General features: G+C 36.9%; 1 protein-coding gene across 2 annotated transcripts; it reads left to right on the top strand.

Moving 5' to 3' along the window:
* Window positions 1–28,455: 28,455 nt before the first annotated feature.
* Window positions 28,456–30,211, top strand: LOC132119475 (transcription factor SOX-11-like). Of its 2 annotated transcripts, none has more exons than XM_059529490.1 (2): window positions 28,456–28,659; window positions 29,047–30,211. In XM_059529490.1, exon 2 carries the CDS (start codon window positions 29,099–29,101, stop codon window positions 30,206–30,208), a length of 1,110 nt encoding a protein of 369 aa, XP_059385473.1. In that variant the 5' UTR covers window positions 28,456–28,659; window positions 29,047–29,098; the 3' UTR covers window positions 30,209–30,211. The 2 variants fall into 2 exon arrangements, with proteins under 2 accessions (XP_059385473.1, XP_059385472.1); XM_059529489.1 differs by having other exon boundaries at window positions 28,456–28,688.
* The last annotated feature ends 41,878 nt before the right edge of the window (window positions 30,212–72,089 follow it).

Raw genomic sequence — 72,089 nt, 5'->3', positions numbered from 1 at the left:
AACAATAACTTTATAAGTTTACTATTACATTTTTTATCAAGAATACTAACTCCATCCAATAAAAGTTTGGGCAAAATAGTTTTTCTCTCATTAACCCTTTAGAACCCAAAGCTAAAATTGGCCGTTTTCACTCATTTAGTTTTTTTGAGTATAAAATTAGAACATAATGTGGTATCTTCAAGTGTAAGGTGTCATTTTTTTCAGAAAATTATAGGCTTTCAGGAAATTACAGTTATTGTACATTATTTTGTGTAATGAGTTAGTAAATAGAATTTAAATAGACAAAAAAATTTAAAACGGGAAGAAATTTTACTGGTTTTTACTTAGAAAAAATCCGAAAACTCATGATCGAAAGAATCTAACACATGCACAAATGCATGCACTTACACAAACATACATACACAAACACGCACCCATACACACACACACACGCGCGCGCGCACACACACACACACACACACACACACACACACACAGAGAGAGAGAGAGGGAGGGAGAGAGATATGTCCATGCACTTACATACACACAGAAAATTATGTATGCATGCACACGCACCCATACACATACGCGCTTACACGTGTGTGCAACGCACATATTAGTGTGTGAAACAGTGTTTTTTCGAACAGAAACACGGAGTCTGACTATTTTATTCATTTGTCATCGATTCATCAGAAAGAAACAAATAAATAAGCTTCACTTACCAATCCACGACTGGATCAAAACCAGTACACCTCCTCAACGTCTGAATACAGACTCCGGGTCCGATGAATCATGTTCAGCTTCTTCCCAGGTGTAATCAGAGATCAAATCAATTGCCTCCTCTCGTGTAAAACCTTTTTTCGCCATGGTTTTGTCTGTATTTCACACACTCAAACTTTCAAACCTGCTGCACTCAGTATCTCCCGCTTCAACTCCACCCTTCCCCCTCTCCCCGAAAGCCGCTGTGATTTGCTGCTGGAAAGCATGCAGTTACCGTATTAAGCTGTATATTGTCTTAAAGCGCAAGCTGTCTTCTATCAGATGCAATTAGATTTTTTTTCATAGTGCAAACGGTTGCTGAGTTATGAAAACATTAATATTTAAATAAAATCATATGTAACACGTTCCTACATGTGCTTACGTGTTGTTAACGCGTTCCCATGGTGACCGGTCGGAAGCGCGAGTAACTGATCGTCTTCCCAACGTGTTGTTTACGTGTGAAGACACGTTGTAACACGTTTTTTTATAAACCTTAGATTAACTTCTTATTCTTCGGTTGTATCCTCTAACTAGTCCACATTTGATTACTGCAATCAATGACTGATTTAGAAAGTGATTTAGAAAGTTATGTATGGTGTATTATTAAAGTTAAATATAGCAGAGGCTAAATATTATTGACAAACCTGACATGCTTAAACGGTTATTTTGGAAAAGCACGATATTCCACATAATTTTTCTCCATCTCCCATTAAATCGGGAATAGATCTTATTGAATAGAAATACGCTGTAGCGTATTCAAATGCAGCAAAAACTGCAATCAGTATCCCATCTGCTTTACCTAAATATAAAAATAATTGGAAATGAATTATATAGGCTACATAAAATATGCTTACCATTTATCAGACATATTGGCATTTCAAATACAAAGCCGGCCTACATGTCTACTTTATGATACCCTTAAGAGTGTAATGTAACCCAGACATAATTTCAGGAAGTCTCTCATCTCAGGGGGACATGAGGGAGGTCTACAGGTTTTCTAATAATACAAAGCTTAATGCTAAATCCTGAAGTATCAACAAAAAAGGTTCTTAATATGACAGTTTTTTCAACTTGTCACATTTGTTAGAAAAGTATTTTTTATTGTTTATATTATAACATTTTCAGTAACAATAATTAATATTGTAGTAGATTTTTTCCCCTGAAATATCCTGTAAATGGACCACTAGGAGGTGCTCTAAATTCATTCACAGGTGACCCCCAAAACAGAAACCCTTATTCTCAGCATAACATAACACTTATTAAAAAACGACAAATTTTATTCACCTCACAAAACAATACAAAAACAAAACAGAGATGCATAAATCGGTCTTAAGGGTCAACATTTTATACATATTTTAAACTGCATTTACAGGTCACAACAGTTTCACTTTGTGTATATATAGAAACATTCCAGAAGGTTTTCACATTTGACTTCTAACAGAGGTTGGACCTGTCCCACCACTCAATATTGGAAGAATATTAAAATGGCTTTTGTAATTTTGCTTTTGTATTTGTAGTAAATAAAAATGACCAAATACATTGTGAATAATTTGTGTTCATTTAACAGCTGCGGTCCTTATATATCTCTACCCTTCCATCTGGCATCCTCCCATTAATCCAGGCATCCAGTATCTGGTTCATTTTCGGAAGGTGCGAGGATGGGATTATGTGTGTCATCGATGCATCCAACCACACTGGAAATCATAAAGCAAATTATAATTATTACTTTCAGAGGTCACAACAAGATGTTATCAAGTGAACATCATTTATCAGATTATCCTAATTTAAACCGATTTCTCAACCACTGACCTGCACTCTGTGAATCTCCTCTTTGACTGATCTCACTGGTTTGTGTTCAGGAAACAACTTTCTCAATGTGTTATTACCATGAAAAGTCAATGGCCAACTAATAACAACATGGTCCATGGCATTGAAGACTTTGAAATTAAAAACCCTTTATCTTATAACTTTTAACTCTTACTTGTAAAACAACATATCAGACAATATACAATTAATCAGTTTGACAAATAAAAAAATAAAAAAGGAAAAATACAACAACATTAATTAAAAGCCTACCACTGTAGCCTATACAGTTACAATAGGTGAGTCTGGTGTTTGAAACATTAGAGTCATGAAATACACAGAAAGTCATGATATAGCCTACAGGTGGTAATTTGGTCAGTTCATCACTTAGGCTACAATAGGCTTATTCAGGGAAGTGCAGGAAATGGTTGAGTATTATTTTAGGTATAACATCTGTAGGCATATGTATTGCCTATCATGTCCATCTATAGCCTTTACACATCAGCTTGTATACTTGTATGGTTAAAAAGCTGCAAATTTCAAGACGCTGACGTCACGTCAGGTCGTCACGTGGGTCAGCCGTTTGAAAGTTCAAGAAGTTCGGATAGACGTTCGATCGGTCGGTCGGTCGTTCGGATGTTTGATTTTGGCACGGAGTACCCGCCATAGTTGCAAAATGGCTTATGCGTTTAACAGACCAGAAATAGAAGATCCTCCAATAACCAACAGGTCTGGTGTTTGGGTGCACTTTGGATTCCCTGTTAAACGCATTGGCCATTTTGCAACGCGCCTTCAGCCTGTATTGCTGAGTGAGCGAGCGCCTGACTGAGTAGCCTAACATAAACATATAAGTTGGTGTTTTTTTCTTCTTCGGGGGTGTCAGGGGCGTTGCCTGTTACGTCGTTTGGGTTATTGGGCTACCTTGTTGAACGCATATCATTATATTTCATATTTTTTTTATTTTCCAAATATAATTAATTAGTCCAACGAACCGTTCGGTCCATAATGCGTACCGCGTACCGAACCGAAAGCCTCGTACCGAACGGTTCAATACGAATACGCGTATCGTTACACCCCTAATATATATATATATATATATATATATATATAGTCATTATTATTGTAATTTTTTATATATATTTATTCATTAATAATAGTTGTTTGTTTAGCAATGTTAATGCCATCTTTTTATTTGTAGAGCCTTAAGAAAAGGTTAAAAATAACTTGTTTCATTACTAAATCAGTGTTTTTGAACTGAATGAATAAATTATTTAAAGGTCGCAACCTACTGGTATGTAATTTACAGGAGGAGTCACTGAAAAATCTCCACCACTATCAATGACTTGATATTTATTGTGTCTGATATGATGGATCTTCTACTTCAGTCATGCATAAATGCTTAGAAACATATCCAAAAACATTTACACACTGACAAGTACGCATATAGCACTCCACATTGCACATACAGTATCTGCAGATTAGTTTGAATGTTTTCATCTCTGTGGACCCACCTCAGCTGGATCTGTGTATGTGGTGTGTGAGTGAATGCACTGTCGGTGTGAATTAAGAGGGGACTGCTGACACTCTGCCGGCTGAGTCCTATAATGGGACCCCTGCTGTGGGGAAAGCCAACACAGGCAGAGGAGGGCTCTGCATGCGTGGGGGTTACGCTCAGCTACACTCACAGTAAGGGGACGTGGCACTGTCACTCAAGAGATATGGAGATATTTCTCCAGACCTCTGTGAAGTCTGTAACAGTGGCATGCATTGTTATGACAGGTCAGAATTTGAAATGGATGATTCTTGGTAAGTGTGCACACAGCAGCTGGGTACACCAGGAGCCTGTCAGGCCCATAACTCACATAACATTTTTTTTTTAAGTCAGATTTTTAAAGTTAACCTTTAAGCATGAAATTACACATTAAGCAAATACCTCATACAGATTTTTAAATCTTAGCATTTACTTTAATCTAATCTATCTATCTAATCTTTAATCTATCTATCTATCTATCTATCTATCTATCTATCTATCTATCTATCTATCTATCTATCTATCTATCTATCTATCTATCTATCTATCTATCTATCTATCTATCTATCTATCTATCTATCTCACAGTCGGGGTCTGTGTGATTTAACCTGCATCTGGGATTAAAGAAATGTTTCGGTAGGAAAGAGGGAGGGGAGGAAGGAAGAAGACAGAGAGAATGAAATAGATTTTTGTTTTACTCAGAAGACATTTAAAAAAAAAAAAAAAAACTCAAAATTTGTTTTGTTGTTTGTTGGTCTTTTCCACCCACATCCACATTATTATGTTATTATTTTATTTCAGTAGCCATGCCAGTGAGAGAGACACACACAGAGAGCACTCTGGGGAGTAGAGCAACTGTGGGGGGACCCTGGATCACTCCTGACTTTAGTTTGATTCCTCTGCGCCAACTGTGCCTATTCATGAATGGCGTAGTTCCTTGTGGCACTCCACAAATCACCAGAACCTTCATATCGTGGAATGTTTGATTCATTGTCCTGAACATACACTTGGTTTGTCCTTCTTTTAGTTTACGCTCTGGCTTGCCACCATATGTTGCATAAAAAAAAATCATATGTATGTATATAGTTAAACTCATTGAGTAATAATAGTGCTAAACCTGGAAATGATTTCCAGTGTTAACAGTAGATGTCACTAAATCTTAACTAGTTCTCCTGGAATAGGGGTTGCACCTGCTGCCAGGGCCTGCTATACACTAAAGGGATCTTGTACATGTTCAGTACATAAACAGGATATTTTCATCACTGCTGTTGTTTATGCTACATTAAATTTATCATTTAAGCTCATGATTAGCCAGTTGGATTGAAGAATATGTTTCCTAGTAGAAACACATTGCACATGAAGTACACGCATGCAGTGTTTGTATTTTGTGTAACTGAGACTTAAATCAAGGCAGATTTATCCAATGTCAGCATGAAAATGTTAGTAATAACCATAAAACACACACACACACACACACACACACACACACACACACACACACACACACACACACACACACACACACACACACACACATGCCTTAGTATTCTCTTTGTCAAGTCAAGTTAAGTCAAGTCTGCTTTATTGTCAATTCTTCCACATGTACAGTACATACATACAGAGAATTGAAATTGCGCTAATCTAAGACCTATGGTGCATACAGATAACACTAACAGTAGAGCCTAAAAATCTAGATCAAATATAAAATATAAAATACAACTATACAAATAAGGGCATGATAAAAAATTATAAAAATAAAAATAAGTTAAATAAAGCAGCGCAAGGCACATGGCAGAGTCCAAACCAGTGAAGTGAACAAACAGTGCAGATAAAATTGTTGTATTTTAGCACTATTAACACTTGTTTATTTTGGTTTATTATTTATTTGGATCCCCATTAACCACTACTAAGGTAGTTGCTATTCTTCCTGGGGTCCAGCATGTAAAACAAAAAACAAAAAACAAAAACCCATCATTAATCATTTGTAAACAATAAAAGTAAAATCAGTAAAATATACATACCCTAAAATTAATAAAAAAATCTTCTTCTAAATTTACATCAAACACCAGAATCAACAATTTAATGTATGTTGTGCAATTAAATATTATTTTAAAGATTTTTTTACACCTGACTTACCCGACTCAGTTTCACACTTGGTTAATTAATAGGGTTGTGATTATATTACCTTAGGTTTGCAAATATCTATGTATGTATGTATGTATGTATGTATGTATGTATGTATATAAACATATACATATATATATATATATATATATATATATATATATATATATATATATATATATATATATATATATATATATGTGTGTGTGTGTGTGTGTACATATTAGGACTGCACAATTATGACAAAAATCATAATTGTTGATTATTCCTCTGAAATTGTAATTGCCATTATTAATTACGATTATCACAATTTACATTGAATGATGTTTACACTATTGTTTGATGTAACTGCATGCCGTATTTTTATATGAAAATAAACAAGCTGAAAACAATATAATTAAAAAAAACCTTAAGTGCTTTTCTTTAGTATTAAGCCTCAATTGTCAAATATACTTCGGATTGGTTTCTTCTTTAAATTATAAAAAAGTTAAAATATGATTGATATTATAATGTTATACTAAAACTAAAATAAAAATAATGGGAAAAACCCTTAAGATAATGTGTAGAAAAGAAAACGCATCATAAGCACGCAGAATAACATAAGTGGACTTTAAACGATTAATTGCCGATTTGAACGATTACGTAACTGTGGCATCCATAATTGTAATCATGATTAGAAATTTGATTAATTGTGCAGCCATAATATATATAGATCGATAGATAGACTGATAGACAACATGCTTTCTAAAAACCTTTACAAAAATAATTTTAAGTGTGGCACAGTCTACTGTATCTGGAGACATAAAACTGTGTTTCATCATATTTATCTCTAAAGTGTCCTTTAAAATGCTTTCAGCTGACAATATGAGTCACAATTGATCAAATGTGAATTCTTCATGCACCCATGAATAATTTATCATCAAATGGGGGCTTGATGCTGTTTTTAAATAATTCATTACTCTGAAGAAGGCCAGCATCACACCAGCTATGATGATTAAAAGAAAACAAAATACATCTGAATCAATAGTGGACTGGAAGTGCTTTTAAGAGTTAGATAAAGCAAACTTAGTTATGACTGAATGTGCCCCTAATACTAAGTAAGAATCCACTGCTCATTTCATTATAGATGTCTGCTGTAAAGTAACTTTGTTTTACCTCTTAAATTCTTGAAATCGTGCCAGTGACACAGGAAATCAATTGCAGACAGTGTCTGGCACCTGTGGTACTGTGAGTTATTTCTCTCTAGCTCACACACATTTTGGCAAACAGGTGGGTTTCTATGACAATGTCTTTAGATAGCAGCTTATTTTTAGCATGTTAAACCATATCCGTTGATTTAGTGCTCTTTGCAAACTTAAAGGAAACGAGTATAAGAGATGATGAAATGCATTACCATTTGAAATCTATTATTCCTTTAGTAAACATATTGGTATATTTGAGCAATGACAGCTACTGTTCAAGAGTTTTATGGATTTGAGCGTCTCTTATGCTCAGCAAAACTGCATTTATTTGACCAAAAATAGAGTAAAAACAGTAACAATGTGAAGTTTTACTGCCATTTAAAAATGCTTTCTGTTGTAATATATTTATAAAAAGGACATGAGAAAGCAGGTTTAATGAAATCTGCAGTAGACTGAGATGTCTGCAGTGGTTCGGGCACATGTGCCTGTGGTCTAGGTCTCTGTAATGAATTGCTGGCCTCGATTCTCCTCTTACCCCCAACCTGGTCACTGATTCCCTGACCCTCGTTCCTGCAGAGCAGCGTTTATATGGACAAACACCAGGACCTGGAGAGATTGGAAATGTCCTTCACCTTTCTCCAATCCCAGTTTCACTTTACTAGACCAGTTCCACTCACCTAGACATTCAACTCAATTTAGGAGTAAAAAAGAAGTGATGACCAGCACATTGATGCTTTGAACTGACCTTTAAAGCTGACCTTTAATATGGTTTTGTGGGTTAACTAAACTAATACTGTTCAGGTCTGTTCTCTCTTGCCACATCAGTTTTGATCTTTGAACTCACATACTTGTATGGGTTGAGGTTTACTGTGCAAGCACCAGTTTAAGGTCATGAATCTTTTGACTTCTGGACCTCAGGCAACTTCACAGTGAGGTTAGCACAATGAACCTCATACCACTGCAACCTAAGATTAGTTTACATTGGTTTAGTTAACATACACAGTAAAATATATATTTAGTTTGGGTTTCTTTTACTCAACATATATACTTCAGCGTACTTCTGACCCTGGTGCATATTGTTTTTTAAGAAATGTGCCGTGTGGGCTGGGGGAGTTCAACACACTGTGATGGCACACCACATGTGCATACCCAACTCTGGGGAGTAAATTTGTGGTTAGCAGCTCACCTTTAAAGACAGCACTTGCTCAATAAATGCAGCAGAAGCTTCACACTGAATTCAATATTTTAACAGCTATTTTGCTGATCAGAGTGAAATGGGAACAATTAGGTGAGTGAAACACTGCATAGATTAACAAGATGAAACCTCCCAGGGTCTGCTCCAGCTGTCATGGTTTTCACAATCTATCTGCCCCAATTCCTTTCCAAATCCCCCCTCGTCTCCCAACCTTTGGCTGCAGGGAAAGGAGGGGGAAGGAGCGGGGAGCAGACGGAGAAGGGGAAGGGGCAGTGCCCTTTTTTAAGGAGGAGGAGGCTGAGACTTGGAGTCCTGCCATCTTGAATCTGTCTGTTCTCTCATGTTTCTGTTTCTGGCTGACTGGTCGCTATAGTCCACGAGTCTAGCAACTGATGCTTCACAAGTCTTTTCTCAGACTGGGAGAGGGTGTTGACCAGGACTCGATGGCAACAGTGAGAGAAGGAGGAGGAACAGATTGAGTGAATAGTGGTGATGAGTGGGAGAATTCACAAGCTTTTTCATAAGTATGACTCACTGAGGTTTTAAACACTGAGTACACCCTTGATTTTCACACATATGCAAACAGATCTTTGAGTGCACACACATCTCCTCCCACACAGACTCACTCTCTTAGAATTTTGGAATTAAAAAGGGCAAACCACAACAAACACATCTTCACCTACTCAAGAAGACACAGAGATAATGAGTGAATGTTTCCTGGTGCAGAACAAATTAGTCAAAAGCAATCAGAAAACATACCAGCTTTCATTTATACAGTATTCAAAGTTTAAAGTTTAAACAACTATCAGACCAGAAGTACATACACAATTTCTTATATATAATTTTTTATGTTTTAATGATTTATAAATGAATATTTAAAATCAAGTTATTACCCAATTACACATTCATTGGTGGAAAAAAAATCTTGCAAAATATTTTTGATTCTGGCAGAAATTGACAATATGCCATCACATGTCATACTGTGATCCATCAAGCTATGAGGTTTGCCTCCCCTGATATCTCATGAATTATTCAGGCAAACCAGATGAATGTAATGTGCCGAGAACGAATGCTGTGGGGTGTAAAATTTAGGCTGATTTTAGTAGATAAATGGACTATTGGGGAAAAAAATCATGAGCTTCGTTCTCACTCATTAAAGCAGAGGCTAAATGTTTTTAGATAAGTTTTTATTTTATTTTACTTATTTATTTTTTCCTGAGAGGTATTAGAGCAGGCCTTATTACTTTATAGGGGTGAAACAGAACAAAATAAAATCTCATTTGAGCTTGAACTATACTAAATAAAGAAATTCTTAAAGATAACTTTTTTTTCTCAGAGAACCTATTCAAGGCTTTGGAGATGGAGACTGATTATTCATGTGATGTCTGAATAGTACGGAAGTGTTGAAAGTCAAACTGAGCTGCTTGAGTTTGATCTCCGCAGTCATAATCAGAGACTCCGAGGTTGACAGAAGATTTAGATGAGCCTGAAAAAGTGCTTACCCGAGCATCTCTCCTCAACTTGATTATTTGGCATTCAGCTTCACATACTACAGACTGCAGATGGCTGACAACATCTTGGCTGTCTCCCCATTTCCCCAAAATGGTGTGAAATAAAAGGCACTTTAGCACTGTTTCTATCTTCATCCGACAGGAAGAGGCAGCTACTTCAATTCCTTTGTTATATTATACACTAGCACTATTTAAATATTTTCATTTAATAATAAAAAAATTATTCAGGGCAGCTAAAATCAAAGTTTAGCACCCCATTGTTTACATGGTATTAAAGTGTAAGAGATTTCTGATGGTTAATATTTAAAATATTGAAAAATCGAAAACCCTATATTATTGACCTAGAAACATCAGATTGTATTTGTTTATTTATTATAATACTTAAAACCTCAAGACCTCAAAATATATTTTGTACTTTAATACATTTTCTTTAATACATCTTAAATTTAATTGATAACCTATTTTAGCACAATAAGATTTTTTACTATATATATATATATATATAGTACGGACCAAAAGTTTGGACACACCTTCTTCAAAGTAGCCACCTTTTGCTTTGATTACTGCTTTGCACACTCTTGGCATTCTCTTGATGAGCTTCAAGAGGTAGTCGCCTGAAATGGTCTTCCAACAGTCTTGAAGGAGTTCCCCGAGAGATGCTTAGCACTTGTTGGCCCTTTTGCCTTCTGTCTGCAGTCCAGCCCACCCCTAAACCATCTCGATTGGGTTCAGGTCTGGTGACTGTGGAGGCCAGGTCATCTGGCGCAGCACCCCATCTCTCTCCTTCTTGGTCAAATAGCCCTTGATGCCTTCAGTGTGACTCTACAATTTTCATAGTCATGAAAATAAAGAAAACTCTTTGAATGAGAAGGTGTGTCCAAACTTTTGGTCTGTACTGTATATATATATATTTATATCTTCATTACTATCAAGAGTCCTGTGAAATATTTGTTCTGTAATAATAGCTCTAAATGCTAATAAACAAATTTGATCCAGAGGGGTGTTTGCTCTGTGCCCCTGTGCTCTCTGTTCTCAGTTATTACAGTTCTTATTATTATCATTTCTATTAACATGCTGCTTAATTTAAAAATTAATTTTTGATTAACTTTATTTTTCAGGATTCTTTGATGACTTGAAATAGATTTATTGCAACAGTAGTGTATGTAAGAATGGACCATCTCTACCACATAAAGTCTGTGGCATTACAATAAGACATATTAAAGTAGTCCACGTGATTTGAAAATCCATATTCTTATTTGATTTTTGAATTAATAAGTAATTTCTATAAGTTACTTTGAATACAATACCAAAGTACTGATCAATGTACTCGAGACACAAAATAATACAAATTATACAATGAAAATAAAATGTTGAATATGCTAAAATGATTGCATATAAAAGATATTTCATTAACTGTGAGGCGTTCCTCTGCTTTTTATTATGTGTAAAATCCCCCAAGTGAAAAAACACTAAGCAAGTAAGTAAAAATGCAAAACGCAAACCAGTCAACTTGACTAACAGCAATCAATATATTGAACAGACATACTGATGTCAAAGTGATTAACTGATCCTACAAGCACAGAGGCCACAACAATGCTGCCCATGTAACACTGTTTACATGATTAACTTTTGCATTTGGAATCTTTAATTGGCTGAAGCTGGTCCTTTTTGCCATTTGGAGGAACAATAAAAGCTTATTAGACACCCAGCCCACAGAAGCTGCTCTACAATGACAGATTTAATGTGTTTAATGTCAATTATCACGCTAGCGTACATGCTAGCATGTCTGGCAGTAGGACACCTGGGACTGGCAGTAAGAAGTGTGCAGTCTCTCGAAAAACTAAAAGTGTTTGTTGTGGGGTTAACAAGCTCCTTGTGTTTCTTTTTGCTAATTAACACATTAATCTTATGAATATATGTAAATTGACACTTCACTGTATAGCTGTGTGTTGTGTTATCTGAACTACAATCATTAATCACACCCAGCAGGCACAGCAGTGTGCACCACAAGAGATTATGGGATGTGTAGAGACAGTTCACATTTAACCCTTACAAACAGATGTCATATATGTTCTTATATATCAGTGGAGGGAAACGCTAACTAACCTGTTTGTTAAAAATTTGTTTATATTCGTATTCAAGCTGCTAAGTCCCATTGAACTCTGCAGATTATTTTGCATTTCTGCTGAAAGTATGTTGACAGTTCAATGTTGCCTCAATGTTGCCAAAGGGACTATATTTTGGTCCCCCAAAACTGCTTTGTCCTTGGTACAGGCCCCAGGTGAATCCTAGTGAAAATCCCATTAAGCAAACCCCCTAGTCCTGGCCATTTGGTCCAGAGATCACTGGCCAACTCCATCAATCCAAATCATTGGGGCAATCTGTCAGGTCCAGCTAGGGGCACTGTGCCTGGATTTTGCCTTAACATGACTGATTATTCGATCTGAGCCTAACTACATATTGCCCTAATCCTTAAAATGGATGAGGTTTAGCCCTTTAATGCTCCTACAAATGTAGTCCATTTGGGTTTGAAGGGATTCTATGCACAAACCACTCAAAAAATGAAAGAAAAACAATGGAGGCCAGATAGAGGCACCGGTTTTCTTTTATGTACAACTGAATGTTTCGTTCACAATCTTTTGGATGAGATTAAAGGTTTTATGGATTAGCATATTGTTTCTGTGGCGATGTCATAATCGTCTGCTAAGGCCATTGACAAATCAAGGATTATAACAAACTGAATTTGCCAAACGGGATTGTAACTTTAAAGGTCAACATGAAATTAAAGTTGACCCAATGGACTTTCCTAATGCATGTTGCAGGTCTAATTGCAAATGATGCATTGTGATTGTTATACCAAAGAAATAAAGTTGTATTATTTAATCAAAATAGATTAAACTAATTTTTAACTTGCTCTTGCTGAGACGTGAGACAACCTTTTCTGCTGGTTTTTAAGTTGACATCATTGGACAGTGTTACCAAAAGCAAATAGCTATTTATTCATTATATTAGTAAACTTACATTTCGGTTTGTCTCTATTTTTGTTAACAAAACGATAAAAGAAATTTTCATTAATTGAAGTAGAGCTGAAAATAAAAAAGGACAAATAAATAAATATTAAACTATAAAACAAAATAAATATTAGATGAAAAATTGGAACACTAAAAATGTTGCCTTGGCGACTAACTGACATTGAAAACAAAAAAGGAAATATAAAATTATGACAAATGTTCATATTGTAACAGAATGATTAAAGCCTAGAGTAAAATTCAAATGAAAACTGAAAATATAAAATACAATAAATAAATATGAATTAATTATCATTAATATTATATTAATAATATTAATAATAATTAATTAAAAATATTAATGAATATTATAATGTTAAATAAATAATAGTAAATTAACACAGGTTTGAAGTTAAGGATGAAGTGAGGACTCAAATGCAGAATGCAAGGGGTTTTATTAATAATAACATAAAACAAAATCAAACAAAACAACCCCATGGGAGAAAACTTAGCAATAAGGGCAGAAAATTGGGAACATATAGATGAAGAACTGGCACAATGCAGAAAACACTAGAGAATAAATAGGGAAGCAAACAAGGAGGGTAACGAGGGAAGACAGGTGGAACAACTGACGCAACAATGAGTTAACCAGATGGACGAGGTTACACAATAGACACGAGAGCACATGGCACATAAAAACAACAAAAAGCCCAGTGCTCACACAAAACATGACAAGAACGTTCGGCCAATGAAAATTCATCATCCGCGTGTTCACACAAGACAACACAACAGCCTGCAGCCAATGAGAACTTACAAGCCAAGTATAAATAAAATGGCATAAAATGGTTGTCTATTGTTTGTACGCTGAATTTTAGTGCTTGGGTACATGAAAAGGACTCAAAATACACAAAAAAGTACACAATCAGAGGATTTCATGCCTTGTCTTAGATGCACCCTGCTGTTCAGTGATTTCAGCAGACCAATGTCTCCTGCATCACTGCTCCCAATGGGTGTCTCAGAAGCAATGTGACACTGATGAGAGTCAGAAACAATAATTACTATGTTTGATCCAGTAAAACTGACCTACTTTGACTTACCTGCTTATAAACTACCTTTTCTAGAAAGTACACGTTTTTTCAAGAAAAAAAAAATACTGCATTGGATCAATGAAACTGATTGCTTTATAGCTTATGACTGTGAGGCTTTGATAAACTGCAGACTCAGTGGTTTAATTCTAAACGTAGTCTGGACTGACATATAAACATGGTATATATAGTCGTGTTCTACATATTCAAACATAAATGTGTCCAGATAAATAAACATCGGCCTGTATGCATGCACTTTCATGAGTCTTTTCATCCCCTCAGGAGCATAGTCTGTCTGCCCAGCGTTACTGCCCTCTTGCATCTCATTCTACCACCTACAGTTTTGGCCTTACCTTACCGGAAACGTCAAAGACAGCAAGGACATATTTTCCACTAGATCAAGGAAGGTTTTTTGGGTGAGGTCCTATTTTCCAGCTCATTAATTCTAGAGGCAATCCTTCACTGTGGTTATTCCCCTCTTGCATCCAAATAAACCAATTATTTTAATGTTAAGACAATATTTATAATGTCAACCTGTACACATATTTTCGGGGGGAAAGGGCAGGACCGTAATCATTGTGACTCAATATTCTAATTAGTTGTTCAATATGGTCAATGTGATTTTTTTTTACTTTTGTAACTGGTCTTCCTCAGAGAGTGTGGATAAAGCATAAGGTGTCAGATCTAAACTAAAAACATGATTACTGATGTTTAAGATGCTATAGATTTATTCTGCAGTCGATAAAAAGGGCCATGACACTGCAAAGAATAAAGGTCCCTTTTTGAAAGAGCAAGTGTGTAGTAAGCTGACTGCAGGTGTGCTCTGTCAGCATGGGTGTGCATGGGAATTGCACTGCTGTGGTTATGTCACTTTATGATAGGTTTATAGTCCTTACAATGGGAATGCGGCAATTACCAATGATGCAATACTCTTTGTTGCACTTGTAAATATAGAGTGGGCTCAAAAAATATTTGAATATACATGTAAAATGAATGAAAATTATTGCATCAGAAAAAAACAAAATATTATAGCACACTTTATATTTCAAAACAATAAGTGTTTCAAAAGAAGATTAAAAATATATAGACATTTTATGGCAGTGTTATTGTAGCGTTATATAGTGTTTTATTAGTATATATTGTTTCAATTAAAATTTTTAGTGTTCAAGTTTTAGTAATGTTGTTGTGCCTTTATAATTTTTATTAATTTTTTATAATTCTGTTATTCTCTAATTTATTTTTATTTAATTTATTATTTTTTAGGAATTTTACTAATTAGTTTAGTAGTTTAATTTAGTAGTAATTTAAAAATGTCAACATTTCAAATTTTTATTTAAGTGAAATTATTTTCATCTAATATTAACATTTTTTATTTCAGTTTTATTTTAATTATGTTGGGCCTTTAAGAGTATTATTATTTTTTATATTTCTAATTATCTTTGGTTCAATTTTAATTTTTTAATTTTTATTATTTTATTTTAGTATTTCAACAAACTTTTTTTTTTTTCATTTTGTTTAGTTTCCAAGGCCAACATTTCAAAATTTCATTTAAGTTCTAAATTTAAATTTCATCTAAAATGAACATCTGTGGTTACTATTCTGGGACACTTGAGGAGACCTGTATTCATATATCCATTGAAAATCGCTTTAAAACCAGTTGGTCAAAAGTAAGTTAGTTCTAAGAAAAGTATTATTTGGTTGGGTTAGGGTTAGGGTTAGTGTCACTTGGTATGATATTTTTTATCTATTGCAATGACATTCAGACAGACTTTGACTTAAGTGTTTAAACACTATCTGGGCCCACCTTATGTCTGTTGGTGTGTTTATACATTTACTCTTTGTGTGATATTTTGTGGGCAAGAAAAGATGTGAGCCCAGTTGGCCATAGCACAAGCCTAAACCTCACATCAGTGCGTTCTCCTCACTCAGCATGAGCTCCAGTTGTGCTTCATATGCGCGCCCTGACGCTGGCATTTCACAGGTCACCACACACACAGCGAGACCCTACCACTTATAAAAAGTCTCTGACGCAATGCCACACGCCTCCAGCTGCGGGATCACATTACAAACACATAAGAAGAACTGCACATGAAGAGCTCACACAGGGTGAAATGTCCTCGTGTTAGTTTTGACCTGATGAAATCAATTAATTCATTTCACAATTCACGAGGAACATCAAAAAGAATCAATCAAGCAATCAATTAACAGTTTAAACTGCCAGCTGATGTAAGGTTGAGGTTAAAGGTCAGAGCGAACCAGGCAAAACTGATTTTAAACTGATTGTAAATGTCACCAGGGAGTTCAATGCATAATTTGAATATTTTAAATTTGACACTTTAGGATGCTTTGAACAAGCATGCCTTTTGAATGATTATGTGCAGCCATGCAATAATATAATTTCCTGTTGTTCTGGTGTTAAACGTGAAAAAGCTGTTCTTGTTTTGCTTCTTACTGTCTTTCATTACGTTCTCATCTAGACTATCCCAAGGACGACATTTAAAGGGATAGTTCACCCAAAAATGAACGTTGTATCATCATTTACTTGACTATGACCCTCACACCCAAACCTGTATGAATTTCATTCAACACAAAAGATATTCTGAAAAAAAGTTTTTGCCCATACAATAAAAGTCAATGGGTCCAAAACAAAATTATACTTTCAATATAAGGACATTATATTCAAAATATATAGTGCATTCCACAAAAGAGAAGTTTTTGGAACAAGTTTGGAACAACATGAAGTCATTGCAGTGCACTCTTTTTTAAACTGTATAAATGTGTGTGTTTGTTTGTGTTGGGGGGGGGGGGGGGGGGGGTGGACTAAGCTGCTTGGTGTTTTTGCAGACCCTGCAGCAGGCATGTGTTTTCTGTAGAAGAAAAGGGGTGAAGGGGTGAAATTAATCTGAAAGTAAGAGGATGCTATGGTTCTTGGGTCATCTCGGAAACCCTAAAATTATAGCCCAAACTGCAGAGGTACCCGAATACAGGGCAGATTTAATGGCCTATCTCTACAGTCAAGGAAAACAAATAGCTTACTAGTGGTCAGCTTCCTCTACATGTTCTCCCACGATGCATGCTGTGTCTTGGCACAGAAACCTTTCAGAGATTTCTCCCAAGGACAATGCATTGCTTTAATGATGCTTTCAACCTTCACTTAAAATATAACTAGGCAGAAAATGGAGATACTTTAGCAAAACAGGAGTCATAGAAACTCCATGCTTTCTCTGCTTCACCCAGGATTGAAAATGTTGTAATCATGTCATTCCAAACCTATATGACTATACACAGATATAGATGTATGTATGTATGTACTGTATATATGGTCACTGTGATTTTGCCAAGTAAGACATGTTCCTGGATCAACATCTTTTGTTGATCCTGGATCAACATTACTGTTCAAAAATATAGACTTGACCCAATTCCTACCCCAAAACCTAACCTACCCATAATTTATTCCTAAAATCAGTGTGAAATGATAGGTGATTAACAATGGTTTAGAAGCACCTAACCCTGATCGTAATCCTAAAACAGATATTTCCTGAAAAGTTATCCCTCAATTCTGATTGGTTGATTGGAATGTTGTTCCAGGATCAACAAGGATGTTGATCTAGGGCCATGTTGTACTTGGTGAAATCACGCTCACCTGTATACACACACACACACACACACACACACATACACAGCAATCACACTGGTTAAACAAACCAGACTTTGGGGATCAAATGTGCTCGGTCATGGTTCAGATCGCCTAGTGTAAGTAGTACACCCTTACTTTACTCTGTGGAAAATAAAATAAGATACTTAAGCTCCTTTCACCCTGCACGTTTGTCCCGGAAAATTGAACATTGAATTTGCCTTCTGTGTGAACGCAAACACGTCCTTGGATTGATTCAAGGTTCGATCCCAGGTTAGGGACCTAGTAACATTGCCAGGTTCAGTCCCAGAATGAGTTCTGTGTGAACAAATGCCAAAACCAATGTTGTAAAGGGTGTGTCGTAGTGATGACGCACGTTATAATGAGACTCTTTTACCGGGTGTTTGCGGTAAAGGTAGATCAACGTTCGCAACAAAAAAATATGTGCAAACTGTAATGAAGCAGAGATCGGGTAGTTCCTCACTATCCGCGCTAAAGCTGAGATTGTCGCCAGCTTAAGTGAAAGTTAATGTGCCTGGTGTTTTCGACTCGTACATTACACGTCACATCCTGATGTCATGTGTCATTACAGGACGTTTTCGAGTTGTGTGTGAACGCACGCGCATATTCCAGTAAATCACTGGCAGTCTGGGAAAACTAATCTGGGAACATTTGCCGTGACACATTACCCGTGTATTATCCATAATCTCAGTGTGAAAGGGGCTTTAGAGAAATGTCTCAGTTGTCTTTGTCTTTACATTGGAAGTCAATGGGATTGAATGTTGTTTGGTTCCCAACATAGTTCCAAATATATTATATCCACATTTACTTTCAGCCGAATAAGTTTGGAACGGCATGAGGGTGAATGATGACAGAATTTAAAATTTTGGATGAACTATCGCTTGAAGTTTTAATTCACACCAAGCTACATTTTGTACTTTTCCATCATTAAAATTGGGTGGCACATCAAATGCTTTCAGTATAAGCACTGATAAATAATTAATGCTCTGTTTCCAAGAAAACAATAGGGGGAATAGCTAATTCCTCTGGAGGGGTACCCACACTTAACATAGTCTCCCATGAGACCAAACAGATGTTTACAATGGTGGCATCAAAGAGCCATCCCAGCGCATGCCAGCCAGCTCTGAAGATGTCACGGCTGTCAGTTGTCAGAACTGTCCACTTTAGTTTGTTGCTTGACGGTTCTGAACTCATTAATGAGCTCAAATGAGCTGATTCCAGGAGATGCAGAAAGGCGGTCTGTTTTCTAACGGGACAAACGCTGCTAGTTAATCCCTTGCCATTCTTTTTGTATGCATGTGTTTCAAGATAACTGTGAGTAAATATGTGCTCTAGACAGTGGTCCACACTTTCATCATTTTGTTTCTTGGCCCAACGTAGCGCATCATATTGACAGAAATTGATGATCATAACAAAGTGCCAAGCATGAGTCTACAGTGCATAAAGCCTAAGCCTGCACAGCATGGAAGCAATGATAATACACTATTTTTTGTCTTGCTCTAATGGTTGTAAAAATATGCATGCAGAGGAACAGTGCCTAAACTTGGCCATCAGAAAAAGGGATGAAGGATTAGACATGGCCATTTTGTATCTATTCCTGCCTCCTCTCCCAGTCGCCTGCCCCCTTCATTCCCCTGCAAATTAGCATTATACCCATGAAATTAAAATGCAGTTCCCTGGAGATAGCCATTGAGATTAGGGTGTATACTGCAGGTATTTAGAGATACACATGTCAAGGCAAGTCAAATTAATTTCATGATCGCAGACGATTTGAAAGGATTTCATACCACTCTGTCTGACACTTATATTGTATTTACATTAATTGGGTTTTCCATGTCTGAGGGACTAATAAATCACTGTTCAATAGACCACTCATCTAATAATTCCTGTACACCTGTCATTAAATTTAGTAGGTTAAGCGTGTGTTTGCTTTCAGTGTGGGAGTCCAGGTTTCTGAAATCTAAAAAAAAAAAAAGCTCTCTAAAATTTTTTAGAATCTGAACACTCACAAGATGCTCAAAATATTTAAGAGTTATGAAATAGTTTCATTCCATACCACAAAATTTGAGAATTTGAAGACTTTCTCCCAAATTCTAACTGGTGAGTTAAGCAAGAGAGCTATTCCTGAATAGATCAGTGTTTTTGGACAAATCAGTTGATTCCGTGTTTCACTGAAAGTTGAATGACTTGCTGTCATGAATGAATCTGTGTTTTTGAATCAGTCGATTCACTGACTCATTCATAAAGTGAATCGTTAAGCAAATCACCCAATGGTTGCAAAAACAGCATTTGAAAAGAGTATAGCGAGTCCAAATTCACAATATGTATAAAAATAGGCGAAAATGACCCAGATAACTTAATACTTCTGGATTCAAGTGCTTCTGGATTTTTTTTTTTTTTTTGAAAACATGCTAAAACTTTTTTACATTGTTACGGCATAGGTTTAGGGACGGGACTGTATATCTGTATATCTGTGCAATGTAAGACATGCTGTCTGTCTGCTCCAGGTCTATGGCTCCTTTCGGAGAAGTCAGTGTAAGAAAAGCCCCAGAGCCAGGACTGTGTCTTGTATTTAAACGGCTGTAAATTGCCTCTCTTTCCCCCCGCGACTGCCATTTACCATGCAATGGTGTCTGATGGGGGAGACTGTGATTTTGCTGTCAGGGCTGTCAAGGCTGGAGGATGGTGCTGGATTTTAATGTGCTAAGATACAGATGAACCCAGAGGAACTGAAAAATGAAAGGCACCTGTCCAGAATAAATGAGAGGAAGGAACTAGGCACTGTGCATGTTTAAATTAGATTAGCGTTTAAATATATAGCAAAACATTTTTTATGGATTGTATGTACTGTATAACCCCATAAATAAACTAATTTCATCCTTTTCATTATGAGAAAAAATGTTGCAGGTTAAATACAACTTACTCTCTACTGACAGCATCTGAGGTATGTTGTTGAAAACCACACACACACACACATGATGCATTAGGACTTGCGTTTACTGACCTAATAAACTTTTTTTTTATTCAAGCAAAATGGCACCGAGCCCACTCATGGTTTAAATCTTACTGATATAGATGTAGTACCTCAAAGTTATGATGTTACTGACCATTTCCTTGTATCATGCATGTTGCTTATTACTAATATTAACTATATGGCTCCACATTATCATCCGTGGAGATTGTTTTGTTTCAGCCACCAAAGACAGATTCACAAATAACCTGTTTTGATTTTATCTCAACTGCTATTTGTACCTATAAACACATATGAATTAGACGAAATGACTAGCAATATGGGCACTATCTTCTCTACAATGACATGCCTCAGATGTTGTCAGTAGAGTCTAAGTTTTATCTGCAATAATAAATACAGTCTAATTAATGTTTTAAGCACTGTATGTGGTTAAATTTATGAGACCGCCTGTCATAATTAAGTGAAAACACAAATATTTTTGGAATCTCTCAAAAACTTGGTTAAAACTATTTTTTTTTATTGTCATTTACAACAATTAAATAAGCTTTATTCACACATAATAATAATAATAATAATAATAATAATAATAATAATAATAATAATACTTGATAAGTGTTCCTGTAGCTCAATTGGTAGAGCGTTCGATTCCTGGGAACACATGATAAGTAAAAATTGTTAGCCTGAATGTACTGTAAGTCACTTTGGATAAAAGCGTCTGCTAAGTGCATAAATGTATTTCATTTAAAAAAAATAAAAAAGGTTTTGTTGATGGCATTGTTTTTCTACAGTCTATTTTGTTATAGACTGTAATTGGGAATCTGAACTAAAAAAATGAATGAAGTGCTTTACTATTTTTTCTGTCTTTCTTCTAAAACACTAAACTAAAAAACTTCAAGGATCACAACAATAATTATATTTTAGAATTACAGAAACATAAAAAAATATTTTGGTAATCACCAAAACTAGTTAGTTTAGGGCAGCTGTGGCCAAAACCTTAGATTCCTTGGTATATATATATATATATATATATATATATATATATATATATATAATTAAATGTTTAAATATTTTTTGAAAGAAATAAAATATGGAAAATAAAAAATTAAATATTCTGTATTGTTCATTGGATTCATGAAGAAAGTCTTAAAACTCATTGAGTCATTGATCATGATGTTGTTTGTGAAGGAAACAATAATAGGTGCAGAATTCTCTGTAAAAATAAGTATGCAACTCTCCTTATGTGTTGCACTCACACACAAAATTGTAATGATTAAACTATGACATCAGATTCATTCATTTTTACTGTTAAGTTGTTAAAAGGTTGTACACTATAGCACTGCCTACTGCATTAAAATAGATACAGTTCAGCAGAATACAAACTGAAGGACAAGAGAAAAAGCAGCTTTCTGATCGCAGCTTTCCAAATGCTATCCCATAATTCAATGCTCAGCATTTACAAGCTGCGCCAGAGGCTGTGGCATGGAAGAGTCAAATGAAACATAAAGAAGCAGATGTCACACATCAGCAGTAAGGGTGCAGGCTGGGAACTGTGGGGTGGCTTAGTTGGCTTTTTGGAGAGAGATCAAGAGCGTGAGGCAGTACAGGTGCAGAGGGTCCCACAGGGCAGAGAGGGACCTCTAACGTTTCAGGCAGGAGGTAATTAGTATAGGCAGGAGGATTTTTACCTCCAGTATTCACTGCATCATCGTAGCTGATGGGAAGGCTGAATGACATCGCCAAACCTAGCTAAACAGAGGAGACAACATGATAGCACAACAAACAAAAATATAACTCAGAAAGAACTGTCCACTGACAGTGCAGTTTATTGCCATGCTGTATAAGCTGGTTTTGCTCCCAAGTCACTAGGATTTATGGAAAATTTAATTACTATGAAAATGTCCATTAAAATGTCCATTCCATAAGAATAAATAAAAAAAATAAAAAAATAAAAATAAAAACCAATGAAAATGTGCATGTCAATAACATTTTATAAAAACTTTGCTGAAAATGACAAGAAAAATAAATGTGCAAGATATTATCAGTGCATTGACTAACTGAAATCTAGAAAGAATATTATTGTTTCAATAAATTTAATAAAGTATATTGTTACATATTTCTTTCTGCTTTTTTCTTTACATTCTAGAAAATCTAATATTACAGCCTGCATTTGCACAAAGTTAAGCAAAACTTGAACTAGAGACATGCTTGTAAAACTTTGCAAGTCTGTAACCTTGACAAAGTCATGTAGCGGATAAGCTCTTATCATAACAACAACGCAATGAAAAACTAAAGCAAAAATAATTCACAAATTTCATCTGTAATCTTCTTTAGACTTATAACTGCATGTGATAGTCCAACAAGAAAACTTTTTTCTGTACATTTACTAGAATGTATGTGTCTTTTGAGGCGTAAGAGACTCTCTTATCCTTCGTCTAAGATTGTCTGCCAGGGACCAGGCAGATTTATTAATAAGGCTTGGAAAAAGATGCAACCTCATTTACTCTCTGCTTATAACCTTGGGAATTGCAGTTTACTATAGTAGTGATTGAAATAATGATGAAGAGCCCATTAAGAAAGGAGAGATGCTTTAGGATGCTGCCACAGAAACAATGAAAGATTATAGTCTTTCACAAAGTCTAATTCAATAAAAGTACAGCTTGTATCCCGCAGTATGTTGCTCATCTGGAACAGATCGTTCCTAAGGAAAAACAAATTTCCTGCTGAAATTATACAGATTCTTTTCATTGGCTATGAACAGAGAGATGTCATGGAGTTGAGCTCAAAAGAAAATTTATTGGCCATGATAAACATTTTTCTCTGTGGTGAATCGGTGAATGACATCAGTCCATAATAATAATCTTCAAATCCTGTCTGCTGCTTTGATTAACTTGTTTCCATTATGTTTACTCCCTGAGAAAATTAAATTTGTCTTGAAAATCTATCAAAAGAAGAAAATGGGACTAAAAATATAAGCACAAAAGATGTGGAGGTTCAGTGCCTGAGGCCCAGACAGAGGAGGATAAAAAATGTAAGTGTTATGCTCATAATGATAGAGTTATGGAGTTTACATCATAGAAGAACAGCATGTACCCTGTCCTGCCCTTCACTTCAAAACCCTGTTTCTATTGTTTGCCCTCGTCTGACAATCTCAAAGCCAGGCTTTTGATTTGTTAAGGGACACTATGTAAACTCTACATATTAATATTCCTTTCACCTGCTATTGAACTCCATTTTCTTCTTGGTTAATAAAATGACCATGGTTCATAGATGGAGATATGTATGTAGCAGTAGGAGGATTTGGGGATTAAGTTATCACCCAAAGAAATACTGCCCCTCAAAAATATGGAATCATCTATGGTGGACACTATCAAAGTATTCTACAACAATATATTTTATACATCCTTTTTATTATTTAAGTTCAATAATTTTATACACTATACAGTGTTTTGAAGCAACATTTATACAATGGAGATTATTGTTAATAAAAGTAAAGTTTGCATATTTGCAATGCATATTTAATATAAGCATCTGCTAAATCTGTCTGACTATATTGCTGACTAAACATCAGCTCTAAACTAAGCTCCAACACATCATTAAACCCATGTCTACTGAAGAATTATGAGCTTGGAGCACAAAAAAAAATATTATAATAAAAACTAGCTCTAATAAAATCTAATTTGATTACATTAATACATTCAAAAGTAAATACTTGTACACTCTACTTTTATTCAGCTATCTGTGGAGTTACACAGTTTTGCTATTGGTGCATATTAGTTGTTTGCATGTGTTTCTTATAATAGACCTTAAGAATAACACTAGTAGACTACTAAGAAACCCCCTCTCTCATGAATAAGGAAACGGTAATTTTGGGCTGTGATGTTTGAAAGTTCATGGGGGAGACTTGATTCTCTAAAGTGCTCAGATGCAACCTTTTAAGGCCCTGACCTGTCACTGCCAATATACACGGTCCGGGTCCCCTTTATTTATCTATCGCCCCACTTTAGTCACTGACCCCTGAGGAGATGCTTGACCCTCAGAATCCTGGCCTGTGATTGGACAGAACAAGGGTAGCAGTAGTAGAGCGAGGCTCTTCCTGTTGATCTTTTATGTTGAGTGGGTGGCTAATTCTTATAAAATTCAAAGCAGCATAGGAGTGATCATCTCCATCACCGATATCTTAACAACAACATATGTCTGTAGACTGAACAAGTCTTACTGAGCTTCCAAAGCTACAAGCTGTTGATTAATGTTTTTATTCACCATCTGGTGATGTAAACATAACACTGTTACACCATAATGGAACTACATCAACAACAGCTATTTCATAAAGAGAGTTATCAAAGCAGCTTAGAAAGGTACATGATTTGAGAACTGTTTGAATGCATCACAGATTACGACTGTTTAATCATTCTCTAAACTAGATGAGGAACTGATGTATGTGTTTGGTTGTATGATATAACAGTGTGATTTGATTTGATTTGGGTTTTGGGGCAATCAGGAATATTCATCTTTTCTCCTCTGGGGAGATTAGATTTATACACTTCGCACTAATCTGTCATCTCTATTCGAGTTCAGACTGAGTTTCTATTCTCAGAAATGAATGACCCAGGGGAGCAGGGGAACAGTCTTAAACGGGTTAGGGGTTGTCGTCTGGGAGAGTAGGAGTTCACATTCATTTCTCTTGCTTCCGTCTGACAAAGGTCAAAGGTTACCAGCACAGGAAAAGGAAAAGGGTTAGACAGGCTAAAATCTCAGATGTGTGCCTTCCAGTGCAAGCAAGGTTGCAAAACTTAATCTCTCAAGACCCAAAACAAACACAGACAAAAACAAACACACACCCCTCTGCAGGACCATGGAGAAGGACACTTGTGTCAGTAGTGATCATCTATAAAGATTGGACATTAAACACACAAAATACTCTAAAAAGAGCCCATATTCGAGTTGTAGAAGTACCATTAATGTCATTAAAAAACATTCATAATTAATAATCACCTGAGCAATCCAAAGAAATATAACACCGAAAATGTTTTTCCTGAAACACCAAAACTAAAATAAAGTTTGTTTAAAACATAAAAACATAACAAATTTTTAATTATAACATTTCACTTTTTTCCAAATTAATGCGGCCTTGGTGAGCCTTCTTTCAAAAATTTTACAGACCCCAAAACTTTTTAACTTGTATGGAATTAAATTATAATTTGACAATATTAGGAAAAATACAGAATATCTTTAACAAATGATATATCATGGTTCTGAGGTGCAAGACAAAATTGTAAAGTTCTTCAAGAGATACACATGTGAGAGACAAGCATGTTATTGTTTCTACTCAACCATTTCACACATCACCTGTCAGCGTGGCTGATAGATTAAGCAAAATGACCTTCCCGAAAACAAAGAATGTAAAAGCGGGTTATAAGGTGGTCCAGCATCTCTTCCATGTTCATTCAGCACTGCAGTGGTATCACTACTCCTACTTATTCAGACACTAGAGCAGCAGTGAGATCAGGCAGCGCCCTCCTCCCTCTGCCCAATAATCCCTGAAAGATGATCTATCTGTGTCCCGCTCTAACACTCCCTGCTCACACAGGATGGGTGCAGAAGAGGGGGAAGCCCTGTTCTTATCAGCCAGACAGACACCAATCCTGCTCAGGGGGTCCAATCCTCCCTTTTCTGCCCGGTTTGTAATTAGATGATGTGTCTAGGTCTGGCAAGGGATTTGGCCGGGGCCTGAACTAGGTCGATGGGTGATAGTGTTGTTGTCTTTTTCGTTTAACACCCCAGCCCCTGCTCTCGAGGGTCAGGCTAATATAAGTTTTATTTGTCAAACAAATATGTCTGACAAGCATGACATGGCCCAGATTATTACCTTAAGTGCTGGAGGACATATTTATGCTGTTAAGAGGTCTCAGTGGAGTGATGCTCACTATGAACATGATATAATAACAAACTTGTAATTGGGCTAGATTTTTTGCTGATTCAGAGAACAAGAAAACCTGGCCTGGACACCTTTATCAGAATTACATGAGTCAACTGATGCATGACTATATGGGAATCTATAATTGGGCAGACAAGATTTTGGACAGTTGCCCATTATATGTTAATAGTCAGAGAAATGCAAGCTTGCACTTCAGCCCTCATGTTCTGACGACTGCCCTTCATTGATTACTAAATGTATATTACCATTATTGGCACTTTAGTGACAGTCTGCTTTAATTAACTGTTTTGGGGCACTTCAGTGTGTATCGATGCAATGGTGTATTGATGCAGTGACGCTGACCATATGGATCGGCTGACATATTTCACTGAAGCATTAGTGGCTGTATCTATTCAGATGATGATAACTCATTCTAATCATCAGTTTCATCAAGATGTAATGATGTCATGCCAGGATAGTTGCAGATTCTTTCAGATCTTCTCATTTAATGTTCATATTCTAAAGGCAAGCATATTAGATGTTCTGTATTCCCCATGCTCCTTCGTTAACATTTTACTTTACAAAAGAAATTGATGTGTAAAGCCACTAGAAAAAGATAGTGCTCACTGCATCAATGTACAAGATTAAGAAAAATATAGATTGCAGCTAATTTCTCTCTTTGTCCATGCCAATTCAGCAATCAGTCCATCACAAGTATCTAATTCAGGATATTTTAGTGATGGTACATGTTTATTTTCATGAAATAAAAAAGGGTGGTTTCCTTGTCATGTCCTACAGTGTAACATGCTATAATCTACTGTAACATGAACAGTTCCAATTAGGCATGAAACTATATTACAATTCTTAAGACACTAATTATTTAATGACAAATAAATGGAACAATTTAAAATGGACATTCATTTTCATTTCTATTTTGATTGACAAAAGACAAAGAGTGCCAAAGGAAATCTCCACATAAATAAAATAAAATAATGTATAATAAACTATATATATACAGTATATATATATATATATATATATATATATATATATATATATATATATATATATATAATACATAAAAAAATAAAATAGAGAAATAAGCAGGCATAATTAAATATACAATATACTGGCTGCTACACAGTATATTTACTATCACAAAAAAGATTACATTTCTTAACTATATATTTTGCTTAAAATAAAAAAAGTAGTAATAATAATGTAAAAATAGCCCAAAAATAAAAAAGAGGTGAAAAAGATTTATTTACAGAATTTAAAATAGATTACATTTACTCACACAAGCTCAAAAACATTTAACCTAGAATTTTCTTTTTTTTTAATTAATTCTTTTAAATTAAAAATACACAAATACAAATTCCAAAATTGAACACATGCCTAGTGTGCTAGTTCTGAAAATGGAGAACTACATCACAAATTCATGAATACATGTTACATGTGCCAGACTGCCTTGAAGCATTCTCCTAATTTAAGATTTGGCTTGTAGCATTTAACACTTCCTCAGTTAGCATCTTTCTCTCTCTCTCTTTCCATCCGATGCACTGTAGCTGTGCCTCACTGCATGGAAACTTTCACCCCCCTATCCTTGACACTAACACACCCACATGCACACAAACACACACACCACGACTGAGTGGTGGGTGGAAGGGGAGGAGACTGTGTCTGTAAGGTTGAGCTGTTTACAGTGTGGGTTTATAAAACAGCAGACAAGGGGGGGCATCCCTACAAAGAGGGAGCCGGGAGGAGAAACGGCAGACGAGGATAGGAAGAGTGACTGAGAGGATAGAGAGCATCTGAGAGAGAGGGTTCGCATGCAGGACCGTGAATAAACAGCAGGCAGGCTTTGGAGTGCTTTTTTTTTACTTCCACCACAACTGCTACAGCTGAGGAGATGCTTATGTGATGAAAGCAATTGATTGTGCATAGTAAGCAAGAAGTTTTCTTCCTTTGTACTGTAAGTACTAAACTGTAATATATATATATATATATATATATATATATATATATATATATATATATGAATATTTTAGTAATATTTAAAAAGTTGTGTATGTACATCTATCTTTCTATCTATCTATCTATCTATCTATCTATCTATCTATCTATCTATCTATCTATCTATCTATCTATCTATCTATCTATCTATCTATCTATCTATCGCATGTTTAAATGGCTACATTTAAAGACATGTTATTATCCATTTAAAAGAAATTTACATTTGGAAACAGTTGTATTGGAAAAATTAAAGTTTGTATTTAACAGATGAATGAGTTTATAAGAGGTCACTGAAGAAATTTCTTTATTTATTTCAGGATAAAGAGCAGGAATTCATAAATTGCTGCATCTTAGAGTGTCTCATTATGGATGACTCTAGGGAACTTACTGAATAGATCTCAGCACTGCATCATGGTTCAGCAAAGGACCCACAAATACTCGTCGGTCATGGATGGCAATTCTACCAGAGAGGTCTTCGTGGGACTGGCGGCAGAGGATGATACTGAGGTGTTTGGACATGTACCTCCTAACAAAGACCCCAACTGGTGCAAAACTCCAACTGGGCACATCAAGAGACCAATGAACGCTTTTATGGTCTGGTCCCAGATTGAGAGACGGAAGATCATGGAGCAGTGGCCTGACATGCACAATGCTGAGATTTCAAAGCGCCTTGGAAAGCGCTGGAAATTACTGCCTGATTATGAGAAGATACCCTTCATCAAAGAGGCTGAAAGGTTGCGTCTAAAGCACATGGCTGACTATCCTGACTACAAGTACCGGCCCAGAAAGAAGAGCAAGGGTTCCACTCCAGTGAAACTTGGAGAGAAGTTGCCTATGAAATCCAGAAAGTCCCATTCAGGAAGATCTATTGGGCTGTCCTGCAAAGGGCTAAAGATCAAACCCGCTTCTACCAAGCCTAAAATTAACTCTAATGGCAATAAATATAAGAGCTACAGCGAGAGCATGAGTGATGACGACATGATGGATGTAAACATAGAAAGTCCAGTGACTCTGCAAGATGATCACAACCAGTCAAGTAACTTTGTCCTTCACCAGCAGGCTACCATTCCCTCTGAGGACCAGCAACCAGTTCCTGAGCTCAGAGTGAAAGTGCCCATCTCTCAAACCAGCAGCATCCAGAGTCTCTCCACGGACAAAGAGTGCCAGGCACTTCCGGAGTGCACAACGAGCGAGCCACGAGGGTTGACGTCTGGAAGATCCTCCACTCCAACCTCAACCAGCTCCTCCTCTTTGGTGTCATCAGCTTGTTCGGATGAGGAATTAGACGAGGAACTCTTGCATATCATTTCTAACAGTATGCCTATGGACAGCTCCGCTCTGGACAAGGACTTTGAAGCATTTCATGCTAACTCAGGATCCCATTTTGACTTCCCAGATTACTGCACTCCAGAGGTGAATGAAATGATTTCTGGGGACTTGCTTGTGCCCAGCATCTCAGACCTAGTGTTCACTTACTAAAGTTGAGCCTGCATGGCTGCCAATTTGAAAATATTTTGTCCATGTTTTACTTGGACAATTCCTTTTTCCATGTGTTTATCTTCTCACTGAATTCCATAAGTGCTACTGCTTTCCTTTCCAAGCATGTCACATCTTGTTAGTTTAGCTAACAGACACACAGGGCTTTGCAGAGCTGTTCAGGACAGTAAGACTTTCCGATTTTGTTTAGCTCTACAGAGGCAACTGGATATAGTGCTTAGACACATGGAAATCATTTTACCAGCTGTCTAGATAAATGTCTTAAACTAATCGCTAAGTGCCTGATGGGCATCAGTTAGAGGCAAGGATTTTATCAATTTAAAGGGAAAATTCACCTAAAAAAGAAAATGCTGTCATCATTTACTCATCTACACGAATTACTTTCTTCACAAAATACAAAAGAACATACTTTGAAGAATGTGTCAGCTGTTTTTGTCTATGTCAACCACTGACATTCATTCTTCAAAATATCTTCTTTTGTGGTCTACAGAAGCCAGAATGCCATGAGTGTGAGGACATGATGATCATTTTCATTTTTTTTTTGGGGGGATGAACAAGCCCTTTATTATACAGCACTGTTATTTTCATCACTGCTCATAAAATTAACTCTTAATCATGATTCATTCAAATGTGATTTTCCCCAGAAGTTTCAATATAGAGGTCTGCTGACAGATTTGGTGCATTCATATTCTGAAACAAAAATGATGAAAAGGTCATTTATTATAACCTCCAGCACTTAAAGGTAAAGCATCAGTAACCTTGCAGAGGAAATCACTGCAGACACATAATTCATATCTTATTTTTTAATTAGGTAATAGCACTTTCATCACCTTGCCGTTGCCGCAGACGTTAAGACACATGTAATTTAAAAGCAGCTCTGCATCTGCCCTGCATGCAGGTGTGTGTGTGTCAATGTGTGCCTGAACTGTTTGGACTGTGGACAAAAGGGGGTTAAGGTTAGGGTTTGGGGGTTGGGATTGATTCTTTCAGGGAACTGTGCATCTGTCCATGCAGCCAGCAGCTTTTATGCAGGGGTCAGACTCTGTGCTTACCGAGCGTCTGCCGGGGTGGGGAGGCGTGCGAGGGGGGGCTCCCACACCGATTTGCTAAAATGCATGTCATGTCTGCAGCCTGGCTGCAGCTGCCCCGATCAGGGTGAGAAATCTGTGTCTGCCAGCTGGCCCCCATTGACTCTCTCAGGGATCGTTTGTCTGGGTCCTAGTGCCTCCTGTAGGTAATTCATCTGTGATGATCTGTGTATGAGCGTCTCTTTCTCTCTTGGAGTAACTATCCAAAGCCAACTGAAGTGACAGATTGCCCAGTATACCGGATATACCATATACCTGAATACCCACATGCTCTTATTAATTTCAGTTCAGTTGGCACCCGGGAGACTGGCATTATTTACCTCCCACCACCAGTTGTCAGAAAAGGGACAACAAATCCATATCTTACATAAACTGTGAAGATGCAGCAGCGTGCAGTGCAAAGCGAAAGAACACAAAATGAAAGGAACTTACTGTGCATTTGCTCTTGGTTTAAACAGTCTCCATATAGTTGTGTTTCTTATTGTAGGAGAGATTTGGCTGAACTAGTTCTGTACGATCAGTATTATTTTTTTAATCCACGATAGTTAGCAAAAATATTAGTTTTATCAAGTGGTTTTGAAAACAATGCCACATTCAGTGGTCAAACTACACATGTAATTCAGGTATCTGCATTTCAAGTGAAAAGGAAAATGGTGTTAAACATGAGGGCCAATAGGAAAGATGACATGGTTTGTGATGCGAGGCATTCATTCATAAAACACAAAAATATGAGGATTTTCATTGCCTCAATATATATGTATAGCGCAGAAAGATTTAGTGCTTTAAGACTGAAATGTTGGCATTTTAAATACTCAAAATTGTAGAAACTGTAGCGATAACCCAAGTTATTGGAAACATTTGTTTCACTATAAGTGAGGCAATGGATGGCATTAATTTCGTAATACAAAAAAGGTAATTTGTATTGTGAAAAACCAAACTCAAGTTTGCATGTGTTATAAATAAGGAGTTGTGAATAGGTAAACAAAAGGCTTGGGCCTTAAACGATCATTAGGGAAATGATTACAATACGTCCACTATTTTAGCAGATTCTCCACTACTGAAATTGTGAAATGGCTCACCAAACCTGAAATTCACACACAGGAACGAGTCTTTGCATTAAGACATGTGTCAATCAAAAATGTCTCCATACACTCTTGAAATGTATCAGGTCACTCACTGAACCAATACAGTAACAAACACCAGCAATCAATTAGACAGACTCAGGACTAAAAACATCAGCCCACTGTGGATCTGCTTTGATTCAGCCATTACTAAGATGCACTCCGTTTGGCCATTGTATGTCACTGTAGATGATCTGCAAAAGAACTGTATGTAGCATCAAAGGTCAATCTGCAAAGTTGTACCTTTTTAAATATTAAATATTAAAAAAATGGCACAATAGTTTGGGTGCATTTTTCAACTGTAAATAAAACATCTATTTAAACGTTTTGCGTTTACAATTTGCGAGTATATATATTTTTTTATTTTCTCATTTTGTTATTGTTTGTTTTATTTTTATTTCATAGACTTATCATTCTGACGGTCATTTATTTATTTGATATTTTACTAGGAGCGCCAGAAAATAGGAACGACATATTGCAGATGGGCTCAGGCAAATTAGTGTCAAAGTGATAAATGCAGAAAGCTGTATTAAACTGAAGCAGTGTAAAAATACCCATCTGGTCGGCACCTCCCACTTCTGGGCTGGCAATTAATGAACAGCCTTCTGTGGGATAGAAAACCAAGGACAATGCTAATATCACACAGGCCAGACTCAGCTTTGCTAAACCTGTCATATGCAAAGCATGCACTTCCTCATTTCTATGTCTGTAGGAAACATGCTGCCAAAATCAGTGATTGCTTCCAAAAGAGTCTTATTACAGAACATGAACCAGTCTTCCCTTTCAGAACTGAATGCTTTTTATAGCACTAAGCTGATCTATCACAGAAGACTTCAGAGACCAACACAGTGGTTTGTACTGCAACAAAACCAAGCTCCTGACCTGAGATTTGCCAAAGCAAAACTGTTTATAGACCAGATCTCATTTATAATCTCAGCATGGTTCTGTTTCAGCGTTACAGACTGTACTGTTAGGGAGAAATCTTAGGCCGTTTCCCAATTTCCCCACATTAAGAGTCATCAGCTAAAGCATTATTCAGAATCAATTAGTAGTCAAACTATGATCATGTTGCCTCAAATAAATTGTTTTACATTTTTCATAGTTAGATAGTTCTCTGATAGTTTTTTCAAACAAAATAATATAAGGTTTTTTATTTCCACTAAGTTTATTATTACTATTATTCATTATGCAATCAAAACTTCTGAATGACTTCTGAATGGTCACACATTTAATCTACAGATTATTATGTTGTTTGAAATCTAGCGGTCTGGATGTTTCAGTCATTGTTATCCAGTATTATCCAGCTGTCATCCAGGTCTATCAATGTCTTGATTACACTGAATCAAAAATATTTAGTTGCCTTTACATGAATGACCACATCATTTGCCTGATCTGGTGAGCAAACATTGTGTTCACTGTGCCAACCAGAGGATATGCATAAAGTATGAGTCTGAGTTCATACAAAAACTTTATTTAATACCTGCAGAAGTGATGTTGTCATGGTTGTATTGGTGCTATAATCATGTTCTTAAAAGAAGAGTTCACCCCAAAACACCCTCAGGAGGTCAAGCAAGATTTTCAAAAACTTTTTATACAAACGTTTTACAAAAAAATCTGCTTCTCACACTTACTTTTAGGCTCATTTTATGCTTTATTTGCCTTTTTTTGTTCTTTTTGGAGTGTGACAGACTCTCATATACTGAAATTGTGTTTACTAGAGCTGCGTAAACATTCTTCAAAACCTACTTTTTGTTTCGTGGAAGAAAGCAAGTCATGTGGGTTTAGAACAACATGAGGGCACGTAAATTATGACAATTTTAATTTTTGGCCGAACTGTTCGGTTAGAAACTGTTAGGAATTGATACATCAAGACAACTCTTGGTAGGCTTGAGTGTTATAGTTTGGGATACATTTTCAGTCGTTCTCCTCAATGCACTGCAATAAAAAAGGAAAAATAAAAGTAACTGTGCACAAAACCTTTCAATAGACAGGAGACTTCTACATGTTAGTTCAATAGAGTTTTGAACAATTATAATTGCTTAATTCATGTGTATGTTTGCTTCCGTAGTGTGCTATAGTATCTATGTATGTCATAGCAGGTACTGAGCACAAATAGAAATTAAAGTACTTTTGTGTACATAACGATGATAGCAGTGCAGTTTGTTGTTTTAATGGACTTATCAGTATAATGACACCCTCGTTAATAAACTGCTTTGGTTGACACATAAACTTTCTTTCTGTCTGTGTGAGTGTGTGTTTAACAAGCTTACAAAGGATATTTAAATGCATGCATGTCAGCACAATTACATACATGCAAATAAAGCTACTTTGATTGATTAAATTAGTGTGGATTGTGGTATACGCAAGCTGTCCATAGGTAGATACAAGTTTTCTAACATGCATTTGACATAGACCTGTCATGTGTGTCTGTTTAACGCTGCGGGTTTCTCCCACTCTGTCTCTGACGTGAGTTTCAGAAAGGATGCAGATGTTCTTGTGGTCAAAGCGCACAGGCATGAAAGGTTGCAGCAGTCATGTAAGTGACAGCACGTTACATGCAAACACCCCATGTGACATATGAAAATGCTTTAGCACTGCCAACAAACACAACAAAAATTTATAGCCAAAACTATTTGAATGAGGGCCATATAACAATTCCATAAATAATCTGTAATGGGTCAATAACAAATATGGTACCAATATATTGTGCACCCCCCTATTTATTAAGGTTAAACTTCACCTATTACAGCCAGCTGCCAACCTTGCCCCTTTGCTTTGCATATATTTATCTTAACACAAAATTGAGGAAGTTTGAGCACAGTTGGCCCCCAGAGCAACTGGTAATAAGTATCTTTCCCAAAGGCTCAGTGAAGGTAATAAGAAGTACCAAGGGCAGATTTCAAGATGGGATCTTCCTCTTATCTAACCACTACCCTTCTACTAAGTGAACAAATAAAAATGTAAATACTGTATAACATACAAAGAAGCTAAAAGTTTAACAGATTCACAGCTTTAGACAGCTTAAATCAACTCTGCACATTTTCTCCTGAGGCATGTTTGCTAGATTCCCTGGCCTTGATTCCCCATCACCAATAAGATACCTTCCTGTGAGTAACACCAAACCTGAGAGGATTAGCCGGATTACACGCAATGGTTTTCACAGGATTTGAGGTGTCCTTCCAATAGTATACAGCAATTCAAACCCAATGTCCTGTAAAAAAAACAAAACAAAGCACTTCGAGCAAAAAATTGCATGCACGGGGCCATTATTTTCAAAATACAACATGTCAGGTTGGCTCACAATGTCTCACTTTAATTTAAAGGCCTGCTGAGAGAGCATACCATTTATTTAAATCCCCTGTCCAGCTCCTTGTTTCGGCAGACTAGTTCAACTGCGCGACTCTGTGACAGATGCCCACAAACTCTGTGTCCAGTAAAAGCCAAGCCTCATCTGTGGAACAACTTATTGAATTTCCCAAGGTGCTTGGCTAAGCAAATGTGAATAACAGGACTCTTATATTTCATTGCATCCCACTTTCAATTGGTCAGTATGAGTGAATGTGCCAATAATGGTTCGCATTTGAGCCACTTTTCCGAGTGTCAGAGAGTGAAATTTGCTGTTCTGTTCTCTCTGATTTATCACTCTCTTACACAGGCTTGCAGATGGGATGAGAATTAGCCCTACTAAACTGCTGCATCAGTCTGGTGTTGTCCATACTTGGATCAATTAGATCTCACTAATTGCTGTACCTCCAATTATGTCGCGATAAGCAGGAGATGGAATGATTAGAGGCTGTTTCGGGAAAGTGAGTGCAAACTAAAGATCAGAATTACTCTCTAAGGGGGCTTGGGGCAGGCGAGCAAAACTGAGAGGTAAAAAAGGCATGTTAGACTTGGCTGATTTGGTTTTGTGAACTTTCAGACATGGATGGAATGCAAAGACACAGTTTTTTTCTGTGATGTGCTGCTTTATGCTGTTTCTCTGACCTGCTTCTGCCTTGGCTGTTGGAGATACAACAGCCTACTTGGGTGAGTCAGCATCAACATGCACGGATTTAGCAGACCAGAAGCGTTCTGCACTACTTAACATGTCTTTGGATCTAAAAACAGGAGTATGTCCAACACATTTTCACATTAAAGGACAAAAATGATGGGTACAAATAAAGCATAACAAACCTGAGATGAAAATGTAAGTGAATTGGTCTGAAATCAGCACTCCACCGAAGGTCGTCATATGTCTCCTCTTAAGTAGGGATTTGAGGGGCCAAGGGGACATGCAGATGGACAGATCTGGACTGCTTGTCCCCTCAAGTCATGTCTTCAGACAGTTGGACAGCGAACGGTGTGGCACAGAGAGAGGGCCCCACAGTGCCAGGAGGAAACTGTAATGAGAGATTTTGAGGGGGTGTGGAGATACTTGGCCTCTCACACATTTATACATACAGACAACCACAAACACACACAGAAAGAAAATATACACATAAAGATATGTTCACAAGTACGCCCACGCTAACACACTTTCCATGTTTACATGCACATGACTTTCCTATTAAGATCTATATTCTAGCTAAACCTTTACTCAGAAAAATACATTACGTTATAAATCTACTGAAATATTTCTATACACGTTATTAGTATATTCTAAATAAATTAAACTCAATATACTCTATTCTGAATAAATTATGTGCATTCTTTTCTGCTATTCTCTACAGGAAGTGCTGCGTTTTTGGCAAATGCGCACAGTAATTGAAGTCATTTTGATTCATTAATCCTCATTCATGTCCTTGACAACAAGCCTAAAAAACTGTTCTTACAGTGCTTTCACCCATCTGTATTTTGATTTATAGTACTTTCTTTGCATCAAAATATGTTTAGTCAAATGTTGAACTGTTTAACCCAGAATGACTTTAATTTGGGAAGAAATAAGCAAAAATAAATGATTGTTCAATTATAGTCTGTTATTGAATAAGGTGATTACATGAATCAAAATTATGAAATGCCTGCTGTCTTATTCAGATATACAAGCCCATTTAGATGATTATAATCAGTTTTATGCGTTTGCGTGATGTAAAAGTTTGGGGTTTGTTCATTTTTTTATGTTTTTTGAATGACTTTTCTTATACTCACCAAAGCTGCATTTATTAGATTAAAAATACAGTAAGAACAGTAATGTTGTGAAATGTTTTCTATTTCAATATATTTAAAAATGCATTCATGTTGAAAAAAGTTAATATTTTAATATTAAATAATAGATGCCATGTTTTACTTAATATTTTTATTGAAACCTAATTTTTCCAGGATTCTTTGACAGTTCAAAAGAACAGCATGTAACCGAAATCTTTTTTATAACATAAATGTTTTACTGTTACTTTTGATCAATTTAATGCACACTTGCTGAATAAAACTATTGAGTTCTTAAAAAAAATCTTACTGACTCCAAACTTTTTAAGGATAATGAACATCAGTATCTAAATATCAGAATATTAATAAATTCAGATTAATACAAGGAAATTTCTGTGCAAGTAAATGCAGTCATTGTGCAGACTCTGTTTTGGTGTTGTGTGTTAGGGATGCCTGTGACCTGTCTCCTCAAGTTAAGGTTTGCATTAACAAGACAGATCGACAACCAAGAAATGAGGTGAGGCAGTTATGTGATGTGAATACTGTATATGAAGGGGGAAGGAAGAAAGATCTGACAGAGACAGAAATATATGTAACTGAGAAAAAAATGACTAGAAAAGGTAAGGGACAAAGAGGGAACTTCTGACAATTTTCATTCTTCCATCTTTAGAGGACGCCTTGTAATCGGTTTAAAAGGTAGAAACACATATTGTATATATACTATCATGACAACTTACTCTTTTATAATGTAACAAACTGCTACTTTTCATATACTTGGGTGGCAAAAAAGTTTGATAAATTACATGTTTAAATGGGTCATTTGATGAGTGTAGCAATTTTTCTTTCGCCAACCTAGGGAGACAAAATAGTGTACTGATGGGTACTCACATCGATGACTATGATTTTTAGATCACATGTCCCTTAAGGTGCAGTTATGAGTATATCAGACAAGAAAGATTTGTGGCATATCTAACTTGTAGAACCTCTTACTGTATTATAAACATAAGGAAGTGTAATAAAATTAATTTTATTAACAAAAGATAGACAACAATAATCAAAAACTACTAAATGAAAACCATAAATGAAAAAGGAATAAAGTGCAGAAGATGCATAAAATGCAAGTGATTCATTTGGGTGTTGCTATGGCAGAGTTATATTATCTTATGAAAAGATAAACTGAAACTAATAAGGTGAAGAACCTTATCATGCCTCATACAAATAATTTAATCATACAGTTGGTGGTTGCCATTGACTTCCATAGTATTTTTTTTTCCTACTGTGGAAGTCAAGGGCAATGGCAATGGCAATGGCAATGGCCATACCTTTTATCCTTTTACATATTCAGCGATCCCTGTTCTGGAGCACCAAAGGGTCCTCAAATCTAGAAACACAGACATGGCTATGGAGTAGATGCAGAAGGTCCTTAGTCTGAAACACGCAGATGAAAGTACCTTGAAGTGAAGGTTTGCTTGTTGGAGTTTAACCTTGTTGCAAATGTATGTATGTCTTCTGCCTCTCTGGGCTAGAGATTCAGAACTTGGTCAATCTGCTTTGTCTCTTGAGGATGGAGACTCAGGAAGTGCTGAATCTGTTGTTGACTCTCTGAATGTAGACTCTGAATGCTGAAGGTTGTTTCTTGTTGCTTTCTCAAAAGATTGAGACTTAGATCTTGGTATCTGTCACTGTCTCGCTGGACATGCCAGAGACTGATAACAAATGTTCCTGTTGTTGGCTTCCCTGCAATGGACTGCAGGCTCAGAATGGGTTGTGTCTGTTACTGTTTCTTCTCATACAGAACTGAGACTCAGAACTTTGTTGATCTGTTCTTATCTCATACCACGCAGGGTGGAGACTCAGAACGCTGTATCTGCTATTGTCTCTCTGGACAGGAGACTCAGAACTTCCCTCGCAAGACTGAGACTCAGAAAACGGAGTGGAAGGAACCTTTTATCCTTTTTCAGGGAGGAGGAGATTACAATTTGACTCTTCTCCATTTTCGTGCTGTGATTGGCTGTTTCCATCAGTGCGGTTGATACAGTGTGGCCCACCCTTCTTTCTTCCTGTGGAACTTATTTGCATAGTCCAAACACACATTTAGATTGCACAATGTTATGAATGCATTAAATCCAAACATGATGCATTACACATAGCTGTCACTGAGAATACTTAATTCTCTGAATAAGTATAAAATGGAAGTGTTTTAGTATGCATCAGTTTTAAAGGGGTCATATGATGTTGCTAAAAATAACATTATTTGGTGTATTTGGTGTAATGCAATGTGTTTATATGCAGTTTAAGGTAAAAAAAAACCCACATTATTTTCCAGCTCCTCTATGCCCTGCCTTTCTGAAACGTATCGATTATTACAAAGTTCATCGTTCTGAAAAGCGAGATGTACGCTGATTGGCCAACTATCCAGTGCGTTGTGACTGGCTGAATTCCTCAAGCGTGTGACGGAAATGTTACACTCCTTACCATACTGTGATGCCATGTGTCCCAGCGCGACAAGAAAAACAAACAAAAAACATTTGTTGCATCCACTGGGGACATAATTACTGATTGTAATGACGAATACTGTCTTTTTACGCGTTGCATATCGTGCTCTGTAAACATAAAAACGTCTGCAATTGTGATCGGAGACACGACAAACAACAAGCATTACTCTACACTGCTCAAAACTTGCATTAGGATCATCAGTGGCAACATCTTTAAAAATAAAAATGTACTTACAGATTACAGACTGTGAGGCAGAAGCGCCAGACTGTCCTTGCACAGTTGGAACTGACTCACTTGTAGGCTACTCTCACAGTCCTTGTGTGCCGCATATATCTGAATATTTGGGTTGAACTGTTTCGGAACAGCTTCCTGTTGGCGGGGGAGGAAGCTGGACAGACTCGGCAGACCCAAACGTACTGTGAGGGTCTGCTGGGAACGTTTGGCCGAGTCTCCTGTCAGAGAGATCTTCAACTCCCACCTCCGGCAGAGCTTCGACCGGATCCCGAGGGAGGCTGGAGATATTGAGTCCGAGTGGACCATGTTCTCCACCTCCATTGTCGAAGCGGCCGCTCGGAGCTGTGGCCGTAAGGTTTCCGGTGCCTGTCGAGGCGGCAATCCCCGAACCCGGTGGTGGACACCGGAAGTAAGGGATGCCGTCAAGCTGAAGAAGGAGTCCTATCGGGCCTGGTTGGCTTGTGGGACTCCAGAGGCAGCTGACAGGTACCGGCAGGCCAAGCGGACTACAGCCCGGGTGGTTGTGGAGGCAAAAACTCGGGCCTGGGAGGAGTTCGGTGAGGCCATGGAGAAGGACTATCGGTCAGCCTCGAAGAGATTCTGGCAAACCGTCCGGCGCCTCAGGAGAGGGAAGCAGTGCCCTACCAACGCTGTTTACAGTAGAGGTGGGGAGCTGTTGACCTCAACTGGGGATGTCGTTGGACGGTGGAAGGAATACTTCGAGGATCTCCTCAATCCCGCTGTCACGTCTTCCATTGAGGAAGCAGAGGCTGAGGGCTCAGATGTGGACTCGTCCATAACCCAAGCTGAAGTCACCGAGGTAGTCAAGAAACTCCTCGGTGGCAAGGCACCGGGGGTGGATGAGATCCGCCCTGAGTACCTCAAGTCTCTGGATGTTGTGGGGCTGTCTTGGCTGACACGCCTCTGCAGCATCGCGTGGCAGTCGGGGACGGTGCCTCTGGGATGGCAGACCGGGGTGGTGGTCCCTCTTTTTAAGAAGGGGGACCGGAGGGTGTGTTCCAACTACAGGGGGATCACACTTCTCAGCCTCCCTGGGAAAGTCTATGCCAGGGTACTGGAGAGGAGAATCCGGCCGATAGTAGAACCTCGGATTCAGGAGGAACAGTGTGGTTTTCGTCCAGGCCGTGGAACACTGGACCAGCTCTATACCCTCTACAGGGTGCTGGAGGGTTCATGGGAGTATGCCCAACCAGTCCACATGTGCTTTGTGGATTTGGAGAAGGCATTCGACTGTGTCCCTCGCGGCGGCCTGTGGAGGGTTCTCCGGGAGTATGGGGTCCGGGGCCCTTTGATAAGGGCTATCCGGTCCCTGTACGAACGGAGCAGGAGCTTGGTTCGTATTGCCAGCTGTAAGTCAGACTTGTTCCCGGTGCGTGTTGGACTCCGGCAGGGCTGCCCTTTGTCGCCGGTTCTGTTCATGATTTTTATGGACAGAATTTCTAGGCGCAGCCAGGGGCCGGAGGGGGTCAGGTTTGGTGACAACACGATTTCATCTCTGCTCTTTGCGGATGATGTTGTCGTGTTGGCCTCATCAGGCCAGGACCTTCAGCATGCACTGGGACGGTTTGCAGCCGAGTGTGAAGCGGCTGGGATGAGAATCAGCACCTCCAAATCCGAGGCCATGGTCCTCAGTCGGAAAAGGGTGGCTTGCCCACTTCAGGTTGGTGGAGAGTTCCTGCCTCAAGTGGAGGAGTTTAAGTATCTTGGGGTCTTGTTCACGAGTGAGGGAAGGATGGAACGGGAGATTGACAGACGGATCGGTGCAGCTTCTGCAGTAATGCGGTCGATGTACCGGTCTGTCGTGGTGAAGAAAGAGCTGAGCCGCAAGGCGAAGCTCTCGATTTACCGGTCAATCTACGTTCCTACTCCCACCTATGGTCATGAGCTTTGGGTCATGACCGAAAGGACAAGATCCCGGATACAGGCGGCCGAAATGTGCTTTCTCCGCAGGGTGGCTGGGCGATCCCTTAGAGATAGGGTGAGAAGCTCAGTCACCCGGGAGGAGCTCAGAGTAGAGCCGCTGCTCCTCCACATCGATAAGGGGTCAGCTGAGGTGGCTCGGGCATCTGTTCCGGATGCCTCCTGGACGCCTTCCCGGGAAGGTGTTCCGGGCACATCCCACTGGGAGGAGACCCCGGGGGAGACCTAGGACACGCTGGAGAGACTATGTCTCCCGGCTGGCCTGGGAACGCCTCGGTGTCCCCCCAGAAGAGCTGGAGGAAGTGTCTAGGGAGAGGGAAGTCTGGGGTTCTCTGCTTAGACTGCTGCCCCCGCGACCCGGCCCCGGATAAGCGGTAGAAGATGGATGGATGGATGGATGTTTCGGAACAGTGTTGTAGATACAACTTAACCACTGATTTCATAGTTGTGTCCTCTTTTGGAAGGCCAAACAAAGTAGTTTTGCTTTTACATTGAAACACATAGCATCTTCACAACATGGCGGCGGTGGCAACAGCAAGAATAAAAGTTAAGCCTTTTTTCTTTGCGTGAGCATTTGGGTGGCATTATGCAAATCTTCCCACATCGTGATGTAAACATGTGGGGGCATGTTAGAATGAGCCGTTCTAGGTAGGAGTGGTTGACTCTTAACTTTTATAAAGAATATCTCTTTGGATTTGAGAGTTTAGTCTTTACAACTTTACAGAACTTCGTTATGCACCAAGAGCTTGTCACACTCCATGGATTTGGATGGATCTTTGTGATTTCTCTTTGCTACCTACTGCTGCTGCATCCTAAGGAATTTTTATGTTGGTCACAGGCCAAACCTTAGGAATCAGTCTCTAGGTGAGTGAAGAGCAGAAACTAAAAAATCTATAATCATGTTCTAAATTTCATGTAGTTCCAGACCTTCAATGCCTTCTACTGTGGAACACAAAATAGGATATTCTGAAGAATGTTGGGGTCTAAACACCCCATTGACTTTCATTGTCCATTTTATTTAAAATATCTTAGTGTTTGGATGTGAAGGGTGAGTAAAGTATGACAATTTTCATTTTTGCATGAACTAACCTACCCCTTTAATTCTAAGGTCACTATCATACACCTGGCACAATATGGAGCAAGGCAAAGTCCAAGTGTTTTTGTTAGTTTCATCTCATTTTTCCATCCTATGCCGCATTGTTTAAATAGCAAATGCATTTGCGCCCATGGGTTTGCTGGTCTAAAAAAGTTTTTAGTCCAAAGTGGATTCAGTCACACTCTGAGTGCACCTGGGCCATGCGCTTTAGACCATATGCTTAGATTGTTAAAATAGGGCAGATTTTAGTCAGAAAGAGAGTACAACATTATAACACAGGATTACACCCATTTTGGGAAACACTTTAGGTCGATCTCCAAAGAAATAAATATATATGATCTGAGATAAGATATATGAGATATGACCCCTTTAAAGACTCCAGATGCTTCACGGTTCATTGGAAATGCAGACAGACAGGGTGGTTACTCTTACATTAGCATTCCCTGTCTACTCACGCCTTGCATCAACAGGATGGACACATGCAATCTGGCAACATGCTCCTGGCACTAACCCAGTTATTCCTCTCCATCTCTGACTTTGTCACTGCATAGGGCATTTTTTTAGTCAGAGGCTCACCACCAGATAAATATTCTCACATATTACAAATGCTGAAACACCAACAAACATACACTTATGCTAACACACAGGCTAATCCATATCATGATAAATGAGGAAGTGGCTAAATGTTCTGCTATCATCCTTCAAAACTAATAAGTCACATTAAAAGTCCCTAGAGTGCATGTTCATGTGATTACTGTTTTGTCCATGACACACGAGGGCTGAAAGTGGAGCTTTGCTGCAAATTCTCCAGAGCACTCAGCAAGACAAATTTAACCTCTGCTAATCCCTCAATGCATATAACTGTTTATGGCAGGACAACAAATGTGCTAAGAAAATGTTGAGGTACGTTTGGCAAGGACAGAGACTGTGAAGTCAGTTTGGCAAGGTGAAGTCTGGGGAATCAGCAGGCTTTCAACACTCCTTGCCACCAGAATGACAGAGTACGTTTTGATCGCTCAAACGCTTGCAACCCACACACATATCCTCTCCACCTGGGTGGCTGGTGCTGCCGAAGATACACGTCTTACTCTGGGTGGTTTGTATGCCACAGCTTATCTTTTGTTCACACAAGCCTAACTAAAGCACATGGTAGCTAAAATTCTTTTTCCTTTCTTGATAAACACAGACACACTCTCTCTGTGGTTAGCAATTACTTTGCCCCAAATTAAAGTTACGATGACTTTTAAAATAAGACGTTGACTTTTTTCCCCCACAGAGAAACAGTTACTGACACAGCAACAAATATTTTAAATTCTGTATTGACATGGTGAAACTTGTATTAGCAGTCATTACACAGACCTAGTTATAAGTATGTTGGATATCTAGCACTCCAAGTCCATTTACCCATCAGTTCAGTGTTTTTTCTCAACAACTCTCAGTGGATTGCTAATCCTGTGTGTACTTTGTTGGGTTTATCTCCTTTCACAATAGGTTTAAGATAAAATGCAGGCTCTGGATTTCCCTAAATCTGGTTTAAGCCTCTGTAAAAAGGATGCTTGAGTTTTAGGTGTCTGCTGAACATACTCCACTAGTTTTAATGACAAAAGGGGGCTTATTTAGCACAGAAAGGGGGCTTTTAAGTGTTGATAAAGGAATACAGAGGGGTTTGAGTTTATGTAAGAAAGTATAGGGTTACATAAAGGGGTTGCCTCATCTCTCATCTTCTCTGGGTGTTTTGATCTCACAGCAGGCCACCATAGGTTTAGTGTGAGAGACAGATTAACCTCAATACATCCACAACATTAAATCTTAACATGGATCCCTGTTTTACACTTCACCCACATGGCATTACCCTGGATGTGTATTTTTTTTTTTTTTAATGAATTGGGAAATATATACTAGAGCTATTGGGTTGGTGTAGGAAGCTGTTTGTTTAAGCAGCACTCCTGCTTCCCCTTCTGATCAAATGTGGTATGTGATATAAATGCAATTTCAGAGACTACATATGGTATTTTTCGTAAGCCTGCATTTATGTTTAAGATTACTTGCACTAGTGGATCATGTGTTCTCTAGTTAAAGGAGGATGTTAAAAGACGTACTTCAAAGCAATATGACATCAGATTAATTCATATAGTTGTTCTACTCAACAACAAAGTTGTTTACGCTGTTTCAGAAAGCCTCTAGTAATACTGTGCCTGGTTGCTTTGCAGCAGTGTAGGTATTAATGACCTTTATAATAAAGTCAAATAGAAATAACAGAGTAGTACAATAAGATCTCTTTTATTTAAAATATATAAATTAAAAAGAAAAAAAAATACAATATTAAATTGATTATATTTATATAACACTTATATATTATAACATTTCACTCAAATACAATTTTTATTTTTATCAGACAGATTCATTCTCTTTTACTTTCTTTTTTTTAACTTAAACATCACAAATCGTCTTTCAAGAATTAATGATGGCTTGTTTCTTTTTAGACCAGGCACTGCCAAAGGTCATCTTTTTTTCAAACCACATCCCTTCTGCTTGTTGTTCATCTATATGAATTTCCTCTACACAGTAAAAAAAAAAAAAAAAAAAAAAAATTATAATAATAATCTGTGACATTTACGGTAAAATACCAGCAGATGTGATTACCAGAACTTCACCATAAAAAAAATATGGCAGCAACATTTTAGTTTTTACAGGCGTAACTTAAATTAACAATAAAATACCTTATTTCATGAACTGATGTAATGTTAATAAACCAACATATTGAACCAATGTAATGTACTAATAACCATCAAAAACTGGTAGAGATGAGAAAGTAACATGATGAACCAAAGCTCATCACAAACAGCTTTTCTACAAGTTGCAGTGTGTGTGTGTATAGAAGGTGCACAGCGTCATTCACACAAACACTAAACCCCATATTGGTGACACAAATAATAATGAAATAATGCAATAAACATCAATTTAACATCATTGGATGTAAGATAAAACCATATTGTACATGTACACAACCGATAAGAAAAAGAAAACTAAGAAGAAACATAGTTATTTCAACAACAAAAAAGATCAAACCCGAAGTGTCATGCAGGGAATTCTGGGAGTGTCAATTTAAAGTTTGTCACTGTAAATTATACAATTACTTTCACTTCCAAAAACTGTATTCTTATCAGTATTTTACTGTCAAATTACATTAAATGTAATTACATTTATTCATGGGGTATGGAAACTTACTGTTAACCAGTTATAATAAAATCACAATCATTTTTTACAGATATTTTCTAAGATATTCTCCCAAAAATTTATATTTGCTGAAAGCGTACTCTAATTTGAAAAAAAAAAACATAGGGTGTGATATAAATAAGTCTGAATAAATAATAATAAAAAAATAAAACCTCTTAGTAATGAAAGAAGGTCATAGCTTTTAATGTGCATTTAGGAACAAGATTAACCTTGAGCCCAGGAATGAGGGTGAAGGAAAAAATAAAGATAAAGATGCAATTGGAGTCAGGGATTAAGGTTTTCAGTCACAGAGCTGCTGAGCGGAACCAGGCCTGAGAAGTGAATTGAAATATACTAATTGCAAGTGTGCACCTTAAAAACAGGAACACATCTTTCGAAGCAATAACAGCTAAAAAATCTTGTCTGGAGCAAAAAGGGCTTGCATAACATCAAAATAATGTTTCTGCTCTTTTATCTGGTAATAGCCATGCTGTTCTGTTCAATTACTAGATACAGTATATGCACTGCATCACCGCTCCCTTAGGTGAACATGCTCAAGTCATTTATCATGCTATCTAAAGAAAGACCATACAATAAATGTGCACTAATAGTTTCCACAAAAGCTCTGGCAAGCTTTTTGAACTCCCACATATGATTTGAACTTTACAACCAACATTTGTCATGTTTTAGTAACACAGCCATGGTTATTTATGGTGAGAGCCAATCGGTAGCTGACTCACCCATCATGCAACACTGGTGCGTTAATACTTTGTAATTATCCTACCAACATGGTTTTTGCAGACTTAGCAAAAAGGCACTGAAGATGGGATCGTTCCAGTTCATGTTTTCTGAACCAATTTCATGCACAATTTGCTCTGCGCTGGATGTGAGCAGTGTGTGAATGTGCCACTGAATCGCTGGCCTGTCTTTCTGACACAGAAGAAGATCCAGTCTGCATTAGAATGCCATTTCACTCAATGATAGTGCTCTCAACGGACTGCAAATCTGATGTGGAGAAAATACCTTTGGATTATGGAAAATAAAACACTCTTATCTATTTAGATCGAAATGTTTGGTCACCTTATAGTATAGTCCACCCAATTTACTGCCCCTCAGTTCGTTCCAAACCTGTCATTTGACTCTATCTGGCTTTCGTTCTTCTGTGATACATTTTTCATGTTTTGACAAATTGTTCAAATGTACCCCATTGACTAATTATATGGATTATTATCGAGCAGCAACCTCCCGAGAAAACTGTGAGGGGGTGATTTTTTTTATAACTCATCCGTTTAAATTATATTAAGCCTTAAAGTGCTGCATAATTGAGGTCGTGGCCACTTGAGTGACAGGTAGTTTGCCGCTGCTGTGTGGGTGTGGCTTCAGCAACCAGCTCCTGCCCTTTTGGTCATTTTCGATTGTCCGGGAGAGTCGCGCGGTGACGCGCTGCCAAGATGGCGACGCTCGCTCTGCACACTTTAGGCTTCAAAAACACTCTTCAGGAGCCTACAGGTGACGTCATGGACACTACGTCCATGTTTTTATACATTTATAAATATAAATATATATATATATTGTTTTTTTTTTTTTGTAAAAAATTTAAAAGAGAGAAGTTTTTCTACATTTCTTTGGACCATCATCAGGATGCATTGTCGCGCTGTCTGGTCTCTGTATCCCTGGGTGTCCACTAGTGGCCTCACTTCCCCATAGGCACCTCACCGTAGGCACTACAATTCCCACTAGCCTTGTCCCTTCATCACAGTAATTGCACTCCTATTAATTGCACTCAGGTGTCTTCATTTGTTAGTCATTATCCTCCCTATATTAACCAGTCCTTTTCTGTTTGTCTGGATGGATTCCTTACTTTACGTCACTTAGTGTCCTCGCGTTCCTAGTCTTCGAGTTCCTGTTCTTGTTTGTTTGTTTGTTTGTTTCTGTTTTGGACTGATGTTTGATTTCGACCCTAATAACAGAATTTTAATTGCTACAGTTAATTATCTAACATTTACGCAAGACCATTTTTAATTAAAAACCGAAAACTATGCATTTTGGCTGTTCATTTACACAACAATGGCTTTCTGGGGGCCTGAAAACCAAAACAGGTTGTTATGGTATTCTGGTACTTATGCTCAAGTAATTTTTATCTGTTATCTGTTCTTCAGTCTCTTCACTTAAAAAAAGTAATAGCATATCTCTAGCAAGTCTCTTATGCTCACTAAGGCTGCATTTTTTTGCTGATAAATACAACAAAACAGTATTATTGTGAAATGTTGATTTGTTCAGCAGTTGTTTCAGCAGCTATTAGTTTTTTACTTGTCACTTGATCCCTCATAAATCATTCTAATTAGCTGATCTTCTTCCTTTTTCTTGTGGTACTTTTTTATTCTTTGATATAAATCTTCACTGTCACTTCTGATGAATCTATGGCATCCTTACTGAAAATATATAAATAAAAAAATAAAAAATAAATAAAAAATAAAAAAATAAAATAACAAGCAGGACTTATTTGACCTGTAATATATGTTACATGTACACTGCAATTTAAAGTAAAATGTTCTCGCTTGTTTTTGTGGTGTGATCATAAATTTACATGTAAGTGTATGTGTGTTTCAGCTGCGTGTCCTGCTTGAGTGTGTAGAGGAGAGGGAGGGTGTACAGTTGGCCTCTGTCCTCCTCTGACGACGAGGTTAAATCTCCTCTCTTCTCTCCTCTCCTGTTTAGCAGCTGCAGCAACACAATGGAGAGCCCACAGGCAATCTGCTCCAATCACACCCTAAAATCCCAGCACTACATATTATCCAGCACACACACACACACACACACACACACACACTGAGCCATGAAATGAGCTTCCTCTACAGAGCCCACCCTTCATTTACTGCCTGTTTTATTTATTTATAAAAATAAAAACAGCCTAAAGCAGAACAACTAAAGGGTGTCTATTTCCTATAACACTGCACTGAAATCTAAACAGCTGCAGAATGAACTCTTTTGAGACTCATATTGAATGCGCAAGGTGGTCAGATCATTTCGGACAGTCAGTTTTAGATGATCTGTAAAAAGATAAACGCAAGACATATGCTAAAATGTACAAAAGCACACAGATACATACACATACTGTGAAGGTTGATTCAAAGGGCAAACAAACTTGCATTTAAAATACACATGGATGGGGGAATAGAAGACAAACCTACAATTAGGAGAGTTGAGCACAGTTGCCAAATCATTCCCCTTGAAATCCCCCTTTAATCAATCACAGGGGGAGGGTTGTAGTTGAGAGGTGTTGTCATGACAGGTAATGAATTACCGAATCTAGTTGTTTAAAAAGACCTCACCTTGCAATGTGTTCATGGTTAGGAGCATGTGGGGATGATTTGGATAACAGCAAGAAGCCAAATGCAGATATCAGTCAGGTCACAGATCTCTAGTTTTGCACAATTTTTTTTTTTTTTTTTTTTTTTTTGTGCTGTCCACTATTGCAGGGGATTAAAATGCAACTCGGTTTCCAAATATAAAGCTCCATTATATGTTACCATTTGGCACAGATTTCTGCAAAAATGTACCAATGTATTCAAAACTGTGACACCCTTAAAGGGGTAGCTCTTCCAAAAATATGGTCTCCATTTACTGAGTTGTTCCAAACATGTATGCACTTTCTTCTACGAAACGCAATGATATTTTGAAGAATGCTGGTAACCAAACAGTTAACAGCAGCCATTGAGGTCCATAGTATTCTTTTTCCATACTATGGAAGTAATTGGCTACAATTCACTGTTTGGTTACCAGCATTCTTCAAAATATCATCTTTTATGCTCAAAAAAACTCATACAGTTTTGTATCTTTAATCATTTACTTGTTCCAAATCCAATCCAAATGACTGACTTCCTTCTGCAGAACACACACAAATGTTTTTTTTTTTTTAAAGGTCCCCATTAACTTTAATTATTTGAACTAAAACAGTTATTTTTTTTCCAAGTCATACAGCTTTGAAACAACATGTGGGTGAGTAAATGAGGAAACTATTTATTTATTTATTTTTGTGGACTAACCCTTTAGCAGTTTTGGCCCTGCTTCAAAGTCCGCTTAGGAAACACAATCGATCAAACAACATTGATTTATCTGATTGGGTGTAGAAGACAGCTTTAATCAAACCACACTTAGGATCGGTCAGCCAGATCAATTCAGAATTTCCATTTACTTTTAATTAGTTCCTTTAAATCCTTTAGTAAAAGATATCTTGCTCGTAAACAGTATATCCTGAAGAAAGGACCAAAAAAAAAGCAGTTATTCAGCAAATGCTTACTTTTACAACTCAGAAAAATTAAGCTGACTGCCTGGCAGTGAAAAAAATATCTCTGCAGTGATTCAGGTCCAGTTCATGTTGTGATTATAAGTTGTGTAACGTCAGCATCAGTGCAGCACACTCTTGACAGTATTTGGCTGGATTATGCACAATAATCCATTTTCACAGTCACGCTTCCCTGTGTCAGGGAACCATTTATGTGCTCAATCCCTCTCTTTTCGAACTGCTTATTCTCCTCACTAATGGAAAACCACTCCATGCAGGTTAAGGGATCCAGTGAAATAAAGAGAAAAAATGAGAATGAGAGTTTGGTCACAAATAGGCCTTGTCCTAATGACAACAGCATCCTCTAAAGGTCAGAATGGTTACTTCAGTTGAGGAGATAAGGGGATAAAAAGCATACAATGTGCACTCAGTATATACTGTACTTCATAAGTGGAATGGAATGGCTGCCTGTAAAGAGTACTTTACTTCTGCTATGACATTGGTTATTAGCAGTGCTTTCTAAGGCAAGCATCTCTATTGCTATTACTCATATTTGGGGATTTAACTCAAACTTGAAAGAACCAGCATGTAAGAGGAAATAGAACATTACATTGTGTTGGTGTTGACACTTATTGTTATAGTTATAATTACCTGTCTTGTTTTGCACAGGCTTTTAGGCCAGTAAGTAGTTACCAAGATCACCCTAGCAACCACACTGCAACACCTAAGAAACAAGGCAAACACCACTCATTTGAAAATGTAAAATTTGTCTTATGTTTGAACTTATAAACAAAAATAACATCCTTTTGTTTCACAAAATCCATTTACAAGTAGAAAACAGAGTGAGTGAGTGTGGGTTTTAAATCAAATTTAGGAACAATTTAATGGTAAATTGTGGCCTCAGGCCAATGTTTTCAAATACCGTATAGTTTTCATGTTGTACAATGTACAGTATAAAAGCTGTTGTACATCACATTACTTAATTAAGCCTAGAGATAAAAGATTCATTAAGGTACAAGGAAAACAACATGATTTCTAAGACAGCAGCCTGAAGGCAATAATTAAATAACACAATCATTAAACACAGCCTCATTTACGCAGAGTTATGATTCTTTATATCATAATAATGAGAGTGTCCTTGAATAAGTGATATTACACGTATACCACCAATGTTTGTCCATCATCTGCACTGAGGGCACATGAACCCTCATCAGCATTTCCACAGGTAACGTCAAAGGTTAATGTGAAGCTGCTTAACTAATTAACTAACAGTTTGACTTCTCTGGCTTGCCTTTGTTCGGCTACAGACTGTCCTCCTCTTACCTCATGCCAAGGTAATTTTGCCTGACACAACTATTGCATAAATGGGTTCTCTTATGTGGAACAAATTGCTTGGTCTTGGTAATGAAGGCGCCAAATTTGGCGATAATGGACATGGGTGTTGAGTTATCTCCAGATATTTATTTTATTTTATCATAATTGCTAAGCACCACCAGGGGAGGCATGGTACCTTTCCAGAACCTTGATGGAAGTGAAGCAAGGTCACACTTACATTTTCATGGAATTAACATTTTTATTCAGCAAGAATGCATTAAATTCATCAAAAGTAACATCAAAGATTTTAATAATGTTACTAAAAACCCTTTAAAAAATACTCTTGAATTTTCTCAACCTAACAATATTAAGTTACACTAGTGAATAGTATAGTATATTAAGAGTTAAATTTAGTAAAAAAGGTAATAATTGCACTTTTTACAGTGCAGTACCCAGAGATTCATTTAAATTTAAGATTAAAATCCCTATCCAATTTGCAAACACAGGCTGTATATAATTCAAACACATATTACATCAGCATCAAGCAGCTCTGTTGATAAAAATGAGGCTGTAAGCATGTTTAAAGATTATTACAAAAAACACTCATAAGCACGTTACTGTTCTTAATATTTTTTTTTTTTTTTTTTAAGAAAGAAACACAAACAAATAAAAAAGTTCAAACATACTGAAATAATCATCCATATAATTCAGCCTTACTGTCAAACCGAGTGCTGTTTCTAGCATTCATTCTACATGCATGTGTGCTTGTGTTTGTGTGTGCGCAAGTGCTGTCATGTGTCTAAATATTCCTTGGGGCTTTATCTAGTGTCACCAGACATCAGACAGACTAGGCCGTCTCAGAGCCGCGCTCGCCCATATACACCCTGATTAGGCTTCCCCCATCTCCCAAATGTGCATACTGACAGAAGGAATTGGACAAGGTCACTGAATGTTACCATGACAACCAGACATGCAAGCTGGAAGGCTTCATAGAGATCTCCTCCCATTCTCCTGCATAAAAAGCTTAGCTTGTAAGCATGTGCATAAGGCAAGATAAAAAAAAAGAAAGAAATCAAAAGCCAATATTTAAATAAAGCATTCCCATGTCAAATTGTGGTGAATATTTAATATATTCTATTTTATTAAGACTTGTGCAATTACATTTAATTTGAACTTTTTTTCTCTCCTTTCTGCCATGTAGACTGCTTTGAAATGAATAAGAATGTATTCTCTCATTCTTTGTTTGCATTGTTCACTACCAGTGAAGCATCAGATTGGAGCTGATGTCTGTGTCAGTCTGATGTGCTAGATGGAGCAAATCTAGATTGAGTCTGTCACAGTTTGACTGATACAGCACCATCCACCACACACAACCACAACATCTGTCACTCAAACTCAAAAACCGCTCAGCAAAATACTCTGTATTGTTTTTGCAAATTAAATAGACACTGGCCAAAGCACAAATGTCGAAATAAACATTATAGGCCTACAATGTAAAAAAATTACGTTTTAAAGTTGTAAATAAAACTACATATACTTGCTACATAAATTGTCCCTATCGTCACTGGAACACTAAACCAGATGAATATACATTCAAACCAAAGTGAATCATTTTAACTAAATGTTGGATGTCCTGAGCAATAATGGTGGAAATGCTCAACAGCTTTTTTTTAAACAACAAAACAACATTTGAAGGCTCAGTGACTTCTTTGTGATTTACTGGATTAAGGATAAGGATTTTAAAGACTCTTTTTACTCACAAATTCTACACAATTAAATGTTTTAGAATTTGGCTTAACTACAACAGTGTCTCCCATGTTATTAACTCACATGACTTCAGTTTTTTTATATATATATATAATAAATAAATAAACATAAATAAGATAACAAACCAATAAAACATTGAACTAAAAAAAATCTTTATTCTAAGTTGTTTCATGCTTGATTTGTAGGGGTGTAACGATTCACTCGTTTTATCGATGCATCGATTACAAACCCTGACGATGCATATACATAGATCTTGAAACATGATTTAAAATTAATTAATTGATTTAAAACGCTGAGAATCGTATGAATCGCGATTTCTATAGCGATTCAATGCTTTCTATATATATATATATATAATGGATAAAGGATATAAATATATATATATATATATATATATAAATATATATATATAATGGAGACCTACGAGACCTAGGTGGCCAGTAATACTAAAGTGAAGTAGTTTTACTTTTCTGTAGTTTGTCAATGGCTCTCAGAATGTTACCGACTGTCTATATAATATGCACAGTTCCATTAAATGATAATTGTGTTTTAACAATGCTGATGAACCGAATGTACGAAGGAAAGTGTTAAAATAACCACAGCATTAACAACAAACTTGAAATAAGAGCGCAAGGTTTATCTAATAATCAGATGCAAGAAAGTAGCATTTGTAGCTTTAGCAAACAGACATCGGGCCGTTCTCTCAGAATCATCATTCGCTGATGGAGAGGAAAAGTTAAATAGCTACTATAGCATTTTATTTTGTGAAAATGAGATAAAGAAGTTTTCACACTGAAAGAGAAGTGATCTCGTGCTCATAGACGTGCCAGGTTTTATCTGCAGCTAAACTGAATAAAAGGTTAATAATAACTTTTAATAATAATATTAATAAGTTAATAAAAACTGATGAAAGGTTAAGAATAAAAAACACAATAAATAAATAACATTTATGAATGATGCAGTGATAACTGACATATCATCTATTATAGTACAGAAACTATGAAGTATATTTTCTACCTTATATAAAATTTAAATAATTGCTAACTACATTAAGTATATAAAACAAAACATTATAGATTACAAATTATTGATTATTGTCCAACAGTGTATTTGATTTCTTACAGCAAATTAAAAGTAATAAAAAAGAGAATTCCTTGTAAAAAAAAAAAAAAATAATAAATAATAATAATAATTAAAATAATTATGATAATATATAGGCTACATACATAAAATGATTGTATTTGACATTTCTGTCACTTTTTAAATGATGGCTATGCCCCTGATAAAATATTAGCTTATACATAATACTTTTAAAGCTCTTTTTTAAATCTTGGCTTCCATACATTTTTACGTATGCCATGTTATGCCATAGCATATAGTTCTCTAACCATAAAGGCTGCTGTGTAATTTGCACCCTGACTAAGCATTTAAAGAATTAACGGCAAGCATTTAAATAATCGTGTGAATGCACTTAAAGACTGCAGAATCGAATCGTTATAATCGAATCGAATTTAATTGTGAATTGAATCGAATCGTTCTACATTTGCAAAAATCGTTCTCGAAATTAATTTGAAAACCTATGAATCATGAATTGAATCAAATCAAATCGAATTGCAGCCTACCCAAAGATTCACAGCCCTATTGAATTGCCATTTTAAATCATCTTAAGGCTCTCTTGAAAGTCCTAGTGGACCCTGGCCCCCAGTTGAGAACTATAAGCCTTTACACTACTATAAGCCTTTACAGAAAATTAGTAAAATGTGTGAAAACTAGCTTCAGTATCCCTTGCATTCATCAGAAAATAGAAATGACTTTATCAATACCCTTATGTCACGTCATAACAAAACACACAAGAATATAAACTTTGGATGTGTGTTAAATCATTAAAAATATGAGGAGACAATTCAGCTTGTGTTCATTAAAAGGGAAGTTTATGAATGTGAGGATGTACAACTAGACAAAGGGTGCACATATGCAAAGCATTTGCCTTCTTAATATTCAAAATCCTCAGCTTTTGTCACCCCAGTGTTTGAGGTTTCACTGCGAGTTTTCCAGCAGGGCTGTTTGGGGACCGGCTGGGTTTGATCACTCCAACACATCCCTGAAGCCCAAGTGGATTTCAGATACAGTTTAAGCTTTAATGAGCCTGTGCCTGAGCTGCTCTGCCTCCCATGCTGCTGCTGAAAAGCATGCTCCATTATTTAAAGCCATTACTTCATGTCTGTAGCACTCGACTAAATGAACACTGGTCTGGAAAGACAGTCGAGAGTTGAATCCAACAAAATGAGCTATTAAAGCCAACACAAACTCACCAAAGCTTCAGTAAGTCATCTGATACACAGTCTGGTTATAGATATTAACACTAAAACATCTGCTACAAAAAAGCAAAATGGCATGCATTGTAATATACTTAAAAAGTATGCATGATCCAAATGGATTTTATAAAGTACAACACAATGGTCTTGTGGTAAGGTTATTAGTTGCTATTTGAAAGGGTGATGCAGGAAGGCTCAAAAGCTCTCTTTTAGCTTTCTTGCCCCAGCAGTGCAGTGGAATATTATAAAATACACAACAAGGCAAAAACATTTTACAGGCCTGCCTGAATAATAAGGATGGCCCACTGGCCTGGGGTCAGTGTGAGAGTTTTTCGGCCGAGAGCTGTACTGCCTTTGTGAAGTATTGTAAATACAATTAAACAAATTTTAGTTCTAAAAAAAATTAAATACATATTAATATGAAATATTTACTATATATTAATTAAAATAAAATGTAAATATTATTTCTATATAAATACATAGTTAAAAATTTAATTTATCATGCTCTTGTGGTAGGGTCTGTAAAAACTATTTTTTTTTAGTAAGTTAAAATGAACTAATGCCCCGATTGGTCATCAGAAATTGCATTAAAATGATAACTTAAGTTTAGAGAACATCAATGAGTCTTGGCTATATCACCAAACTTATTTGTGATGACCCCACAAACAACTCAAGAGATTTCAGAGGTGAAAGTCATTGATAGACTCACCACCTCATAAACCTCAGTGCAGTAACTACTCCACTCTGCTGCCAAAAAGCATCCAAAGCACCCTCATTATATCATTGACAATTGAGATTACTGCACGACTGAGCTATTAAAACTTCTTTGGTGATTTCACTGACAACCTCAACAGGGCTTATTTATTCGTTCATTTACCACTTTATTGGTGCAGCCATTAGTGAACTACAGGTGAACTTATCAGTTGTCTTTGCAGAGATATCAATTACTTCATCCATTACCCTTGGAACAGCAGGCAAAATCCAATTGTAAATCCAATCAAGGCAGTCATTAAACAGCTATTAGTGACCAGAATTGAGATCTCAGCAACAATCTAATCGGTGACATCTTTCCTTAGATGAACCATGCTATGTCCTCATCAGTGACCCCTCAGAAAACTCCACTGGTTCCCTCACCAGTGAACATGTCCTTTCATTGATGGTTTCATGTATAGAATCTTAACGATTACAACATTGTCAAGTTAACTTGTGGCTTTCTGTCCAAAGTTACACCGTGTATTGAACGGCATGTCTGGTCATTATATACAAGTAGCCTATATTTGTGATCCTTACCTGAACTTTTATAGATTCTGTTTACTTATATGCGATGCGTGCATGTGGACTGCAGATGCAAACGTAGATAGAGTCTGAGGAGCATGGATGCCTGACATCCCAGACTGCTGTGGGAATAGTGCCATCATGAGGACTTCGTAATGTATGCATAGCTGGCTTGTAAATAATTTATATTTTTATACGATTTATAAAAGGACATATATATTTCAAAGACAATGTACCTTGCAGTCATCTACAATATGACATGTCTTCCTCCATTCCTCTCTTTTCTTGCTGTTTGACCTCGGTTAAGACCGATGTTTTAGTTTTCTTGCTTTAAATGGGGACTCTTAAAACTGTAGTCATTTATCAAAATGTTTATGCTGCTCACCATAAAATTAATTTAATAAAAAAATAAATGTTAACAGTCGGTAACAATTAACAGTTACTAAACGGCGCCAATTTCACGTGGAGGCGGAGTGATACGAGAGAGGAGCTAAGAATATAGCGCCGGTAAATTTTACGTTGGGACTGTGTCAATAACGCTATTTTCTTGTTCAGGATTCAAACCACAACAGAATAAAGCTGTAAATAACAATATTATCTACATTTAACTAATCACTAATATTGTATACGTGTCCATTGGCTACTGCAGCGATGGAAGACCATTTTTTCAACCACAAGATGGCAGTGAATGCATGATAACAAGGAAGCTGAACTGAAATCTTGACCTGCATGTCAATCCCCAACATATTTTCATGAGTGTCTAGAGAGTGTTTGCTCTGCACACAGCCCTGGTCCTGAGGATCTGCTGATGACTATTGTAATGAGAGGGACATGAGAGTGATTCATCAAGGGGTCAGTATTGAGTTGAACTGTGGATGCTCATTTTCCCCACTGACTTCCCATGAGAACAGAGAAGCCTCAGAGCTGCTTCTTATAATAACACACACACACACACACACACACACACACACAACAATGAACACACCCCCCTCACCACGGCCCCACACCACATCCTGCATCCTGCTGAAGCCCGACCGCTCCTGTCAGGAAGTAGCTCACTAATAAGCAAAAAAGGTCCTGTGGATGAGGGTTGAGTCTCTCTAGGGTAAAGGAGGGAGGCTATTGTGTATCTATGGATCTCAGTGTATCATCACCCTGTAATCACGATGAGTTTGTTTTCCGCTGGTCTGAGATTACTGTTCTACTCCGCAGTAAACTGCTGCATCAGGGCATACTTCATAGCACACATGGTCATTTGTCATTATACTTCCTCATGATATACATATAAATATATTGGATAAAATATTAAATTAAGAAGTCTTTTAAAGTGATTTTATTATTTTTACAAAACAACACTCACTCACACACACACACACACACACACACACACACACACATATATATAGATATATATAATGTAAATGGAATGCTGCTCTTTGTCATTTAGTGAAAATGAATGGGGACTAAGGTTTCGAGCAATAAAGTGGAATTTAAAGAACCGTAAAAATAGTCCATATGACTATATAAGTTATTCATAAGTTATTCACTTATTAAATATTAGCTAAAAATTTATTACTTATTACTAGATCAAACTGACATAAGAACTACACTAAACTAATAAAATAAAATCATTGGATATGCAAAATAAAAATACAACTCTTAATTTATATGACAAATATTTATTTGAAATCACTTTAAATATTCTAAATAATTATAGGAAATATTTGTAAATTTTAAACTTTATTATAAAAATGATAAACTTTATTATAAAATTACAGAGAATTACAGAGATCACTCAAAGATGATTTAAAAAAATATCAAGATGAACTTAATTTTGTGGCTGGACCGATGAGTAGGTCACCTTTGTGTAAAGCAGGTACTGCATAACAGGAAATAATTTCTTTATCACTCTCTTCCTCATACAGGTGTGTACAGAAGCAATTTTAAAATGATGTCCAAACACAAACACTCTCTGTGTCAGGGCTGAATGTGCTGAAGTCACACTTCACAAAAAGGCACGATAATAGGCCCATTATGTTATGTGTAGCAGTGCAGTGGCACAGGCAAAAGCAAGAAGAGAGTGGGAGGGATGGTGGAAACAAAAATGAGTGAGTTAGGGAGTGAGTGAGTGAGTGAGTGAGTGAGTGTGTGCTCTGACTTCACACTGAGGGCCAGAGCTGTACATCCTGTGCTCTGTTCTGCTCACATTTCACATGACCTGAGAGGATGTTGAGCAATCAGCAGGCCCTGCAGAGGTACAGTATAAATACACATATATTCACATTCACAAGATCAAAAGCACCTGTGGAATGCACATATGCAGCAAAAAGAACATATGGAAACATGTATGTCCACTAGCCCTTTCATATGAACATGAAAAAAGATTTATTAATTAATAAATTAATTAAAAATAACATCTGGACATTGCCTTGAATACACGCCTTCCAAGACTATTTTCCATGAGCAACAAACGGCCCTCCCAGCTGAAGGCATCCTGTCTCACACCAGCCCTCACACATACACATGCATTATGCTGGCTCACCACATATCAAGTGGGTCCTGAGGTATAACACACTATATTAAATCTAAACTGGCTCTGAAAAAAATGTTAAGTTGGATCAAATAATAAAAATTGCTTCCACTTGTTACAATTGGTTTACTTTTTCTCAACTGAAAAAAAACAAAACAAAACACTTTTTCATTTTAATAATCAACTGAAACTAAAAGCTTTCAACCAAATGATTATATCACAAATTATCATTAAATTTATATTTGGAATAACTTTTTTAATTAAATTTTTAAATCAAATATCCAGATAAATACAAATCTAAATGTTACATATTAAGCAATTTCTTCACCTTCAGAATGTGATTTTATTGTGTTAAATGTCACTGAATTATTGTTTGGAAAAACATATTGACATAATTAGCATTGCATAGAACTTTGAGGGAGAACTTACAACAGTTAATAGAAAAAACTGCTTTAAAACTGCATGGCTTAATAAAAGCATAACATTCCAGAATAGAACGTTTATCAAATAAATTTAATGTCCATGTGTCATTGAAAAAAAGCCACTAATATTTCAGATTAACTTAAAAAAAAAAAAGAAAATTTCTAACATTTGAACAAATTTGAAAAATACATTAAAATGCAAGGTCAACATTATAAAGTCTTTATAGAGTTCATTACATTTTTCAACATTACTCTTTGGTTTAAAAATATAATGAAAGTTTTGGTTACCTGAACTTTCAATGGATGGACATCACTCAGGTTTGATTAAAAATAGCTTAATTTGTGTTTCAAAGATGAGCCAAAGTCTTATGGGTTTTGACTTAGCTAACTCTTAAAGTTTCTGTCCATCTGTAGAAAAAAAACAAAGGAAAAAAGGTTAACAGTTTAAATTAACAGTTTAAAATAATAGAATCAAACAGCTAAATTAACATGAATTAATTTTAGACAGAAGCTCATTTAAGTGATTTAAAGCGATTATATGCCAATACATTAATGCATTTCTATCACCTTCTCCAAAATGTCTTTTTTCCTGTTGTGAGAGATTTTGAGAAAAAAAATTGGATTTAATTGTAGTAAATGTCTGAGATGAATAACTTAAGTAACAACAGTATAATTTTTATTAAATTTATGTTAGCTCAATGACAAGACAGAAAAGTAAATAATTTAAATTGGAAAAGGTAAAAAATGTTCTTTAGTATAATTACAAGGCATATGCACTTCTTTCAGTGAATTTGAACCATTTTTACTAAAATATGTTTTGTAATTATTAGCTGTGCATGCTAAAGTAAGCATTACTATTGCTCATGCTTAAGAATCAAAACTAACCTCAACACTAAGAAAGGCATAAATCATCCTTCACCATTTATGCCACAGACATGAAAGACACTTCAAATTATGAGGAGTGATGTGTTATCATTTTTCTAAGCAACATGATTTGCAATTTACCCATGGGAGGTGATAACACACACACACACACACACACACACACACACACACACACACACACACACACACACACACACACACACACATCCCATCAAGTTACACTGAAGGAGGGACTGGAGTCAGAATATCATAGATTAATTTAATTTAAGTAAAAATTAATTAAAAAGTAATATACTGAAAATATTTCATGTACTTCATGTTTTTCTTTTTAAAAAAGAAAGGAAAGCAGAGTGATAATATCAAAAATGCAAAGGTTGTTTAAAAATATCAAAATGAACTTGCACAAAAGCACTACACACACACACACATACTGTACATATGCATATATTTTCAATGTAAAAAAAAAAATACAATAAAAAATCATTTAGTAATCTTAGAGTGAAACAAGTGACGTTTCCATTATGTGCATTCCATAAAAATGTTTAGAAATTAGTATTTTAAAAGAAAAATCCCATGATTACAGATTAGGTTTCATTACCTGCAGCTCTTTATAAGTGCTGTTTATTTTCTATGGAATAAATGAGAGCCTGTCTACAAAGCTGCAGTACGAGCACATTACACAATAATGTTTGTGCATGTGGAAATTTCTCCAGCAGGCCAAGGGCTGTGTTTCGGTTGACCACAAATAGTTTGCTGATTGTTTCTCAGTGAGAGACTTAACACTTCTGGCATGGTCCCACACTGAAGAAGGAAATACAAATCATGACCTCACCCACCAGTTGTTCCCCAAATGCTATATACATTGAAGGAAGCATATAATAATGTTGTTTTGCCTCTCAAAATTGCAGGATGAATGCTTTATACAGCCCTGACACTGAACAGGAGAATACAGTCACGTTTGTTAAAACTGAAAGTTTAAAACTTAATAAATTATGCATTATGGATAATGTCAGGCAGTTGAATTAGTGCAGACAAAGGCTAGATCCACAAACACCGGAGGAACTTGGGAGGAAGAACATCAAATGAAAAGGACACAACAGCATGATAGCGACAGGGAAATGTGACATGATTGAACAGTCAGGCATTGTGTGGTCTTAACCCATGGGGCACAAACCCCAGCAGGGAGAACAGAGTCTTAGCCAATCCTGACTCAATGGGCCATGACAAAGATGGCTTTGTGAGCATGCAGGACACTCACGTATTGTGCGAACACTATGGAGGGCGCATGTGGTCTGAAGCAGAACTGAGGTGGTGTTCAGGTTACAGGGGACACCATGGAGACTAAAGCACCCCGCCTAAACCAACTTAAAACTCCATCTCCTTTTCATCAGACACCGCCCAACCTGTTTCCCCCCAATCGCACCCCTCCATCTTCCCCCAACCACCTCACATTTGCAAATTTTCAACAATAGCTCCAATGAAAGCCGCTCTTCATCATTTTCTCTGTCTTTGTCAGAGGAACAAGGAAATTAAATTGTGTTTATCTCCAGAACAAACAGCAACCTAAAGATAGTCCTTCAAAGGGAACACTCTGTGAAGAACGTACTGTGTACACTAACTGAGATAACAGCTTGATGAAGGGTATGTGAAATCGTACTGCTAATCTTTTATGAGAGAGAACCATCAAGCAAATGCAAATAAATAAATCTTGTCTTGAACAACAGGTGCCTTCCTGCAATGGTAATAGCAGGTATGTTTTACATGCACTAATATTTTGTCAATCAGAACAAATACAATTCGATTTCAGATTTTGAAAGTTCTTTTTATGAACCCTAAACGTACACAGTTAAAGTGATTTTTCAAAGATCATTGTACATTTTTACAAGAAAATAAAAAAAAAATCTACTTCACAATTTCACATTTAATAGGTTTAAATGAATGCTGATGAGATGGGTTTAAAATAATTGTCTGTCAGTGTAGTATAAATGCATCTCTGCTACACAGCTAGAGAAAGCAGATAAAAAGCTGTGGCAAGAAAAGGTAGGAAAACTAAAACACCCATAATGCACTGATTGATCAGATTATCCATGAGCAAGGATACAAAAATGAGGAAGTACAATATGTAGTTTCCACAAAAGGCCTTGGGTTGTAAAAAGTCCACAGCACAACATAATTTTTTGCTGAAATAAATGGGAATATCTTGGTGCAGGTAACACAGAAAGAAAAAAAAAATGCTTATTTTTTACTACTTCTGTTTACAACATTGTTAAATACTACTAACAATGTAACCATACTGGTTGAAAATGAGTTAACATAGCCTTTAATTCTGTGTTACTTGTTTTTTATTTGTAATTAATTGTAAAATTTACTAGAAATTTCAGACTAAAAAATGGTTTCTATACCAATTTTTTTCAACTGTATTGCCACGTTCAGAAACAGAGAAATCCACAGTGATAATATCAGCAGAGATACCACAAGTATAATAACTGTTTTTCTTTGATGACTTACTGTATCTAAGCTGAAATTGATTTCAGAAGAGCTTTTTTTATTTTTTATTAATCAAATATTTGGTACATATTCAGTCATCCACTGATCAGTTTGTAGCAGTAAATAAACATGCACACTTTTGTATGATGTGCAGTTAAACATACAAACCACAGCACTGCAAGTATGAAAGATACATCAAGCTCCAATGAATCAACTGAAGGCTTTTTATGAAGGCATTTCAGTCCAACTGAGTAATCAGTCTGAAAATAAATGTATTATTTGGGTGCATGTAAACATAGCTAGTGATGGATCGGAAAGCACGGTGAGTTACTATCTCTGTACTGCTCCACAGATGTGTCTGTGATGAAAATATAGCAGACAAGACATTACCAGATGACTCTCTTGTCTAATGATAGGTCACATGCTGAGTTGTCGCAATCCTGTCATCATATTGCCCCAGTGATTGCAGTATTATCACAACCCAAAATCATGACTGGAATGTTTAACACAATCAAAGGAACTTCGTCAAAGAATTTAAAAATGCATTGGGAATTGCAGTTGATGTCAGCCATTGCTTCGCAATCTGATGATGATAGATTATTCAGGTCAGCTACCTTTTTATGCACTTTTTTGTGAGATGTTTACAAAGTCTCAATGGGTGTTAAATGGATTGGGTAAGTCTCTGTTGAGCTCTGGGAACTAGGAAGTCCAACACATCCATGGGGTCAAAGTTTGACGTACTGCACACATTCAATCTTCTATGACACAGTGAGAGTGTAGACTGCTCAGTTCCCACTATGGGAAACACAAAGCTTCTTTATTAATAGCCTGGACCGGAATGTGTAAACACTGGCCCCTTCACACTGTGTGTGAGTATAAAATCCAGTCCATAAAATCATCTACATTGTGGTGCATACAGAACATGGTTAATAAATAACAGGAATAGTTTATATATAGTTTATATAGGCTATAGTTTATATAGCTCTTACTATTGCCTATAGGAGGTATTTAGAAGACAGACTTTTTATCATATGTTGGATTATTTCTATGTTTTTATTTGCTTAAAGGTATAAATATATACACACACACACATTTTATTTTTTATTTCTTTTGTAATAATGATGTCAGGACACAATGTTATCTTTATTTTTTCTCCCTACCAAAATATAAATACAAAAAATATATATTAAAAAGGAAGTCAATACTGCATTATTTTCATTTTAGTTGTTATTTCTCCTGCTTACTTCTTCTGTATTTTTTTTACAAACACGCCAGGTTCCACCTCCACGCAATCACTAGGGGAGAACCGGGGCGAAAGTAACGTGGGACGAAAGTAACAAGCGATTTTCTCAGAGACTATTACTGCATTTGCATTCCCAGCTATGACGGTATATTCAGCATTCAATCCTTGATGGAGCTGAGAAATATCACGTGATTTCCTCATCATTTCCCGCAGTTAGGTCGGTAAAACTGTTTTCGAGTACAAAAAGTAAATTATTGAAGCGGTAATTTTTTTTAATTAGATGTGTTGTTTTTTTTGTTTCATGTGTCACAGTAATGATCAATCTACAGGTTATTTAGTGCTTTAACACATCCTAAAGTTTGCATTATCAAAGTTTTTTAGTATAAAAGTAAATCAGGTTTAAATGCCAGGAGTTCCTGTTACTTTTGTCCCGCTACAGTGACAAGAAGTATTTATTTTGTTCCGGTACATGCTATTCTGTGAATTTCTGTCTCTTGCATCATTTATTAAAATGTTAATGTCATATTAAACCAAAAGAATATGTCTGAGTGAGAGTCAGAAAGACAAACAGTGGTCTGGTTTTATCCAGATGTTTATGAGAGAGCGTTTCTGGACATAGAGGAACATCTGGGCAGCTACTACCTCGCATTTACCTTAGTTATATTTTGGTTTTAGCCATACCTTAGCTTTTACACCTCCAGCTATGCATTTGCAGTGTTTCCAGATGTTTTAATGCACATTTTGAATTTATGCATAAAAACAACTGGAAGGAAACATGAATAGGCCTACTGTTACATTATGTACATTATGTAGAATTTATATTATGCCAATGTAATTTAATTATTATATTGTTCATTCTGTTGAAAAAATGTTTTATAAAAAAACACTGAAATAAAAAAATAAAAAATAAAAAAATAAAGTTTGTACAGTCGGGTTTTGAGACATTTGATGAAACTTAAATTTAAAATAAAAATATAAATATAAATATGTAATTTAATAATTATTTTCACAAAAATAAAAGACAGAATATGTTTGCAGTTACATATTTACAAGGTCATAGTCAGGTATACTTAATAAAAATAAGAGTAACAGAAAATAAATCTAGCTTATATTGTTGTGTTACTTTTAACCCACCTGTGTGTTACTTTCGTCCCAACCGATGGGGTCAAAAGTAACAATGTGCAACTTATGTTCAAATTGAAATTATACTGAAGCCTTTCTACATTTCTACAAAATACCACCTGGTATTGATAGACCACACTTCTGAGTTACTGACCACAGCAGAAATATATCTCTGTCTACAACATTATCTTTTAAAATGATGTTTTTCTGAAAAATGGTACTTTCGCCCCTGCTCTCCCCTACGCAAGCCCTCACCGGAATACTAAGCACATCCACCTGATCCTCATCACCACCCAATCACCTCAGCACCATAAAAACCACACACACGCACTCAATCGATGTCCGGTCTCGTTCGCGACAAGGTTTTACCTGTATGCTAACTCTAAGGACTAACTCTTCTTCTACTTACCTCTCTCCAGCGATTCTCTGAAGATCCAGATCCCCAGTGTGTGTGGTTCACCTTCCTCCTCTGACGTCTTCACCCAGCCTGCACGGAACCATCCCTCACTCCACCCTACACTACCTGCTTCTCTGCTTGTGTCTGTTCAATAAACCATTCTGTCTGTTACTCCTCAGCCTCCCAACTGATCCGTAACAATTTTTTCAACAAATGAAAATATTTTAAAAAGCCAAAGCAGAATAAACTGCTGTATGTCTACTTTGTTTTCCTGAATGAATCATAGAGGTTTATTCTAATCATTGTATTTTTAATAATCATTATATAAAAACTAAATATTATATAAATATATTATTAATACATTCATATTAATATAAAAATTAATGAACAGTCAACCCATCAACTATCCCTTAATATATATGTTTGTGTGAGAAAGAATTTCAGAATCATAGAGTAACTAGATCTGTATCACCTAGTCAGTGATTAGTTTAGTAAAGGGCACAACATGACGTAACAAATGCGTCTTTAAATGTGAACAGGGAGCCAACTTAAGTCTTGTAGTATGTGCTTGGCATTAGACAATATCCTTTGTCTTATTTCCAGCTAAGCACACTATTTCACCAGTCATGTCCACACAGGAAATCTGATACCCTTAATGGACAGACATCCATAAAGATCCATTACCCTCAATAGGCCGAGCAGTCAATGAGACATCAGTGCATTTACTGGAGGCTTTTCAAGGTCACTGGGAGGAAAATAATCTTTCCTGGAAGCAGACCATTGCTTTATTGACAAATGAGCCTTTGGCAAAAAATGATTTGGTGATAGAATGATTTCAAATGCTCTCTGAAAACCAATTCACAAGGACCCGATAATCACAACATCACAAACAATAATGTGTTTGCATTGACTTCTCAAAGAATATTTTCCTGTATAAGCAATTATTTGCAGTTTTTGTGATTCTGAAGACACTTGACCTGTAGGATTACTCCTCGAGACTCAGAATTGAGATAGCTAGCATGACAAAATGACATTTTTAGAAGCAGGTCTGGGGCCTCGACAGTTTCATATATACATAGCCTGGTTTCCATTTAAATACAGTTTTTTTGGGGTTTCTTTGGGTTCGGTGGATTCGGGCTTAATTTATATCATCTTTCACGGGCTTGGGCCGGGCTCGGGCTTGCGCTGCGGTTTGCGAGGTAAACGAGCGGTCATGTGATGTGTTTTGATTAGCGCAAGAAAGATGCGAAAGTGGATGCTGAGTAGTTGAAACGGAGGCTTGCCTCTGGCTATTACGTTTTGGTTGCACCAGCAACTAAAGCAAAGTCTGAGGTGTGGAAAAGTTTTGACCATGTTTATAATGAGAATAATGAGTGAATAATGACGCACCATCAGTGAGGCCATCTACAGTGGATTCAATAATTTTCCTCCACAAAAACATGTAGGCTTAGCCTAATCTCTGTGAGTAAAGGTTTTTCAAATGATAACTAAATATTCATTTCAATCAGGACCACTTCCGTCAAGTATATTTATGACAATTATAATTGCATACAGTTAGTGTTGGCGGTATGGTTATGTTCTGGGCAACACTCCACACACCTGTCCATGCAGCCATGCTTGGACAGAGCGGGGAGAGCAGCAAGACAAACCCCCCTGGGGTACAGAACTGATCCATTATAAGCATATAATTACAATTCACAATTACATGAGTTGTAAACAAAATGTGATAGAGACTGCTTCCAATGAAGACACTGTAAAGAAAGAACAAGTTAGATCGGATTACAGGTTCAGTTGGTGGAGTTTGGGTTGGAGGAGGGAGTTAATTGCAAGCAGCAATGCGATGGAAGAGACACTGAATAATGGGAATTTAAATAGACCGCAGGTGATAGGTGTCAAGACTGGATTGGTACACATCAGGAACAACTGACTTTCAGCTGATGCAAGCATGACTAACATGGCCTGACTGACCTAACGCAACGCTCGATTGAGTCTTAAATGCATAATGTGGACAGAGTATTTATGCTAATGTTGGCATTATTCTTTTATTAAATGTCAGCTGCTGGTGAAGCAAATCCGGCAGAGCCTTTATCTTAATTTCGTTATTGCCAAATACTAGGGCTGTGAATCTTTGGCAAGGCAGCGATTCGATTCGATTACGATTCATATGTTTTCGATTCGATTCAAGAACGATTTTTGCAAATTTAAAACGATTCAATTCGATTCACAATTAAATTCGAATCGATAAGATTATAACGATTCGATTCTGCATTCTGTAAGTGCATTCACAGGATTATTTAAATGCTTCTACTAAATTCTTTAAATGCTTAGTCAGGGGGCAAATTACAGTAGCATTTATGGTTAGAGAACCATAGGTTAGAAAAAAAAAAAAAAACTTTTGTCCATTGTTAAATGCTAGTTTAATGATGCGACATGGCATACGTAAAAATGTATGTAAGCCAAGTTTTTAAAAAATAGCTTAAAGAGTATTATGTGTAAGCTAACATTTTGTCACACCAGGGGCGTAGCCATAATTTCAGAAGTGACAGAAATGTCAAATACAATAATTTTATGTATGTAGCCTATATAATAATAATAATAATAATAATAATAATAATAATAATAATAATAATAATAATTATTATTATTATTATTATTTATTTATTTTTTTTACAAGGAATTATCTTCTTTTTTAATTACTTTTAATTAGCTGTAATAAATCAAATACACTGCTGGACAATAATCAATCATTTGTAATCGATATTTTTTTCCTAATGGCAATTTTATGATTGTTTTATATACTAGGCTACATTTAATTAGCAATTATTTAAATTTTCTGCACAGAATAAGGTAGAAAATATACTTTATAGTTTCTGTACTGTAATAAATGTAAATTAGCACTGCATCATTCATAAATTGTCTGTGGGTTTCATCAGTTCATTCTGCTTTTATTCAGTTTAGCTGCAGATATAGCCTGGCACGTCTATGAGAGCGAGATCGCTTCTCTTTCAGTGTGCAAACGTCTTCATCTCTATTTAACTTTTCCTCTCCATCAGCGAATGATTCTGAGAGAAAACGTGCCAGATGTCTGTTAGCTAATGAAACAAACGCTACTTTCATGCATCTGATTATCAGATAAATCTCGCGCTCTTATTTTAAGGTCGTTGTTAATGCTGTGGTTAATTTTAAAAGTTTCCTTCGTATATTCGGTTCATCCGCATTGTTTAAAAACATTTATCATTCAATGGATCTGTGCGTATGATTTAGACACTTACATTTCTGCTCCGTCCATGCAATAAACACAGCTGTCGACGGCTCCCGTAACTCCGTCGGTAAGATGCAGAGAGCCATTGACAAACTACAGAAAAGTAAAACTACTTCACGTTAGCATTACTGGCCACGAGTCCTATAGATCACACGTCAGCTGCGTCAGAGATGAACGGAGCGCGAGCGCAATCCTGTGACAGTCTCAGTCGGTAAACAGTGGAGCACGTGAAGGACAGATAAGAGTCACGATTCACGAACACTCTTCAAGGTCTCCATTAATTCGTGCGTGTAGTAATTTAATGTGTATACATTTTGAAAGCATTGAATCGCTATAGAAATCGTGATTCATTCGATTCTTAGCATTTTGAATCGATTACTGTCCAAGATCGGTGATTCACGATTCAAAAATCATGTTTCAAGATCGATGCATATGAATCGACAGGGTTTGTAATCGATGCATCGAGAAGACGAGTGAATCGTTACACCCCTACCAAATACCCATCTTAATTTAATTTGGTAAAAAAGACTTGTTTTTATTTTGTTGCATTGGTCTATTTAAAGGCTAAATGAGCCTATATCTATTTAGAGTGCTGAGATGTTAAGATGTCACAGAGGACTTATTTTATTTCTTTATTTCAACTTCCAAGTGGTCTAGTCTACGTTAGTTATGAATAAATTATGTTAAAACATGTATAAATGACTCATTCATAACAAAAGGCAAAAGAGCTGTGTGTGTGCGCACATTTGAATAATGTCGGTCTGTAAACGGGTTCGGGCTTTTAAAAAGCTGTCAATCAAAATGTACTTTTTGGGCTCAGGCCGAAACCTCGGGCCTAACTTTTATGGCCCGATTACAGCTCTACCCTAATCACCTCTGAGCATTACGAGAAACGGCCAATGAAAATTGGCAAGTGGAATTTGCATGCAAAAACCACTCCCCATACTTATGGGTATATAAACTGGTGGCGTGCATCCACACATTCAGTTTTTTGCTTAAGAGCCAGTTGTTTTGTGAGCGATTTCTCTTTTCAAGAGAAATTCTATGGAAATGAAGAAGGCTTCACTCTGCAGGAGATTCTCGACTGCATTATACAGTGCATTCAGTGGTGTGTTCACACTTGTTTTGGCACAGATAAATGCTGTGCTTCAGCCTAAAAGTGCAATTTCCTACAGCTTGTATGGTGAGAGTGTCTTCAGGGATGTCTTTCCAACTGTGTGCTTCTGGGTGTGGCTGTTTCCTTACTTCTGATGATGGACACAATTGCTGTCTCGGTGTCTTGGCTGCAACCATGCTGAGACAGCTTTCATGGATGGTTTGTGCCCGCATTGTGAGCATAGCCATGGACATGGCTCTCATTCATTATGAGGATTCCCTCTGGTCTTAAAGATCTCGGGGCTGCACTGGTTAGGGACAAGGGAATGTTCTGCCGGGCCAGCCCTCACAGAAGTCTTGCTCCTCACAAAGTAGCTGTGAGACAGAAGTCTTGCTCCTCTACACATCTTCCCCCTTCACTACCCTCAATGGTGGGGTGGCAAGGGGTATGTCAACATTCCCCATGTGGAGCATGTGGTTGTGGTGCACCTGTGCCTGCAAAATGCCCCAACCTGGAGGAGCCATACGCTCCTCCTGTCCAAAGCCTGCGAGGTGTCATCAGCCCTGCCTGCCAAGGCTTACAGTGCTGCAGGCCAGGCTGCCTCTGCCCTGCACGCCATGGCTATCCTGCAAGTACACCAGATCAAGGAGCTATAAAAGCTGCACAAGGGTAGGTCTGACCAGGGGTTGATGCTGTGTACAGCAACTGACTTTGCCCTTTGGGCAATGAAAGTTACGACTAGGTCCCTTGTGCAGGTGATACCTACCATTGTTGTCCAAGAGTGTTATGTCTGGATGAACCTATCTGAGCTGCGGGATGCTGACAAAGACTGCTTTCTTGAAGCCACCATCTCCAAGGCTGACCTCTCTTCAGTGACACTGTAGAGGACTTTGAACAGCTCTCGGCAGTCAAGAAGCAAATGGAGGCCATAAAGCACATCTTGTCTCTGCGGTACACTCCAGCTGCCAAACATTTCAGATCTGGGTCTTCATTTTCTGTCATCTCTATGCTCTGCTTCCCTTTGTTTTCACAGAGACATGGCTCAGTAACAGAATTCCGTGGCCGCGAGCCTTACCACAGTGTTTGTAGTTAGAGTGTACATTCCTCCTAGCGCTAGTGCAAGTGCTAAAGCTAATGAGGCACTGTGAGA

This window comes from Carassius carassius, chromosome 38, assembly GCF_963082965.1.
Source record: "Carassius carassius chromosome 38, fCarCar2.1, whole genome shotgun sequence".
NCBI classification, from domain to species: domain Eukaryota; kingdom Metazoa; phylum Chordata; class Actinopteri; order Cypriniformes; family Cyprinidae; genus Carassius; species Carassius carassius.
Note: the sequence above shows the minus strand (reverse complement) of the source record. Positions and strands in the feature narration are given on the sequence as shown.

Excerpts from the sequence above, each read along its gene's own strand:
- LOC132119475 (XM_059529490.1), top strand. The coding sequence starts at position 29,099 with ATGACTCTAGGGAACTTACTGAATAGATCTCAGCACTGCATCATGGTT.